Source organism: Drosophila willistoni, assembly GCF_018902025.1.
Source record: "Drosophila willistoni isolate 14030-0811.24 chromosome 2L unlocalized genomic scaffold, UCI_dwil_1.1 Seg168, whole genome shotgun sequence".
NCBI lineage: Eukaryota > Metazoa > Arthropoda > Insecta > Diptera > Drosophilidae > Drosophila > Drosophila willistoni.
Genome location: NW_025814047.1, coordinates 4,741,334 through 4,813,422, shown reverse-complemented (window position 1 = coordinate 4,813,422; position 72,089 = coordinate 4,741,334). Strand labels below are relative to the sequence as shown.

Genomic DNA, 72,089 nt, shown 5'->3' with positions numbered 1-72,089 from the left:
TATCTTTACAATCTCTTTAAGTTACAAACTTTTTTACGTAATTACTTGTTATACTGAAATGTCATTGGATCAGTTATTAAAAATTGACTTATTTTTATATTTTAATTAAATAAATCTCTGTAATTGGTATTTATTTTGGGTACTAAATAATTTCGAAATCTGTCAGACGTGTATGAACCCCTCTAATGGGTCTTTAAACTAACTAATAACATCATGGTTAATTGGGTTAGCAAGATATGATTGTATTTTAACAATAACTACAAACATGGTTCGAATAATGTCTGATAATTGAAACCTTTTTCTCAATTAGCGATAATAGTAAATGTGACCCATTTGTTGCATGTTGACTGATACTAACTTAACAATACAAACGAAAAAAAGACAATATATATGGTCTTAAAGAGCTTTCATACCAAATAATTATACTTTTACCCTGAATTTTTTAAATATTTAACTAAATTGTTAAAATTTAATATTAATTAGATTGATCATAGCATATTGATTTTCCCGTTCAGTCTCTCCTTGAGGAAATATAAGTTAAAAAAGTTTCCACTGTAAGTCTTCTGTAGTATTATAAAAGCCAAACGAAGTCTCAGAATTTGGCTAAAAAATATCACAAGCTACAGCAACTTGGCAGTTTTATTTTCTTAATTAAAATGTACCTAAACCTTAATTTTTCAAAGTCCAAAAGGCAAATCTCATTTGGCATGAACATTCATTGAAATAAACATTTAACTTCAACTATGAGAATGCCAATTCAAAGGCCAATGAATTTAATTCTCTTGTGATATCGCTAACATTCAATCAATGAATGTCTTTGATTGTTTCTATCTCTCTATTGATTTCAATAATCGTTCTCAAGACCTCAATTCCTTCAAGATCGTATCCATTATTGATTGATTGTGAAGTTGGTGCTGCCAACTTTTTTTTTTCACACATACGCAAACTGCACTTGAGCTAATTCCCATCAACCAGTCACTCAGTCAGTCAGTCAGTCAGTCATAATTACGCCCACTCATTCAGTTAGTCTCAATCTGTCAGTTTTTTTTCTTTTTGTCTCTTTATATGACTATCTACTGCATCGCATCGGAGCTAATCACAAAGCTGGAGCTATTGTTCTGACAAGGCGCTAAGCAGCCAAACACAATATATATTCTCCTCATAGGTACGCGAGCGATTTGTGGGCCCAACAATTATTATTATTTCTGTTTTTGTCTTCCGTCACGGAGCAACCTTGAAATTAAATATAATTACGAAACATCGAAATCGCAGCATACACATTTACATTGAATGATATTTTATACACATAGATATATATGTATGTATATAAATTGTAGTTATGCTAACCCCGTGAACGTGCCTCAAATGAACAAAAATTATTAAAGACGCCGGCACACGCACCACAAAAAAAAAGGAAAACAAAACAAAATATGAAAATGCCAAAGAGATGAATGAGAAACAAGGGGATCGACTTGAATGTATCTCTTACCTAAATTTAAACTAAGTAATCTAAGAAGTTGTCTTCGGGCCAAGGATAATCGATACACACCAGATGTAACTGCAATTGGAATGCCATCTTACTAAGAATTATGCATTTCTTTGCTGACCAAAAAAGGTTTACTTATCACTGATGATAAGTAATAATGTTATGGTGATATTGGCCAAACACCAACAGATAGTATATTTATATGAGATAAGAACTATGTTTGTTCATAATGACGTCCAAAAATCATTTGAAAAGTATGACTACTCCATGGGTAAAAAGTATATTAAAAGTAACTTTAATATTTCAATATAATTGAAGATAGAATATGGCCATTACAACTCTGAATTCTTTAGCAAAGTCTGCTGTTGATAGAACTTGGTAGTTGTAAATTATAGGGAAGTACTGAAAATATATTAATTTAAAAGGGTGTTCATATCATGAATAATTACATTACCTCATGATTTATATTGCGATTTAGCCGGAGTTTGCTTTCAAATCTACTGTAATATATTACAATTAGGCTTAGGCTTACCAACTTTTGGAATAACTACAATTTAAGTTCATCAGAACTTTTATTTACTTGAAGTTGATTAGAATCTCTACAATTAGATTCTAAAAAAAACTAAGCTACTCTAGAGACAAAGGTAGAAGAGTAGAAATAACTAATAAACTATTTTTGTTTTTCAACTTATACCCGAAGATTTTAATATACCCATACTCTGTTACTATACAGGGTATACACAAAAACCTGAGCTCCGAATCAATAAAACCAACGATCTGACTGGCCAGCCCCCGATGAGCAAACCTTTTTTTCTCGGTTTTCTGTTGTTTTGTCTTTTTGCCCAGACAATTATAATTAACTTCGCGGCAAGTTTTTATTTGTTGTTGTTTTTTCTTTATTTCTCTTGGGTTGTTTCATTGTATTCTTCTTTTTTTTCTCCTAAGATCCCAAAAATAACTGCCTCTCACTCTTAGACTGATAAATTTGTTCGCACCTGATCGTGTTACTGGCAGTTGAAGTTAGACTTTGAGTTTGGTGTTTTTAGTTTTTTTTTGTTCTTCTCATCTTTTCGTGCGTGCCTGTCATTAGCTGTGGTTAAGCACACGCAGCTAATCCCCTGATCTAACAGTCGATCGGGCCAGATGGAATTGGATTGAGGGATATTGGTGGAGTGGACGACAAGGTAAACTTTCATTTTTGTTAACGGCCACGAAATCAAACGAAAGTACTTACTTTCCAGCTCACTTAAGTGAGATCAGGTTAAGTTAATGACTATTTGAAAGGCCTACAATGGAGTCTGATGAATTTAATATTGTTATGGAAATTACACTTTGAATGAAAGTGCAGCCGACAAACAAGATAAAGCTATAGTTACTTCTTTTAGCATTTCCCTTTCTGTTAATTTATTTACCAATTTCAGTCTCAACATGGACTGGGCCGAACATTTTTCTAATGTTGGTAATGAAGATTTTATTTTTTTTTGCTAGGCTTTGACCCTCATTTACCTAAGTTACACATTTCACCTAAGCTGAGTGTAAATCCTACCAGATTTAACTCTTAAATCTTCAGCAATCTATACGCATACACTGAACAAAAAAAAGGCTGAATCAAGAGTATTTCACACAATATCAATATATCCTTCAAACCAAATTGTAAACTGGAAAATCTGTTGAAAGGTTTTTTTAAAACAAATTGAAAGTCAAAGTTTTTTGAAAGTCTTTTCACTTATCTTTGAAAATATTTTTCTCAAAAGTTGGTTTTCATTTTCTTAGAGTGTAGTTTTTTGCTACTATATGGTAGCTACATAACAATAAAAAAAAGGGAGCCCAACAACAACAACAAAAGGCTAGGTCATACCTCTAGAAATTACAATACTCAAATGCCGCCGTTTTTATGACAGGGGGCCAAACACCAACAAAAGAGAAAGCTACAAAAATAACCGACAAAAAGAAAAAAAAACAGAATATATATACCAAAAGCTACCTAAAAAGCGGCGTAACGAAAACAAAACAATGAAGGATGCTTCCAAAAATAAAATAACACTAAGAAAGAAACGAAACAAACAAGAACAAAAAACAAAATAAAACCGAAACACATCCCCACCCATCTGAAAAGAGAGTGAAGCTAAAACAGAGAGTGAAACAGAAACAGAATAAAATCAGCATTGGGGCAATGAAAGAAAATTCAAATCACAAACTCGGTATTTATTTGCGAAGCGTAAATGATTACCACTTAAAATGTGCTCGACTGCCACCTAAAAACCAATTGTTGGAAAAAGCACAACGAACGGAGTGAACAGAGGAAAGGACCCCGACCCTGGACCCAAAGGCAACATATGTTTTTTATGCCCGAGCTGAGCTAAGTGGATGGCGGCAGAAGAAAAACGTATCCGAATCAAGAGAGAAATGGAGAGAAAACTGTGGGACAGATGCCAGAGCTTGTTAGCGTCGCATGGACGGTAAAAAGGTTGCCACCCTTTCGCATACAGAGTGGATCAGGATGGTGGAGAAGGTGGGAAGGAACACCCACAATGATGTCACAAAAATATCATTATGTTTATGCATTTCATATAAAGGGTATGCAAGGCATTTGGCTTTGTCGTAATTGAGTTACCATTGAGGTTGGCAGCTTCTCTTCTTTTCCATTAACTTTCATAGTCATGGGTATAGATTTTAAATAAAGGGTGTCTTTGTAGTTGATTACCAATTCGAATTGGTAATCCAAATACTACAAAGAAAACGAAACCAGTTAATTTATCTCAATCGATAACAAATATGAAATTCTTTTATTTGACTAAAGATGAACCAAATATAATATTCTTTTATCTGAACAAAGGAAACTGACATCCAATTTGAAGACTGAAATAAAATCTGGTTTAATTTCTTCCATTAGTTTTTTTCGTTTCAAAAATCTTAAACAAAATTTTAGCCAACAAAATAACGGAAAATGTTTTTAAGTTTTTTAGTTAAGTTTAAAATTATTATTATTATTATTAAAATTAAGAAAAAGGTTAACAAATATAATATTTAACCTACTCTATATAAGATGACTAGCTTTCAAGGCTTCAGACTCCAATATACTCATTCTATTTTTAAACAAATTTTCAATTGATTTCTTAAACTTTTAATCTTTAGCTTTAATTTTTTTGTAGGCTTCCTGTTTTAAAATTATTGATATTCTGAAAATGAAATTTAATCCGGTTTCATTCTGTGAATATTTAAAATCTTTTTAGAAAAAATTGTGTGTAGATAGAAGTTTAACAATTTTAAATAATTTTTGTATAAATACATAATTTAATAACTTCTCATAATTTTCATATAACTACGTAGATACATACATACATATATATGTACACATATGTATTTGTATAATTAAACCAGACGTATGAGAAGATTAAGTCGCTATGAAACAATACTGAAAGGTAGTTCCATCGGGGACATTGAAAAAGGATTGTGGATAAATCTTACAACAGGTCTTTTAATGAAACTCATAGTATTTTTTTTTTTTGGATTCATAATGTTATTGTCCCAACTATCCCAACTTGTACATAGAGACTAATTTAAAGATTTTACTTTATACAAATTCTAATTTCTAATTGAAAGGTCAAGTTTTAAATAAGGCTTAAGTATTATATACTCCATAAAAATTACATCAAACATATTTAAAAGTAAATCAAAGCTGCAACTACAAATTCGTGTTTTTATTCTTTAGTTTTAAAATAGTTATCAATTTCCATTTTCATACTGTTTATCTTTACTTTTGTGATACATACAAAACTAATCTGTGGTGATTGTTCTAGCACCTAGATTCCATTCACTTGGTCTGAAGACTTCTAAGTGCAGGGTATAAACTTACTGGGCTGATATGAAAAGTCCTTTGTGAATAGGATTCTCAGTATAGTGATTCGCCCTTGAATTTATTTCGTTGTCTTGGCGGCTTTTCATATTTCTTTTTGTTTCGCCATAATTTCTGCTGCACTTGAACTAGCAGGGTGAAACAAAGAACGATGGGACCATGTGGGGGTTGCGGGGGAAGGGATGGAAGAAAATACATTCAGACGATACAAATATGTTAATGTATCTGCCACACAATGACACGTATTGGTTTCTCTTCGTCTGCAATCGTTAGATCGCATATTTGAGTGAGTTATTTTGATGGCGGAAGGAAGGAGGCGAACAGGATGGGGGGTTTCCATCTACGTACAACAAATGGGCGGCCCGTGCCGGCGTCGCCTTTTTCCTGCCTTTTTATGGTCCTCACGGAACGCCCGCTGTGGCACCCTTTACCACCACCTCCCTCCCCACCGACCAACACAACATTCTGACATAGATCCACCCACATTTGGTGCACGCCCTGCTGGCACATTATTTTGCCACTTCTTCAACTGAATTTGAATTAGATTTGTGCAGCGTCTGGCTCGCGTCTTCTTGGCAGCGTGTAAAATAATATATTTATTTTTATTTGCCCCAAACACATACACACACACACACACACACATCTTTTGAGAAGGAGAAATGGAAACCAAAAAAGCGAAAAGGCGAAAGCAAGTTCAGTCCAACCCTGTTGTCCTGTCGGTTGAGGCAGCTGAGAGGGGGCGGGTGGCAGGACACACACAAAAAGTGTTTTGTTTTCCTTTCAATTTGTATTTTTATTATTTTCATTTGTATTATTTTTGTGTGCTCATGAATAAAAAAAGGAGTAGGAAGCAGCGGCAGCGTGTGAGGCATAGGGCACAGGCGACAGCGATAGATGGCCCCAAAATTGTATGGCTTAGCCCTTTTTCTGTCCCCTGCCCCCACCATTCTTACCATTCTCATAACAGGACGAGGACGAAGACGAAAAAAAGTTAACAAATTTTCGCATGAATATTTCGTTGATGTTTCTTAAGGGTGACCGAAACACTGAAGAAGACGAAGAGGTCGACAAGGAGCTGAGAGTCAGAGCCACAGTCAGAGCCAGAAGCAGAGCCATCCCATGTTTTGGGCCATGTTGACATTGTTTGCTACTGACAGCAAAGTTTTGAGGAATTTGCTTTTAATGGACAACCCAGACGACGAGAAATACGTTGGCCAACAGAGGATGAAGAAGGGGGATCGGGGAGCGGGGCGCACAAAGTGCGACAGGCGTTTCAGAACGGGCGTGAACTTGCCATTTAAATAAAGCGTCGACAGCGGCGGCGACGGCGACGGCAACGGCAACGGAAGTCTATTGATTTTTTCGGGGTTTTTGTTAAAGCTGGCTTTAAATAAAAATACATGAAAATTACTTCATCAGCTCAACTTCGGCAATCATCAAAGTGATTTTTTGTATCTCTCACTTTTTTCTTTCGGTTAGATCCGGAGCAGCATCAACCTGGCGGCAGCAGTTCAAAGTTCTTTTTTTTTTTTTGATTCGGAGGCGGCCACTTTCCAATTTTCACTGTGTTACCTAATTTTAATTGTCATGCCACCTGATGATGATGACGATGATGATGATGGTCATCATGATGAGGCATGAGAGAAGTTGTTATTGCTGCCGCTCTACCTAAACCAAAAACGAGATCTAGACCTAGGCCTAAACAATACATATATGTATAGATATATATTTTGGCCTTCTTTTTCTTTCATTCTTTGTTCTGCCATTTCTTTTATTTCGGTTTCACCTTTGGGTTTTTATTTTGAGAGTTTTTGTTTCTTTTTTTGTGAATCTGCAATAGATTTCGGTAGTTCATCCATGGGCGATTTCCTTTCATTTCTTGCTGCGCTTTTGTGGTTTGTCGCATGTTGTTTGAACTGGCCAAGTGGTAAGACGGTTTTTACGGTGCTTCCGATATTTCCCAGAATTTAATTGCCCTTTTGTATGCTCACTTCGGGGGCCTGAGCTCTTTGGCAAATGACATGAACGCCGTGTTTTTGTTTCGATTTGCACAGAGGTTTTACGCTTGATGATCTAACAAAACTGCAAAATTGCACAAGAAAAAATAAATAAATACATATAATGGAAAATGTCATTTGTGATTTATCGTCAAGGCTATGCAATCTATTTGCTTCTCCCATTGTGGTAGGACTTCTTCAGGGGCACAGGTACGTCTATTTGTTCTAGGTTGTAATTGTTTTTTTTTTACTACATTTCTTAGAGTAATGCGGTTGGTTCTTGTTTGTTGTTTCTTAGCTGATCTTTTGGGCAAATAAAATTAGCTTGAAAGAATAAACTATCGACCGATTTAACTTCAACCAAATAATATTTCTTCTAGTTTTAGCTTAGGTTTAAACTTTTCACGTAATTCTTTGCAAAAACTTAGTTTTTGTCAACTTTTTAAACAACTTTGAATCATTCTAAAGGTAAGAATTGTATTATAGGAACTCATTGGAATCTAAGGTTCCATCTTATGCATATCTGTCATATATACTTCATCTTCTTTTTGATAGAAAGACATAGGATGTTTCATTTATTATTTTCAAAAATAAGGAATGAATAGAGCATGTGATTACACAAAACTAAACTACTTAAAAACTACTCAGTTGAAAAGGAAACTTAGTTACCAACAAAATATACATATCATTAGGATCAGGACATGTTTAATGATATCAGATATATTTCTGGTTGGAGATATCATCTAGAGATATCATCTTTTTTCTGGGAAATTTAGAGATATCATTAAGAGAGTCACAGGATTCTATGTAGTGTTATATAAAGAGTATACATACTTATATTTTAGAGTATATTTATTGTCTGTATGTTTATTGAACATAAATACAATACTTGGTATGTGCCCTAAAAAGTAGCTTGAAAAGAAATTTGTTCAAATAACAATATTATCGAAAACAAAGTAAAGTTCACATATAAATAATTTTATTTGATGTCAAAGATGATGCATTTAAACTAAATAAGATGATTTTTAAGGACAAGGTAAAAGCCGTTTCTATTATTTCTTTCAAATCTGTTATATTGAAGACTTATAAATTCAACAATTCAAGCCAATTCAACCTGAATTTAGCTAGCTTAAAAAGGAATGAATAGTATTAACAATAGCAAAATGCGATTATTTTTATTAAGCAGAAACAACTTTCCACAATTTAAAGCATATAATAAAGGTAGGAAATTAGCAAAAATTCTGTAATCAGATTATATGTACTTCTAATTTTTTAATTAAGTTTAGTTGAAAGTTTAGTTTTTTCGGGGTTTTTGTTAAAGCTGGCTTTAAATAAAAATACATGAAAATTACTTCATCAGCTCAACTTCGGCAATCATCAAAGTGATTTTTTGTATCTCTCACTTTTTTCTTTCGGTTAGATCCGGAGCAGCATCAACCTGGCGGCAGCAGTTCAAAGTTCTTTTTTTTTTTTTGATTCGGAGGCGGCCACTTTCCAATTTTCACTGTGTTACCTAATTTTAATTGTCATGCCACCTGATGATGATGACGATGATGATGATGGTCATCATGATGAGGCATGAGAGAAGTTGTTATTGCTGCCGCTCTACCTAAACCAAAAACGAGATCTAGACCTAGGCCTAAACAATACATATATGTATAGATATATATTTTGGCCTTCTTTTTCTTTCATTCTTTGTTCTGCCATTTCTTTTATTTCGGTTTCACCTTTGGGTTTTTATTTTGAGAGTTTTTGTTTCTTTTTTTGTGAATCTGCAATAGATTTCGGTAGTTCATCCATGGGCGATTTCCTTTCATTTCTTGCTGCGCTTTTGTGGTTTGTCGCATGTTGTTTGAACTGGCCAAGTGGTAAGACGGTTTTTACGGTGCTTCCGATATTTCCCAGAATTTAATTGCCCTTTTGTATGCTCACTTCGGGGGCCTGAGCTCTTTGGCAAATGACATGAACGCCGTGTTTTTGTTTCGATTTGCACAGAGGTTTTACGCTTGATGATCTAACAAAACTGCAAAATTGCACAAGAAAAAATAAATAAATACATATAATGGAAAATGTCATTTGTGATTTATCGTCAAGGCTATGCAATCTATTTGCTTCTCCCATTGTGGTAGGACTTCTTCAGGGGCACAGGTACGTCTATTTGTTCTAGGTTGTAATTGTTTTTTTTTTACTACATTTCTTAGAGTAATGCGGTTGGTTCTTGTTTGTTGTTTCTTAGCTGATCTTTTGGGCAAATAAAATTAGCTTGAAAGAATAAACTATCGACCGATTTAACTTCAACCAAATAATATTTCTTCTAGTTTTAGCTTAGGTTTAAACTTTTCACGTAATTCTTTGCAAAAACTTAGTTTTTGTCAACTTTTTAAACAACTTTGAATCATTCTAAAGGTAAGAATTGTATTATAGGAACTCATTGGAATCTAAGGTTCCATCTTATGCATATCTGTCATATATACTTCATCTTCTTTTTGATAGAAAGACATAGGATGTTTCATTTATTATTTTCAAAAATAAGGAATGAATAGAGCATGTGATTACACAAAACTAAACTACTTAAAAACTACTCAGTTGAAAAGGAAACTTAGTTACCAACAAAATATACATATCATTAGGATCAGGACATGTTTAATGATATCAGATATATTTCTGGTTGGAGATATCATCTAGAGATATCATCTTTTTTCTGGGAAATTTAGAGATATCATTAAGAGAGTCACAGGATTCTATGTAGTGTTATATAAAGAGTATACATACTTATATTTTAGAGTATATTTATTGTCTGTATGTTTATTGAACATAAATACAATACTTGGTATGTGCCCTAAAAAGTAGCTTGAAAAGAAATTTGTTCAAATAACAATATTATCGAAAACAAAGTAAAGTTCACATATAAATAATTTTATTTGATGTCAAAGATGATGCATTTAAACTAAATAAGATGATTTTTAAGGACAAGGTAAAAGCCGTTTCTATTATTTCTTTCAAATCTGTTATATTGAAGACTTATAAATTCAACAATTCAAGCCAATTCAACCTGAATTTAGCTAGCTTAAAAAGGAATGAATAGTATTAACAATAGCAAAATGCGATTATTTTTATTAAGCAGAAACAACTTTCCACAATTTAAAGCATATAATAAAGGTAGGAAATTAGCAAAAATTCTGTAATCAGATTATATGTACTTCTAATTTTTTAATTAAGTTTAGTTGAAAGTTAGGAAAAATCGATATTTTTAAGAATCCTTACCAATATAAGTAAATTTATGATTCTAAAGGGAACACAACTTTCCTCTTCTTATACTAACATTTCACCTTTGCAAAGGTTCTCATGCATATATAACCCCATTATGTGAATGAAAACTATGAAATCGACTTGCCATAGTTTTAACAACTTTGTCACATGACAACAAGTCATTCCATTTGAGATTAGGTCAATGTAAAGTGCAAAACTGAGAACTTGAAATATTAAAAGCATCTCCTTGGGGGGGGAGGGCCAACAAACACATTAACCCTTTCGAGTCGAGTGGATACGTTCTCATCATATCTGTAAGACCCTAAGATTGCCTGTGATGCATATTCACATCTACCGCTCTGTGGGTCATAAAAAATGCGTTCGTCTCATTTTACAATAGTTTCGTTTGCACCTTGCCTTCAGGAACCTGCAGTTACTGGGGCCTACATTTCATCACCATCGCCCAGAGGGAACAAGGGGACATTGCTATTAGCAGTACATTTCATACATTTTGTAGTGCACATAAAATGCGCCCATTTCCCTAACTTCCAAAGCAACCAACCAACGCCTCCCCTTCCTTCCATCCATCCATCTATGTATGTATGTATATACAACGTTGGCTATGTTTGTGTAAACTGTTGACAGGCTGGCAGCGGCACAAGACGTTTGGGAGTTGGGGGAATGCCTAGGTAAATGAGCTGCAGTCGTAAAAAAGACAATTGAGCTCATATATTCTACACGTTGCTTTGCGCTGACAGATCGTAAAAAGCTGTCAACTGAAAAACTCCGCATCGTCGATGCCAAAGACTCCCACATAAATATTAATGTTCCGGACCGTAGAGTATCGTAAAAAACACCACCAGGCAGGCCAGACCACATCTAGAAATGGGCAACCAGTCAACACACTCACACACACACACACATTTGAAATGTAGCAAAAGGAACAACAGCAGCAAGAAAAAAAAACTTGATTAATCTCATTAATAAAATGCTAACCTGCATGGTGCGTGCAATCAACTCCCTTACCCACTCCAAAGGGTCGAAACAATAAAACCAAAAAAAAAAAAACGCAATCGTAAAATATTAAAAAATAAAACTGAAAACCTCATAGAGCATATTAGGAAACCATTTTCTGACCCCAGACCTTACCATTTAATGGGTTTTATGACCAAGCTTTGGCTTTATTCTATTGTTCTTCTTATACTCTTCTAACCAAAAAGTATTTTAGCTTTAGTCAAAATCATGAGGCCTATTTAATAAAGCGTTGATATATTTTGAAACAGTCTTTTTTTTGATGTTCCTTTAATCCATTTTAAAAGATTTTGTTGTAATTCACAACTAGTTTTGGGGTTGAAAATTGACAACTTTTCTTGGTTTAACAAAAACCGCAATAAAAAAACATTTAATTTTGGTGATTTTTTGGTAATATTATTTCTTCAAATGTGTGGTAAAACGGGTGAACTTAGATAAACAAAATATATAATGAATCAAGCAGCTTGAAATAACTTGGTGAATAAACATTTTCTATTGTGAGTGTCTTAAAAGATGACACGATCCTTTACCTGAAAAAAAAGCGAAGTTTTTACCACAGATAGCTCGTTTTTGAATATCATTAAAACTGATCGCTTTCCTTGAAAGAGTATACAAATTTCGACTCATTCTAAGTTATTTCCATCCATTTGGTTCTTTGTTTGGTGTTGTTGTTGTTCCAACAGCAGTTCAACTGTCACCAGGCATAAATTTCAATAAAAGAAGAAAAAAAAAACGGTCTAAAATAAAAAACTGAAAACCGAAACTCCAGCATAATTTTCATAATTTTTTGTCTCATTTTATTGTGCAATAGTTAATTAAAATTTCAATACTAAAATGTATACTCATTACGACAAAAGTCTTATCAGTGCGCAGCCATCATCGAAACCAACATCATCATCATCAACAGAGTCATCTAGGGGCCTATTAAATTGAAAATTTCTTCAAGTTTGACTCATAAACGGCTTGCTGGACCTCGGCCTGGTAGGGGCAGGGCCGAATCGAACCGGACAGGTGTTTAGGTATTCGAAATGTTTGTTTTCGTATCTTTGGGTTTGATTATTAGAAATAAACTTTGTAATAGATAAGCAAATGTCCGTTGTATGTTTTCTCTGTTTCGTTTCGTTTGCCAAATTTAAATAAATCAACAAACAAAATATCCATATTATACAATATAAATACAGAAAAAAATATATTAGGTATGTGCGTAGATATAATCATACACATATAGCCCTGACTACATTTGCAGATCAAGGTGAAATCGTTTTTGATAAATCAACAAGAGAAATATGCACAGCAAATCAAATGAGTTTTGATACAATTTGATGCGGGTTCCTGATTGCCGATGAATCGAATCACATACTTATTAATTGCTAGACATTGTGTCTTATTGATACACTTTTTGTTTTTGGATAACTTTCAATTTTATTGATTAACTTGGATCAAGGTTATTGTGGGAATACTATGGGCTTGGAGCGGTCACAAATCGAAACAGGATGAAGTTAACTACATATGTATTTGAGAAATATTATGCATCAATTCTTTTACTCTAGCCTTATCAATGGTTGAGGATTGAAGTTCAAACCGTAACTGCTATAGAGAGAATCAATAAAAAACTCAGTCAATTAAGATTTGTTTCAGTTTTGGCAACAAAATATTACAAAATACTAGGCCAACACGAAATAAATAAAAAAAAAAAACAATTTAAAAACTAAATTTAAACCAGTTGTAGCATAAGGCTATTTTGATTTAAGTGTGACTTTATTAGTAAATTATTGCAATTAGTTATAACCAAATTATTTTCTTTAGGCTTAATATCGGAGCAAAAGCGAAGAAGGTAAAAGTATTCGATCTCCCCCTGTACAAGAGATTAATTTTCTTTTTAGTTTCAGTTTTTAATTGAGAACTGTTTTTGAATTAATTTTTTTTTGTGAAAGTCTCTCTAAAGGATTTTAGATTTTAACCAAATGAATTACTTCTGCAGAATAATTTAATAAAATCCAGTTCACTTTATTTCCCATATGTTAGTCAATCTTTTTCATAACAAAATAATGACTAAACTGTTAATCTAAATCCTTTTAATTTACAAATTGTAATTAATGGGACTAAAAAGTTCGAGATTCTACTTGCGTTAGTTATAGATAAACTTTAACTGCATTAAAAAAATACTTTTATATGAATTTTTGAACTCAAGAATTTGGTACCCAACAAGCCACAGCTTTATTTAAAATTTTATATTTAACTAAGAAAAAGGTTTTTAGTCTTCATTTTCTTTTTAAGCATCTTCCCTTTTTAAAAGAAATTCATTGTAACCATCATCATTATCATTATTATCATCATCATCGTTATCATCCAAATAGCATAAAAGTTTTGCCTTTTTAACCACTTTCATTAGCTTAGTTAACCTCTATTATTAGCTTCAGCACACAATGACCCAAAGTCCAAGCCACAAATATGAACATTTGTATGCACAGTGTCTCAGAGTTCTATTTGCACACTAGATCTTGGGAATTAATGTAATAACTTAACGGTAATATATTAATATTTTTTTTCATATTTAACTAAGTACAGAATACAGTTTGACTGGTTGTTAATTTGAAGTAAAACATAAATACTTTACTAAAAGTAAAATTTATAATATTTTTTTGAGTTAATTTTTTTAAACCTTGTTTTTGAACATAACCAACTTATTTAAGTTAAGAATAGAACAGAATTCACATTAAGAATAGAATGCATTTTTTTTTATACTGCAACTAATCCGTAGGATTTTAAAGTAAGTAGTAAGTAAGTTTTTAATAATAATTGGAATGAAGTAGAAATCAAATTCGTTTATACAATACAAACTTCAAATTATGATCTGAGCTGTTATCAAAGTGAACTTCTATAAATCTTAATCTTTTTTAAAGGAAGCTTTCATTTCAAACTATCGTTGTTTAGTGTAAACAGTTTATCAGTACCTATATATCTGTTGTCTCAAACTTTTGTAACTCTCTTCTACTTAGCATTGTACGTTTTATTTTCTGACAGACTGTATGTAAAGACATCTTTAAGAAATGCCCATTAAAAACCCATAATACATCTTCAATAATCAAAGTGGCCACATCTTTTGAGTATTCTCTGTGTGTGTGTGTGTATCTGTGCCCATGATAGGCCGTATCTAGCCATATCAATCAATAATAGGGAAGATGGTTTGCTTGTTTGGCCCCTAGATTCTTATCGGCAACTTAATAAATTTCACTATGGGGGAGTCATCATCCACAGTCATGGCATTTGATGGCTTTTAATTTTAAACGTTTTGGCTACGCGTGCTGATTTTATAACTTATTTTGACATATAATTTTTTATGAAATTAGAAACCTCCGCCTCAACAAATTGAAAATACCAAATAGATATTTTTTTCCTTCTCTTTTGGTCAAGTTAATTTGTAATTTGAGTTATTTTTTTCGAGCTTGGTCTCAAAGATAAAATCTTTGAATGGCAAAAAAGACACGATAGAGAGAATGAGAAGAAACGAAAAATAAAACTAGTTTGTTTCGCGGATTTGTCATATTACTCAATGGATTTGATGTTGGTCATAGTTTTGCTTGATGCCTTTGACAGGCCACGACGAGTTCTAATAAGCCGCCAGCGTCTCCTTCAGCTCCGGCTGCGCCCCTTCCACCTTACTTCATCATGTAGATTATGGCATAAACAATCCATGTTCCAGTTTTTATTAGCTTCATAAAGTTAGTTCAGACGCGCACTTCTGAGAGGCCCATATAAACATTTATGGCTTTTATTTAAATAAAAATAAGCATAGTTAAACATTTTTCGGAGTGGGGCGCGAGGCAGGGAGGGAGGATTGAGCAGAGATTTACATATCGCATGCAAAATTAGGAGCGTTTCCCGCCCCGGGGATACCAAAAACTTATAAAAACTAATTATGTGGTTATAGGTTTATGCATTTTTAATACAAACAAAACACAATGTCAGAAAAGTGGCCCATAAAATGTTTGATTAGATGCGACACGTTTTGTTTCCCCTTCATAAAGTTATTTTATTGTTTAATAAAAGTTATTAATAAATATTATAGGTGCCCCCTCTTCACCTAGCCCATTTATTATGGCATTAGCAGTTGTCACACACATCAAACGGAAATCAAATCAAAGTTTCTTGTTCAAAGGGTTACTCACCAAAACACAAAAAAAAAGGGTTAAACTCGTTTTCAGTTTCGCCAAATTAACACTTCTTTAGAAAAACTGCAGCCCCCGGGCCGAGTAGAAAGGCGCACCCAATTGCACAAAGGAGGAGAAAAGAGGGACGCTCGACAAACAAAAACAACAGCAAAAAAAATCAACAACAACAACCAACATAAAAAAGAAAGGAAAAGTTTTTCTGCATGTAAATAGGCGGTCCCAGAAATTTGAGTAAGCAAAGTAAATGAAGTAGAAACGAGTTGAGAAGGAACCAAAAGCAAAAAAAAAAAAAAAAAAACAAGAAGTCCAACTAAGAAGACCTGGCCCAAAATGTTAATTACTTCCTTGTTTATTTAAAATGAATGAGTGTGTGTGTGTGTATATGAGAAAGTTTCTACGCTATATGAGAGAGTTCAGTTGTTGTTGTTGTTAACCCGGCAAGATGTTGACTGTATACCTAATAATTAGTTGTCTTAGCCCATCAAATCAAAGCACGAACATTGATACTCATTAAACATTAAATATTCTCTCCATGAGATCGAATATTTAATATTCATTATTAACCAATGTTCCCCATGAAGTTGACCAAGTGAGGTAAAATGAAATAGCATACAATTAATAGCCCGTTTACTTTAAAAGGATTATTTACATTTTTGCTTGGACTATCAAAAAGAACAACTAAAAGAGCTATCAAATCTCTCGTAAAGGCATTTTTTTTTTTTTAGGGGGCAGACAAATCAAGAAATGAACAGTTAAGCTTTTGAATAGATTGTACTTAACTTGCAGTTGTAATCCTGAAATTGTCAGATTTATGAACATTATTAGATATAGTAACTTCAAAAACCCACGTAAATTTCTAATTCGAAACACTTTTTCTTAGTTTGGTATTAACTATTACCATTAAAACTATTTTCAACAGAAATATCTACCTACATATAGTTTCATCTACATAATGATAGTAAGAACTAAACCTAAGCACTTACAAAATGTCAGCCATGTCCAAAGGACTTCACTATAGATGCTGATCAAGTGTCTGACCAAAATTATAAGGGTAAATCTCTGGTCAATATTATAGGGGTGAATGTAAATGTTGAAAGGCTATCCAACAACTATTCCTCACTATGAATTTCCATAATAAACAAACAGTTTTTTATCCATTCGAGTGAACTCTTTTGCTAGTGGTGTTGATTACAGTCGATTACAAAGCACTTGAACCATCAGTTTACATAAGTAAAGGAAGGGGGAGCTTGGGCATACACAATTTATCTATCCATCTATATAGATATATACATATATATATGTATATATATCTGTCTATAGCTTTATCCTGACTAACGCCCTTATGTGAGGCATTTTCTAAGACTTAGGTGCGGCAGCAACATGTAAGGCCATCATTAAACTTTAGCGAAAGTCAAACAAAATTAAGAAAGCAGTGCTCGGTGTTTCCCTTTCTCTGTCTCTCGCTCGTATGCTATCTCTTTTTCTATATCTCTGTGCTATCCTTTTTGCACAGTGCTCGGGGGCCACTTGGAACTAAGTAAAGCGAATTAAAAAGCACACACAGAGACGAGTTTGGAGAGGAATGAAGTAAAGGCTTCTTTAACTTATATACATACATATATGTACATCATACATATAAATGAAAAACGGAAGGAATTGAAATGGGAATGAAAGGATAAGAAGAAGAGGGGTTAAACTCCTTAGCAATTTGCTTCAAGTTTTAAGTCTTTAAGGATTCGATTGACCAACTGACTAACCGACTATGGCAACCAACTGACAACGACAACGGACTTTGGACTTCTCTTGGACATCTCTAGAGCATGTGCGGTCAGTGGTTAAGATTATCGATCGTTGCCGTTTTCAATTGAATTGTCTTCAATCTTATTGGTCGTAGCATTTAATGCCCTCCTCTTACCGTGCAGTGCTCCTTAAACGTCCTGTAAGTAATGTGTGTGTGTGTGTCCTGACTTTGCTTTGTTTGCGTTTTTTATCTCTCTCTCTCTCTCTCTATTTGTTTTTTTCAACTTCTTCCTTCGATAGGTATGTCATGTGTATTGCATTCTGTTCTGCTCTGTGCTCGGGTCTTGGAACTGGTCTCTGGCTTCAACACTTGCTCACCAAAATTTAATGATCAAAGGACATGTTTTGGTGTGTCGTCCGCTGTTCGTCTGGACATTGCGTGTAAGACGTCCATCAACTGAAGCAGCCGGCTCATTAAATTTGTTATTTCTCCCCTCTCGACGGGAAGCCCAAAACCGTTTTTCGGTTTGACTTTAAAGCTTTTTCGGGGCAAGGAGTTTATTGATTTTTTGCTCCTGCCTTGGTTTTCGACTCTTTCTTTTTTGGTAATGAAAGTTTAGTTCACTTCCACACAATAGAAACGCGCCAAGTCGCGGTGTGCAGTGAATTTCATTTAGTTGGAATTTTTAAAGTTTTCATCATTGTCGGGGACTAGGTCACAATAGAATTTATTCTCAAATGGGTTTTTCAAATGTTATATTTAAGTGGAAAATATTAAACCATACGAACTTTCCTGCACAAATGCATAGATGTTAGTTGACCTTTAAAGCGTTTCATAGCATTTTGGGTATGAGTTCATTTTTGGCTGCAGACATGTGAGTTTTTGACTCTAAATGGGAATGAAAACTTTAAGAAAGTTTTAGTATGAGTTTAGGGTTAGTTGTAAATAATTTTAAATTTGAAAGAGCGATTTCTGCCAACTATAAAAAAAAGACTAGCGATTCCAATTTCTTATTTATTTTACAACACATTCATGACATATCAATTTATCGATTGATCATAATTATCTTTGCATTCAAGTTTACAAGTCATGGATATATCTCGTTGGATTTGGTTAATCTTCCAAATTTGTCATGCGTTAAAAAGTTAGTAAAATTTAATGTTAAAATTTATTACATAAGATAACACGTTTATCGTATTCTAACTTATTTTGAGGTTTGGACCCAATTTGAGGCTAATTTCTTCCAATCGTTCGAATTTATCTCTTTCCTTGCGAAAGAAAGGAAGGATTTGATAGAATTAGAAGTCTACTTTTCTTTTAGCAAAAGATATATTTGTAATACTTTGGTTTTTTCCAACAATTCTGCCATTAATTTACTTAACAAGGTATTAGCTAGATTTTTCGTTATTTGTTTTATCTAGTTGCGATTTGCCAATAGTTATACCGCTGAAAATGAATATGTCATTACTTTATTAAAGGGGATAGCAATGTCTAATGATGACAGATGGTTCTCTAGAATGCTTATTGCATACTTTAGGGAGCAAAGTTTGTTCGTTTCACGCTGATATAGACAACCTGATGATTTTTGTTTATTCTTGTAAAACACCTTGAAAGTTTGTTGTGAAAGTTTTACGTTACTTATACATTTTTTATTGCATATTTCAAGATGAATGCCATTTTTCTTAAATTAAATAAATGGTTTTAGCTGTTTTAAAATGTTATATTTAGCTAGGTTTGATACTTACTATAAAACTCATATTTTTTGTCACTGTAAATGCAGAAATAAAAGTGTCCCACAAAGTCATAGCAAGTCCCAATCTTAGAGAAATAAGAATATAGTTCCAGATTATAATATAAAGAAACTATGAAATCAGCTATCTTTATGTTGGTTTTCACTTGCTTAGGCTGAACAAAACCTAAAACTGTTGCCAATTAAATTCAACGACACTCGGGCTCAATTACAATCAAGAAAAAACCGAGTGTTCCCCTTATATTTTGGGGGGCCATCCAAAACTGAACTGCAGGAAAAGCAATTTAAAACGGTAACCTTAAACGACAACAGGAAGAAGAAGGAGTCCACGCGACAGGTAAAGGACCAGGATGTGGGGGATACAAGTTGTAGCAGGACAGAGGCATAATTTTGTAATTGTTTGAACCCACGTAAAAGACAATATGGGGCAACAAGAACAAGAACAACAACAACGGAGGTATACCATTGGGGCAAGCACCGGAGGGGGGAGATACGAGTGACAAAAGTGTAACAGTTTTTATTGTTGTTGTTGTTACTGTTGTTGAAAAACAACAAACAAAACAAAAATTAAAACACATGTGCACAAACAAACGAACAAACCAAACGACAACAACCAGAACACATGTGAGCTATGGCTATGACAAAACCCTTGCCACGAGTGTACAAGGAAGGCTCACACAAACCCACATACACACACACACACACACACAAACACACAGAGGACACATGCATATAAATACTTATGCAAAAAAGGAAACGAGTGTGTCAGTGTGTGTGTTTTTTTGTATGTGTGTCGCTTCTTTAGGGTATTTTTTTTTTGTTGGAGTAAATGAACCCAGCAAGCCAAAACAAATAATTACGCCGAGGAGGGGCTCACACACACAGAGAGAACAACAAACTCGAGCAAATGTGAGACGCACCAACCAGGACAAAGCAACAACAGCGGCATTATTGTCCTTCTCCTGTATCCCCTCTTTCCTCCCTTCAGTTCTCGTTCCACTCGCCCCACCTTCTCAACGTTTTGCGTTGACATTAAAGTCCCTTCCCTATTCTCGTCCTCGCCATGTTGAATGCGACGCTGAATAAATGCTGACAATGGACGTGAAATTATGACAAACATATATACACACACACACATACCTACATACTATATATGTATACTTATATATTTGTATATCCTTTGTATATATCCTTACAGCTGCCAGAGTAATTCGTGTGTTTGCACTTGTGACATTCACGTTATATCCACCATAGAGCTTATTATATGTAGTGGCCTAGCTCATTCTCTCTTGAACAAGCCTCAGGCAGAAAAAAGGGCGAAGGGGTTATGTGGGCCAAAGTAGATTAGATATAAACGCACAATTTGATTTAATCAATTTTGCTTAAAGACACACTTTATATAATCTCTTTTTGCATTATGTATTCTGACTTTTTATTATACGTTTTTTAAGGAGAGTCTATTATTATCCCAAGATATGAATTGTTAATTTGTACATATTCGGATTGGTATTCGTAATTTATTAAAATAAGTTTTGCAACATAAAATGAAACACATGGACAGTTTTTTAAATTATTGAGAAGATTGTCAATTGTTTATGAAAATTTCAATAATGTTTATAAGCAGGTAACTGCAATGTATAAATAATAAATATGTACTAATAGGCTGTTCCCTTAAACGATTGAAAAGTTTTCTACAAAAATTCTCATCATTTATAATTAAATGTTTAAAATATTCGTTCGGTTCGACAATAAATTTTTACAAACTTAAAATATTGTTGCATTTTCCATTTCGAGCATTTTTAAAGCATTTCAAATATTTCTTTTTCGAACCACTAATCCATAATTTTTTGTTTCTTCCAAAATTATGATGAAAATAAAAATTTATCACATTTTCGAATTCAATCAACATTTTTAAATTATTTCTAGTTGGATATTTTCTACAAATTTCTCCACTCAAAATGAACATTTATTGTTCATAAATATGATAATTAGGCTTGAAGTATTTTAAACAATTTTTTTTTATCAGCTATTTAAGTTACTTTTTACCGACTGGAATGGAATTCTGTAGCACTAAAATGTAAATGTTTTAAAGTGCATAATAAATTTTACAAGAAATAAAACATTAAAAAAGTCTGTAAATTGTTTCATTGTTAATATCATTATTTTGTAATCTGTTTTGGAACTTTTTGTGTAAAATAAGCTTAACAATGTTGAAAGCATAATCTGCAGTTTAAATAATCTTGTCATTGCATGGTTAAGAATACAAAGAATACCTTTTGAAACTTAGGCCTATAGGTATAGAGTGATCAGATAGAACCTCTTTAAACACAAAAGTGAACTACACCTTGAAGGGCAAATATAAAAATCTCATGTCAACTTTCAAGAAAGTATAAACTAATTACAGAAATTTCCGAAACATTGTTACCTTTTTACTTTGAATCGAAACATTGTCAAAATACATAAAATTTGCCCATTTATATAAAGTTAGAGTTCTTTAAAATATACCTTTTATCCAGCAAAAATATAAATCTTACGAATGTAAAAATTTTATAATAAACTATCTCTTTAATTCGTTCATACCCACTTTGCCAACTGATAACAGGATATTTGCATGCCATTGTCACTCGTCTAATCACTTAAATCACTTTATCTAGCACGTTTCGTATGTTTTTTCTGTCTGTCTGTCTGTCTGTCTTCTCAGCTAAGAATCTAGTCCAATGGTGTTGCCTGTGAGTAAACACTCACGCCAACTACCATTTCTATTCTCACTTGACACATTTCGCAATTATTTCGGCTATTACTGCTAATGAACACAAAAAGCACATTTCGGTCGCTTCCAACTTGAGATGAGAATTAAAGTAAAGTTAACCTTTTCCCTCCCTCCCCATAAACCCAATTTTCTACAAGCCCACGGAAAATCTTAATTCAGATTTTCGCTTCATTTGTTTTCCTTTTGACTGGCTCTTGTGGGAGGTGAAAGAAAGACAATCTCGAGCTGAGGCATAGAAAAAAAGTGAGATTCACTTTGATTTGCAAGCTGTCACTATGAACTTTTCACCTTCGCGTTCTGTTGTTTATTTGCTAGCAAAATGAGAATTTTGTTATTTATTATCTACAGGTACCAACCGTATGTCTATATAGTTGCAGTATATATATCGGCCCAATGCCTATGTAATAGGAATATAGGAAAAAAAACCTGACCAAGCATTTTATTTCAATTTTCTCGTTTTGTGGCACAGATTTATTTGCCTATTTCTGTGCGAGGAACGTGACGAATACCGTTTTTTTCCTGGCAGCTGTATATACATATATACACGTGGATATAATAGAGAGAATGTAAAAAAAATTTCTATTTAGTTCACTTATCGATTGGGTAATACCCTGTAGAATTCATAAAACTTAAGTCAATCATAACTTAATTATTCAGAAATTTAAGATAAATCGCCTATTTCAATGTTTTTTTTATGATCATTATTTTGAATCATTTTCAAAGTACATAGCAGATTTTTTATTGGTATGAAATCTTTACTTATAATGAGACTTGTTCTTCTTCTCGATATTGAATAATTTTTTAGAGAAAGAAATTCAGAAGGAACTTCTCCAGCTAAGTGTCGCCCCTACCGTACGGATTTTGCCTCATTACGACAATCCTTTGTAGGTTTTTAATGAAAATTTATATGTATGTATTTTGTTGTTTCATTGTTACCCTGTTAACTTTTTTGAACCTCTTCCTTGAAAGAGAAAAGTGTAGAAACGTGTATATATTTTTCTTGCTTCAAGTGATAGTTGTCCTTATCCTTAATTAGTGTAAATATATTCTTAACTTTTCATTAAAATAAAACTTGATTATGCAACATCTACAACTGTAAGAGTCTACTCATTTGTTATAAAGTAATTTCGTTTTTAGTCCTTATATGCTCTTTCACCCTTTCAAAGGGTATACAGAAAAATGGCCAGCAACTCGATTTTTAGAATATCTTCATAGATAAGTACAAACTGTAACTGTTCCTAGTCTGACATTGAAGGAATTGTAAAATCAAGCAGAAAAACGAAAAAAAACGATACTGCTTTTTTTTTTGCATTATTGACCCACATTTGACAATCTAAACTTTCAGCACAAACAAATATTTTGCTGAACCTTTTTTATTACATTTAAATAATTTGATTGCACGACGAGGATACGATGTTTGGTATCAGGACCAGAACCGGGACCCGAAACAGAAACAGAAACCGAAACAGGACCAGGTCCATGTCCGGCATTTAAACTTGGCCTTTTATTTTGCAACAGTTTTCAATTCAATTTAATTCACTTTGGGTCTCTCTCGCAATGTGTGTAAATGTGTGTGTGTGTGTGTGTGTATGTGTGTCTGTATGGGTGTTTTTGGTTGTGGGGCTGTCTGATACATTTTTATTTAATTTTTTTTTTCTGCACTCGGTTTTATTTCTTGCTGCATAAAAATTTATTATCATAATAAGCAAGCAGAGGCCTATATATATTTTTTTACCCCCCACACACGCAGGGGAGGGAGTGTGTGTGTGTGTGTGTATGAGAGACACAAGGGTGCGGGGGCAGGCCAACCCTCAAATGTTTTTTACGACTCTTGTGTTTTTTGTTTCGCCCTGTGTTTTGATGGAAATTCGATATTTGCAACACGTATTGAATTTTGATCAGTTTTGGCGTAGTAAGTAATAAGGAATATGGAATATTTCTTTCTTGCCAAAACAACATTGATTTAAAGCACGGGCTAATTTTTCCATCACTTATTGATTTTGTATGATTTTCCTTCTCTTCCAAATACTCCACATGGAAAATGAGAATATTTCCGGAAGCAAAAAGTTTCCTGCCACGAATCTGTAATGCTCTATCAATCTTTTGACAAGTATTAATCTTGTTACTCCAGTAACTTTTGTTGTAGTAGTTATATTATATTTTGAGGGCGGGTTACATGCATGATATGTTTGGTTGATTGATTTGAAAATATACTTCATTTTTTAGAATACATTTTTGAATATTTATTCTAGCTAATTTTTAAAGCATAGGCAGATGGAAAGATTGATTTGAATATTTTGTTGTAGCTCAAATATATATTTCAAAAATGACAATATATTTTTCCAGATTTCGATCGATTGCAGTTAATTAAAAATGGGTTTTAGCTGTCTTAATATAACTTTTCAATCTTTATTAAAAAATCGGTTTAGTTTATATCTTGGATATAAAGAAGAAAGAAACAATTTATAGAATGTGCCGAAGTTATGAAAACTTATGAAAATACTAAAGAAGTCTTTAGTCTATTTCATATAGTTATTCAATTAATGCTCAAAGGAAGGGATCTTTCAGATTAAACAATACAATAATTTACATAGAATCTATGTCATACATTTAGAAAGCATCTAAATAAGTTAAAAGATGCAAATTGTTTTTTAAAAATTAAAGCAGTTTTTTATCACTTTTTCTATAGTATTTGTTGCATTGTTAACAAAATGTTACAGTAAGGTTTGATTCTTAAGCACAGAGACTAAAATTACAAAGACTATAACCACGAAAACAATTTCTAAAAAAAACGTTAAGATATACTATAATTGTCCCATAATAATTAGTCGATTTTCCACAAGGACATTTATCTATGCCTATTTGAACGAAGTTTTTTACTTTCCCATACATTATGCTTATTGTAATTAAAACTTCTCTAGAGAGTTTGACATGTGCCTTTCAAGCTTCTGATTGTAACTACAATACCCTGCCGCAGGGTATCATAGTAGAGTAGACACCCCAAGTAGAATGGCAAAGCAACAGCAGATGCGTATCTGCAAACAATTAAGAAATTGTTAAATGAAATTTCCGAAAAATTCCTCAACTAGAGCTTGCCCTAGAATGGCTTTTTTCTGTTTTTTGTTTTTGTTTTTTTCTATTCCCTCCCTTGAACAGTAGCTACACTACCTACTACTTTTTCCATCACTACAACAACCTCAACTCCTCTATATATGTATCTGACTTGCGCTACTGTTTGTATCTAGATACGCATTTATAGTTGGGTTCACTGGAAAACAAAATGTTCAACTGGGAGGGGGAAACGGAGTTAGGTGGGTGCCACTGTATGTGAGAGTGTGCCTGTGTGTGTGCGTGTGTGTGTGTGTGTATGTACACTGGCATTGTTTCTTTGTAGGTTTTGTAATTCTATTAGTTACAAGTTGTATGTAGTGCGAAGAAGCTTTCAACGGGAGCAATAGTAGGAACAGCAGCAGCAGCAGCTCCAACGACAACCTCAATGAAAGCAAATTAAAAAAGTTTACTTGTTGGTTTGGTCACGGGTAACGGGGAGGGGGGGAGGAGGAGGATGGGTCCGATTTGAAGTTGGAGAAAGATTCGAAGAATCAAAAAGGGAGGGGAAACAAACAAATGCTCGTCGTTTCTCTCTATATTTTTTTTTTTTTTGCTTTCAAATCGGTTTTTTTTTTGTTGTTTTGTGTGTGTTTTTCTTGTTGGTTTTTCCATTGGTATGTTAACCGAAATTGACTGCAACTGATGTGAGAAATTGAGCTACTTTTTTATTAGTAGTGAGGCCAACAAACAGTTGAAATGTAAAACTCCAAAGTACACAGACAACAATGATGATGATAAAACGTAGCTAAAAACTTCATTGCTTTCCCATAGGCTGTGAAAAACAATTTGGAAACTCGAAATCCCAGGAATTTTGTTGTTGCCAAACACTAGTTGAGTGGCCCCTGTTGTATTGTACCTACATACATTTGTACAAAAACAAAAATGTTGCTTACCAATCAACCGTGATTTCAATTAGACTTCTAGAATTGAGCTCACCAAGGAACATTTCAACAATGAATGGTTAACAATATTTCTTGGAACATCGTTTACCATATAAAGTGCTGAAAGTTAAGAGGATGAATTCGAAATTTCTTAAAATCTGTTAGTATCTACATTTATATAAATCTGGCATCATAATCGATAACTAACTAATCCACGTTTCAAATTCATAAATATGTTATTCTCTTTCTTTCTGTCTACGTAGGTAAAATTATTATATTAATACAATTATCCTTTTAATTTTAAAAAAGTTATCATTTAGAAACTAACTTCTACTTTGTGTAAATTTTTGTAGATATTTTATTTAGCTAGTCGAGACTAAGACATTGTATCTGTGCTATGTTCTTTTATAGATAGAATTTTATGTTAAACATCGATCATCGTTATAACTGTAATACTGTATGTGACAACATAGTTCCCATGTCCTTTTCTTTCAATCCTTTTAATCGATGTGATGGTAGATTAAGTTCTATGCAAAATATTGCATAGTTTCCTCTTGTTCTATCGAGTATTATATATGTGCATAATAATTCATTCATACAAAATCAAATGAGTAATTTACATTTATCATTCACTCTTTAGAAAACTATTATGTCATTTCCCTAAACTGTGGAATTCTTGGAATTTAATAAACATAACTTCATACAAATTAATTTCATGCTTAAAATACTTTCAAATGTTGTGTGTGTGGTGTTGTGTTCTCAACCCAATTTGTATATAAGCACATACATACATATATGGAAAATGAAAATTCGTTCGAGTCCATTTATTTAAGTTAATTAATGTAATGTATAAGAAAATTACCTCCAGAAATAGAAAATAATTTATGTTTTTTTAAATATTAATAAATTTTTGCATTAAAGAAAAGAAAACATTTCTAGGTATTTGTCGAATAAATCTTCAAAGCTACAAAAAAATTCTTAATAAAAACAACGAGTAAAAAGAAAGAAAAGAGTTAGGAGGATCATGCCACAGACTATAGCTGACAATATATTTGGTACAAGTTCGAGTCTTAGAAAAAGGGTGTAAAATAAATGTTTTTCTTTATTTATATGAATCATTATTTTTTTAGGTGTATTGTGTGCAACTTTTCAGAATATATGGTTCGTCCATAAATTTCATAATCTCTTAAAAACAAAAGTTCTCATTTAAAATATACTTTCGAGATACAATATGTTTACCTATTTTGCTTGCACTTTCCAGCAAAAATAAAAGGCTAAAAACTTCTTGCCATTTTCTTTTTTAAAAATACATATATATTACTTATATTACTTACACTTTTCATATACATACATACATTTTACATTATTTTTGGATTGATTTAAAGGTGTTGAAACAAAAAATGCTAAAAGAGTTTTGAACATGTCCTAAGGCAAAGTCATTCTGAATAATTGGACTTCAGAATTCAGATTCGTATTCATGGAACTATAATCCATTAGAAAAGTCTCCTGCAGTGTCTGAGTGTCTGAGGCTCTTATAATTTTTGTCGCAGACAAAGTTCCAGTCTTGGCCAAGAGATAAAATTTGCTAAATGAAAACTTTTGCTTGCTTTGATTTCTTGATTTTGCAGCTTTGAAATGGAAACCACGAAATCGATTTCTTGTTGTCCAACATTTAAATCAATCCTGAACTCTGAAAACAAGGTCGCTCTTGGGCCATACATCAATGTAAGACACAGCTAACATATGTATATGTGATTGTAGATTTCTAGCCAGATCAGCTGGGGTTATTGTTTGCTATAAGCCACGCTTCTGGCAGCAACACTTAGTCAGCTCTTTTTTGGAGCTATGGCTGCTTCTATATAAACTTGGCTGCGGCGCTCCTTGGCATATCGTACATTTGGGTCTGACACTTGAGCTTGGCTTGGCATAAATGCCAAAACCATCATTGAAATGTACTCACAGATAGACTGAGTGTGTGTGTATGTGTGTGTGTGTGTTACCCTTCAATTTGAAATACAGACGTGCCGCTGGCATCATTTAAGTAGACAAGCCAGCAACCACTATAAAGAGACAGCAGACTGCTCTCTCTCTCTAACTTTACCTCACAGTGGCAGGGGAGCAGCATTGATATGAGTGAGGTAGTGCCACAACGAGCTCAAAGGATGGAGGATGAGGGTTGGGGGTTGGGTGGGGGGTAACATGCGTCTGCAATGCGATGCGCATTTGTATTTGGTTTTTATATACATTCAACCTAACCGAAACAAAAAAATGATTTATCACTTTGGCGGCATGTATCTGTATCTGTTTCTCTTTGCCGTTTCCAGTATCTAGTTAGATACGTTCGCTCAGTTGACTTTGACGGGCCGCTTCACTTCACTTCGCTCCGCTCAACCAACCATCTATCCATCCATCCATCCATCCATCCATCTATCCCCAATCCACCGGTCTCTGAGCTCTTTGACTGAATGCGTGAGGATTACAAAACAGCAACTCATGTGCATGATGAATTAAATTAGCAGAGAAATAACAAAACAAAACAAAACATAACAATAAACCTAGAGAATTCATATAGAAATAGTTAACCCATTATCCATAATCCATTATTAAATAATTTTTGAAGTCTTTGGTGTTTTTGTTTTAAAAAAGTTGTTCATTTCATTTGCATTGTTCGCTTGCGAAACAGAAAAATATCGTATAATATATATATTTTCATATATATATATATATATATAATATAATATAATATATCTAAATAGTTATTATTCACAAAATTGAATTATCCATAGAGTACGAGTACGAGTACAGAGAGATTTTGTTTTGTTTTTGTAATTAGATCGAGTTTATCTCACATACATAAGAACTTAAAAATTAAAACTTAGCATCGTTTTTATAGAGACTATATTTATATATATAATAGATCTATATGTATGTATATACATTAAAAAATAATAAAAATAAATAACAGTTATTTTGGGCTTTCATACTGGTACAAGTGTTGTGTCTCAAGTTGTGAGTTCTTCTCTCTTCAATAGTTTTTTTTTCTTCTTCTTTTACTGCTTTTCTTTGCTTTAATTTGTTTGCTAAATTTAATGACGAGTAGGCGAGTTAACATACATATAGTATATATATATACCGATATATATGTTTAGGTATGATAAAAGTTATACATCAATTTTGTTATTTGAAATAAATGCGTTCAAGTGTTTTTTTTCTTTTGTTTTTTCAATACATTTCTATAGGCAGTTATTAGTTTTGTGTGTCGGCTTTATATATATATAGATATTGATATCATATCATATATAGCATATGTAGATATATATGTATAATATTGCAGTTGCTTTTACTTTAATATCAGTTTTGAGTTTTCTCTTGCGTTTACATTTACACATTCATACACATACATTAAATAAATTATCTTCATCATGTTTTGATATATATATATATATGTATATATATATCTTCTGTCTTTAAGTATTTAAAAGATTCGTTATTACAATTATGTATACTCTCTTCTATTTTGGTAAGCGTAGGGTATTTAAAATGAGCATAATACATATACCTTCTTATTTGTTTTTTGTTTTAATTTCTTGTTGCATGTTACTATTTGAAGCAGTACCAGAAAAGTATTACTTGTTAGCTTTCGGTTTGGCTATAGATGCTAAGAATTTGGCAACAAAACTGTCTCAGCCCAATATCTAAGGCTTTAATATTTCATTTATCCCAATAATCTTTCATTTCTAAATGAGAATTTAGTTATTCTTTCGATTTGTCTAATCTTACAATTTTCAAACCAATAGCCAAACTATTCTTTTCTCTATGATTCTCAATTGAAAAACTGACGTCAACTTGGAAAACTCTTCCTCCCTTTTGATTATGTTGTAGTACAGAATTAAACTGAATTCGAGACGATTTTTAGATACCAAAACTAAACAAGTAATACTTTTGCAGTTCTGTTTTTTTGTTTTTGTGTTTTGTTTAAGGTTTGCTAGCTAAATATTTATGTTTAATCTTTACATAATTTTCAGTGTCTGTGTGTGTGTGTGTATTGCATAACATTTACATCTGTGTGTGTGGCTGTAGTTGATTATTGAATTATTTTCATCGATTTTACATATATGTATGTATGTATACTGAGTACTTATGTATGGAATTCCTGTATACATAGAGAGTTTTCTTGTTATATATAATTTAATTTTTCATGGTTTTCTTTTTTCTTGTGCTATTTACAATATATAGAGAAAATGCCTTGGCAAGAGTGAGAGTGTGTGTGTGTGACAAAAGATGACTTTACCAGTGACTTTCTTGGTGGCCTTTTGGTAAACTGAACTTTATGAATCTTTTTCTCCTGAGTTAGCAAATAGTTTTTGGTCTAACTGATTAAAACCATATTAAAAAGTTATCTGAAAATTTCTTAAATGCAATTTGCAGCTAAGCAAATGAAGAGCGGAGAGGAAGGAAGAGAAAAGGAGGGATTGCTCAACTAAGTTTACTCTGGGAAAAGTTTTGAAACTTTTCAAATGGCATTGTACTCGCATGTTTCTCTCGTTCTCTCCCTTCTTCATTCCCCTCACCATTCCTTGCTTTTAGAACACACACAAACACACAACTTGACATTGTCAAGGCCCTGCATCCCCTCACCCCATCACTGGGACTTGGGCTACATCTGTGTCCGCTATATAAACACACACACACAGACACTCGCTCCCTTAGACACCACTACTAAATGCATCTGTATCTTGTGTCTATGAATATTGTTTGTTTAGTGCAACTGAAAATGACTTTACACTGGATAAACAAAAAGAAAATTATGTTCTATGCTTCGCTTCCTGCTTGGGGATAACATTAGAATTACGAGTTGAGTAGTTTTTCCGCCTAGCCTCCCGCCCGTTCGTTCCCTCTGTCTCTATCACTCTCTCTCACTGTTTCTCACTAGCTTTTTTCTCTCTCTCTCTCTCTCTTTCTCTGTCTATCTGTCTGTCGTTTTTAATCTCTTAGCCTAAAAAAACTCGCACATATTTTAGTAATTAAAATTATGCACAGGAACCAGTCCCTAAAGAAATCACTGTCACTCTGTCAGAATTTAAACTCTACACAAGATACGCCTGGACATGTGGACCCTGTTGCTGACCTGAACCAGTTGGTTGTTGCTGTTGCTGTTGTTGTTGCTGCTGCTGCTGTTGAGAAGTTGCCTTGGCCAAATTGGAGCTGGGACCCAAAGTGCCGGCATGACCCATGGCATTTGGTGGCTGCTGCTGTTGCTGCTGCTGCTTGGGACGCCAAGTTTGGGCCCTCTGACCCTCCATTGAGGGCGGGCCATTGGGCATCATCAGCATATGCTGCTCATTGTCCAGCGTGGAGTAGTCTGAATCGATGCTCGAGTAGATATGCTCCGATGGTGGACGCATGCCATGATGCTGATAGTATTGGGCATGCAAGTGATGACCATGAGAACTAGAACCAGAGCCACCGCCGCCTTGATGATCGCCACGTCGCTGTGGCCTGGGGCTGGGTGTGGCTGTGGTGGCCGTGGAGTAATTTTGCTCTACGGCAGCAGCTGCAGCAGCAGCAGCCGCGGGGCCACCTTCTGCCGGACCACAGTAAGCTGGAGGCGGAGCCTGACGATAGAGCAAGCCTGGACTGGCTGGCTGCTTGATTCGCTCGTGATTGTGATCCAATGTATAGTTATTTCCACGATATGTGGGATAATCGACGGGCAGAGCATAACGCAATTTCTCCCAGAAATGACGATCTGTACGACGAATTCGATGCACTGCCGAGGTCTTAAGATAGGGCAGCAATTCAATGTCGCTTTCCGCTTCGAAGGCCACTTCGGGCTCCTCAATAATGACCAGCTTCTGAGGACGTCCACGCAGAGCATCGTGCACCGAACGACGTAGTTCACATCTAGCCCATTCGGTTTGCAGGAAATTACGGGTAAGTAGGATTACCACTCGCCTCGACACTCTGGTTGCCTCCAGCAACTGATAGTGAGTGGCATCATGGGCGAGATCTCGATGCTGTAGGCACACACGTAGAGGAGGACGTCCAGTTTCCAGCTCGGAAGCCAAATGTTGACACACAAATTCTGAATCCTTGGCCGAATGCAATAGAACGGCATCGTATAGCTTTTCCGATTCTTCACAACGTGGTCCAAAGACACGTACCCCATAGTGAGCAAATAACCAAATGCGCAGAGACTCTCTGAAGACGAAAACAATAATGATGACCACCAAAAGGAACACCAAGGCGAGAGCAGCAGCCAGAAGGGGAATATATGACTCTGGTATGCCATGTTGAAGCATTGAACCTCCTGAATAGTAATCAGTGCAGGCAGCTCCCGTTGAATTAAAGTCCAATTCGCGTTTCTGTAGCGTACCCTGTGAGCCATTCGCATCGTAGGCATCCACATCGTAATTAGCTGAATTCGATGCTGCCATGCAGTAGATATCCTGGGCATCCTGCACAATTATAGCATTGTCAGAGACATACGAAGTCAGAGCCTGCAGGAATTGACAGCGACAGCTCCACTGATTGCGTCCCAGGGAAATGGAACGCAAACGTTTCCCAAAATGAGTGGCATGCATTTGCCAGATGGGTAAAGTGACCAAGCGGTTGCCATCGATGCGCAGCACTTCCAAAGAGACCAGCGGGGCCAGTGTGGCATTCTCAATAGTTGTGAGTTGATTATTTTGCAAATAGAGTTCACGCAGCGACGACAGTTGTTCGAATTCATAGCCATGCAGGACCTGCAGACGATTATCGGCCAGCTGGAGCAACTGCAGCGAGGCAAGGGAAGCAAACGTGCGATTCTGTATGCCAGCCACTTGGCTACCATTTACATACAAAGCTTTCAGGTTCTTACGTCCGATGAAGGCATGATTCTTGAGCACAGGAAAATTATTGCCATCCAAGTAGACAATGCTCGAGTCCATGGGCACACGACGGGGCAGTTCCATGGTCTGTTGTCCGCCACAGTCGACGACATTGGTGGACCAAATTTGATCGTGATAGCAAGTACAATTGTGAGGGCAAGTCATCTCACAATCGCAGGCATCAAAATCACAGCAATGGCAGAGGGCAAAGCAATGGGATTCGTAGCGGCATAGGAAATCCTGAGGTCGCAATGAACTTAGCGGACGCACTGCAGCTCCACGGGCATGAGGCATCACACACTCAATATTGGGCATATCCATAACCCTGGGATGCTGGCGTGTAGTTAGGTTGTTGATGCGTTGCAACCAATCCATGGTGCAATCACACTCAAAGGGATTACCACCCAAATAGAACTCAGGCAGTGGTTTAGGGGCCAGCACCGGGGCCACTCTCAGCTGTTGGAGTTGCAGCTTACTCAACTGATTGGCATAGAGATCCACACGAGCCAGATTTGCCTTGTCCACAAAGGCATTCGGTTGTACATTTCCAATGAGATTGTTGTTGATGAACAGCAGCTCGATGGTATTCGGTATGGACATGGGACCAATTTCCGTGATGCGATTGTGACTGGCATCAAGGGTCTTCACTCTGATCTCCTCTTGCAGTTTGTAGTAGTTGCCCAGTGCTTCGATATAATTACCATGAATATCCAGCCACTTGAGATTCGAGGGAATGAAGGCGTAATCGAACCAAACCAAATGATTTTCCGAAAGATTCAACCACAGAAGCGACACCAAAGTGGCAAACACTCCATTAATGTCGGAGAGAAAATTTCTATCCAATCGTATGGCCTCCAATTCGAAATTCTTATCGAACGAACCACGCTCAATGCTCTGAATGCGATTCTTGGCCAAATTGAGGACACTCAAGCGTGGCAAATCGGCAAACATGCCGACAGTAATATTGCCAATTTGATTATCAATCAAACGCAGACCAGTCAACTGATGCAAATTCTTGAAACTCTGATTATCAAAAGTCCTGATTTGATTCTCGCCCAAATCTAAAGTACGTAACATGGCCAAATCTTGCAGAGCTCGTGGTACTTCATTCAATTGATTCGAACTGAGATCCAATTCCTTTAGATCCGAACAATTCTTGAAGACAGCTGGCTCCACGACACTAATTAGATTATTATTCAGTGTCAACTTGGAGAGCACATAGAGGCCATTGAAGAGTTTGTCATCCAGTGTGTGAAGACGATTCTCGGCAAGATTAAGTGTATGCAGATTATACAGAGGCAAAAAGGCATTATCTTCGATGTGGCCAATGGAATTGTTACGCAAATTAAGTATCTGCAGGAAATACAACTCTTTGAAGGTGCGATAATCGATGCGAGTTAAAGCGTTATGTGCCAAATTAAGGACAATGAGACGAATGAGTCCCGCAAATGTTGTATTGTCCACATGGTTGGAGGTTAACTGATTGCCCGACAGATCAACCACCAGCAATTGCTCCAGACGATGGAACAGACCCTTGGGCAGTTCGTACAACTCATTGTGCTGCAAATGAATTTCTCGTAATTCCTTGGAACCAGCAAAAAGACCCTCTGGCAGAGTTTCCATATGATTATTACTCAAATTCACAATCCTCAGCGATGATAGGCCAGCCAATGCCTCGCCAGAGAGCTCTGAGATATTATTGTGCTGCAGATTCAAATGTTGTAATCTCCTCAGACGCGAGATGCCCCAGCTTTCCGTAATGGAACGCAACTCATTGTGGCTGGCGTCCAGGAGCTGTAGCTCACTGCCTCCACTGCAATTCATGTCCGCGAATCCCAATTGCTCCGCAGTGCGTATGCGATTGCGTGTCAGATTGAGACTCTGTAGATTGCCCACCGGACACAGGAAACCAGCTGGCAGGGCACGCAAATTATTCTCGCTTAGATCCAGCTCGGTGAGCTGCTTCAGTCCATTTAACGAGTCCGGATACAGCTCCAAGGCCTTGGACGGACCCCATTCGCCGTTGCGAGTACTCAGCCTGAGTGACTTGAGAGTGGTTAGACCCTCGAAGGCATTGTTGGGCAATTGCAGCAGCTTACACGACTCCAGGCGCAAACTTTCCAGCGTCTGAAGACGAGCGAACACAGCCACCGGGAGCGTTGACTCAAACATATACAAGTCACTGCATTTGATGGTCAACTGGCTACTGCCATCGGCTCCCTGTAAATCTAGACCCGGCTGTCGCTCAATCAGCCTAAGGGCACAGTGCACCGCACTGGTGCCATTATATGTCCAGGAACATTGATTATTTGGCCCACTGTGGACTGGAGCAGGCGATGAGGCAACCGGCACGGCTGCCGATAGCAGCGAGGAGTAATCACTGGACAGGGATACGGTGGCTGCTCCGGCTCCACCGCCCAGCATGGCGCTGGCACTGTTGTCGCTATTACCGCGTTCCTTGGGGACAAGGGCAGCTCGACTGCCGCTCATCATCACCACCATCAGCGGCAGGAGGAGCAGAAGGAGCACAGTTTGCTCCATTCTACACTTGGACTTCCTTTTGCGCGTTTGGCAAGAATTTTTAATTTTTTTTCCTTAGCAATTTATACTCTTTCTTTATTGGTTTTTACTTTTGTCGTGTACATGGAATTGGCATTTTTTATTTTCGTTTTTTTTCTTTTTTTCTTTTTTTCTTTTTTTTTTGGTATTATAATTTCACTTAACGAATTTTCCACGCCCACAGTTTCACAAATCACACATGATTTCTTTAATTTTTTCCACTCTCTCTTTCTCTCTCACTCTCTATCGCTTTTTCACATTTACTCTTTTGGGTAATTTTTATTCAATTATATTAATTTCCATTCATTTCGAATTTATCACCCAATATACAATTATATTTTTTTTCTCTTCTGATTTAGACTCTGTTTTTCTTGTATTTTATTTTTATTTTCTTTGACTTTGCGTTTGCGTTTTGTTTTTTTATAAATTTTGTGCGTGGCCCACACGTCCGTACCGTTAGGCGCTCGCACTCGAACTGTTCACAACAAACGACTCCGACATCGAGCAAAGGAGTCGAACAAGTGAGTCCAATATGGAATGGCCAAACGAAAAAAAGTATCTCACAGACACGAACGAGTGGCAAACACGATTTCTCAGATACAATTTGAGAGAGTATCTATGAGGGAGGGTAATCTTTCAGATACAATTATGGCCGCTGCATGAACAAATGGCGCCACTGTACAAGGCAGAGAGAGCGAAAATCATGAGAGAGAGAGCAGTGAGAGTATTGAGTGAAAGAGAGCCTTTTGCCATTTGAGTGAGAATGACAAACTGGCTTAGGTTCAAATTTATGAATTAAACGTAAACATTGCGAATTGAGTGCAATAAAGTGGTTAATATTTTGAAATTCTGGTCGAAGATATTGCCATTTCAAACACAGATACATAGGTTAGTTATAAAATGAAGTGTTCCATTTAAAATCTTAACATTGTTCAACTATGTTCTGCTTAGTTTGATAACCATTTAAATAATGCATAGGTCTTACTTTTAGAAAAACTTATTTAAAAGAACCTCAGAAGTTGCAGAATCAAAAGACGAAAGTCCAGTCACCATAAATTTAGTCACCACTTATTGTTAGTCGAAATATTAGAGCAAAGTATAATTTGTAATAAAAAAATAACAGTTTGAAATTAATAATTTTTGCAATTTTAGTTTTCAGAACTTGCAAAAGACAACAATTTCTCTATTAACGTGAATAAAAATATAATCTAATCAGATCCAGAGTAAAGCACTTTTTTCAATTGTAAGATTGAAAGATAATATCAATTTTATGGCAGATGATCTAATATGCTAATTAAATAATTAATCCAATGTATATTATCTTAATTTTTCTTTTTTGTGTTTAGTTATATAGCCAAAATTATGGTAAATGCAATGAAACGTTCAGATATTTACCCATTATGGACCACCGCTCGATTTTTTAATTAGCAAGTTTGTATGTTTTGTATTTTATTTGATTATATTTAAGGAAAAAATACATTTTATTAGTTTTATTTGTTGACTTTCAAAATAAAATACTACTTTTCCGCACTTGTAATTTTTTAGTGTCTATGTGGGGCTTTAAAAATATCTTAATTTGAGATCATATTTCATTTTAAAAAAAAGTTACACAATATCAACGTAATGTTTAATTCAAAGGAAAATAATGCACAATATTTTAATATAAGCTAAACCCTAGATAGACAATAAAATACACCGTTTACAAAATAAATATGACATCGAATGGGTAGGTAGATTTTGTACACAATTATATTTCTTGTAATTAGCAAATACCACCAAAAAAATGCACTTTGCATTGTAAAAGTAAAAATTATTGCAGAAAACATTTTAAAAATGTTTCAGGTTACGTTTCTTCAAAGAATAGAAAACGTCAGGTATTCCCACTTTTCAGCCCTTGAGCAACATTTTAAAACGTGGAAAAGATATATATTAAATAGATAGAGTAGTATGTGTCCTTAAAAAGTTTCTTTCGACACTCCTTGACTAAAACGACTCATTCATTTTCATCCTTCTCAGTTCGCACTGGCGTTGTGGCTTGGCCTATCCATTTTGTATTGTTATTGTTACCATTAACTCAAACACGCGCCGCATGCCTATCCGTTAGATACTTTTCCTATTGCTCGGCATTTTCTAATTGCTGCAGCTGGAGCTCAATATCTACCTAGCAATGTTTCACACATTGGCCCAGCTTAGTCTAAGATGTATACAACACAGATGTAGATATAGATAGGGATATTTTCGTTTTCAAGTGTGGGATGCTCTATTTTTAGTTCTACGCCATTGTTTAGACAAAATGAAGGAGTGAGTGAGCAGAGAAAAGAGAGAGTGAAACGAAAAACCCTTAATCCAGTGCACTGTTCTGTTTAGATAGACTAAGGCCAAGGCCGTCAAAAGAGGAAGTCTTTCTGAGTGACGACGAATCATTTGCCACCTTTTCTTGGAATTGGAGTGCGCAAAATGTAATATTTATAAAGAAAAGGAAAACTTTTCCCATGTGTGTGGGTGTGTGGGTGTGATGGAAGTTTCTTTAATGCATTTATTATTCATAACAACTTTTTCATTAGAAGGCAAAGACAAGAGGCACACACACACACCCATAGAGACACCTGACCGGAACACGTTTTGTTGGCCCCCATGTCTTCTAGGTCCTGGCAACAGATCTACAAAGGCATATGAAATAAATGGCTATCCCCCTCCAACTCCAACTCCATCAACATCACCTCATCCTCATGCCCTTTGGGGTCCATCTTCAGTGTCCCGTGACAAAGAGAGCGCCTGTAACTAAGTTAGTGCCCCCCAACTCGAAGCTCGTTTGGCTGCCGACGTACGTATGTGTGTGTGTGTAGACCCCAACAGCACATTGGCATTGTTTTTCTTTTCTTTTCTGTGTCGTGTTGTGTTTTTTTTTTCTCCTCTTTTTCGGCTGGTGCTAAGGTGTCGGAAACTTGTTCAACTTGTTTTCCATTTTACTATTTTTCCTCTCTATGTGTGTGTGTGTGTGTGAGCGTGTGAGGGGCAGTAAAAATAGCAACAGAACACACTCCATCTCATATGTGTGCAGCAGCAGGAAGCAACTAAATCGCCACTCTGTGAACTCTGTAGGACAATACGATTATCAGAGACAAAAGATTTGTAGGTTATACAAGAAATTTACTGGAAATGCCACAGACGGAAAAACCAAACCAAAATTTAAGGCATTAGAGGGAAGATTATCTTTAATTATGTCACAAAAAAATATTACGTAATGAAAAATTTAAAGTAGTTCAAGATGTTTGTTAAGCATTTTTGGTGCAGTTCAATTCTAGTGGACGATTTTTGCGCATTTTGACCTGGAAAAGTTATGTTATTTTTTAGGATGTTTTGCTGGAGCTTTTATTAATGGCAAAGTCCTTATCTCCATCTTTATATAATCTACACACAACATGTAAAAGGAGTATTTATTATTTCATCTTGTGATAAAAAAGATTCTTCAACTCAACCTATCTTTTGTTTTCTGTCTTTGATGCAGTTAGTTTTTTATATAAATAATTGTAAGAAGTCTTATGTTTTTATAACAGTATACTTATTAAAGTTGTGTCTGTCAATGCTACATACAACAATAAATATTTTTTAAAAGCTCTTCAAAGATTATCAAGCTAAATTAAATTATACAAAACATTTCGATAACGACTTGACCATAAAAGATACCAATAATTTAAAATTAAAAATAAAATTGCACTCTTAAAAATAAAAGTTATGCGTTGCACATACATCAATCAAATCATTATAAATCGTTCGTCTGCATTAATGCTAAGAATTGTTCCATGTGCTGAGAATCTATTTCATTCATTCTTCGATTGGGGAGCACGAAGTGCTTAAGAATGTGGGCAATGGTCTAGTTATTCTTATGGAATTTCAAATCGATCGTCTTATTTTACACATGTCACAGTTTATTGAGACTTTAGACATTGAGATCTGATTGTATAAAATGTAAAATGGTTCTTCTCTTACATATAATAACAATATTTTAGTTTGTTAGATTTGTTAACAGTTGTCAGTGTTTTCTATAAAAACTAAACTAAAGCAGCCTAAAATGGCATTAGGTTTATATTCAAAATGTCCTTCCGATCTTTATGAATATATCGAAATATGATTGTTTGTGAATTCACTTTACCAAGTTCTTATTTAGTTCTCAATCATTTATGATTTCATTTAACCATTAAAATCTTTTGATCCCTCCTAATTAGATATCTGTCATCAATGTTTAATTTTGAATCTAAACCGAAAGCACATCTGAAGTGCAAAGAAAGACCCCATGTAGTCAAATCGGAAAAGCTATGCGATGCTTGACTCTATGTTTAGAAATACATATTACACACATGTTAAAGAGTTCTCTGCCTTCAGAAGAGACGACTCCTTTGTCTGCCTTCCATGGCTTATCTTTAATTCTGTAGCTGGAGCATGGTGGGCCCACCAAGAAATTATCTCTCGTTGCACAAGACTAACGTCTCCATAAACGGATCTAATCTATATATTTATATACATACATATATACAATCGTGCATGAAAAGGTTATCACATTGAAACATTGCAGCTTCAGTTATCTATTTGTTTCGTTTTGCTATCGATTCATAGCAATTTATTGCCTCTCTATATTGTATTTCAATTTTATAGTGCACACAGACTCTTACATTTATGAGATTGTTATGGGCAATACAATATATGTACATACATACATATTTATATTTAAATATGCATTAAATTGTGTGATAAATTGTCAACTGATTGTTATGGGGCTCTTGCTCTATCCAAGCTGCTGATATATGCATAAATAATTAGAAATGCAACAATAAAATGAGTTGGCAAAGTTTAATTACGAAAAGTGCGACAGTCGTTGCACAATTTTTCGATTAGAGAGAACTGAATCCCCTTTATCCCCCCACCATCCAATCGACAAAAGGCACCCAGAAACGATTTCCGCCACAAAGCCATTGTTCTATAGAAAAAACGATAGAGAGAGAGAACTAAAATAGTTCCCCCAAAAAACAAAATATAAGGAATATATCATTGGGTAAAGAGGACTTAGGGGCAGTGTGTAGTGAGGCGGGGAAGTGACAAACAAATTGTGCAAATGGCAAATGCTCCAAACTCTCTCTGGCCACACAGTTGATATAAAATATATCGGTCCAACAAATGGACAACTGACTTTCTGGCCCCAAAAATTGAACTAAAAACAAATTTTCAATGCAGCAGCTGAAATTGACAGACGATTTGGGAGTACAAGGGAATGTGAATGTGGGTAAAAAGGAATAGGAAAAATAGATGGAATCAAAGCCTAAACCACACAGTGGATGAGTTTGAGATAATGGAAGAACCGATTCAGTTATTGGATTTGGCCAGAAAATATTCGATCAAATATTTATCAAATTAAAAAACAAATATTTTATTTAATTTAAGGGGTCGTCAGTAGAAACTACATTATATAACTACCTAAAGAGGCAAGTAAAAGCGTTTAGCAAAAATTAATTCAAACAAAAGAAGCAAGGAAAATATTGGTTTTGGTAAAGCAATATATAATTTCATAAAAAGGACCACATAAAACGATTTACTTTGAGAATATTTAGTTGCCCTTTTGGGTATAGAATCTTATCTTTGCAACCAAAAGACAAAAAAAAAGATAATATGGCGTCAAGTCTTTAGGTTGTCTGTGTAAGAAACATGTTTTAAAACGGAAAGCACAATCTTATGTCCTACAATAGATAGAATATAATCATTTTACACATTCAACTCATTAGCTCATCTTGTATATAACAGAGTAGTTTAGAATTAAAGAAACAAAACTTAAAACTTCTTGAAAGAAATCATATATGGATACAAAATTTTATGTTGCATTACATTTAGTAGTAATTAATATACCCATACTTATCTGTAAAAAGCAAAGCAAGGTTTTAAAGTACAACAAATCTTAGTTAGAATACTTTTGTGCACGATTGTATATAGTACCTAAAGGGTTATCTTCAATAAAGAGTGAAAATGTAAAATAAAAAACACTGTGATCCTAAGTTTTAAGTTAGGTTCAAATATATCTTTTTAAAGCATTATCCCCTTCTTTTGGAATTGAGAAAACAATATTCTGAATAAATTTTTAATTACGAAAGAGTTCCAATATGCTCAAGTATGTAATACAAATTTTAAGATAATAAAATTAGTCACTTTACGTAGATAATTTGAAGAAGTAAGTTGTTAGGGCTTGTAAAAACTAGTTCGGTTGATAGTATTATCCTTTACTGATAACAATAATAGTAAAATAGTCCTTTAAAACTTCATATTGACACAACTCTTAGTTTTTTGTTCATCTAAGTTTTTCTACTCGTCCCCCATTTGAAATTCAAAAATCAGATACTTTTTCTTAAGACCGTTTTAGCAAGTTGTTTATGACAAAAATCATTAAATCGTTAATTTTTAAAACAATTTGTTTGCCTTTTCTTAATGTAAGCCTGTCCTAAGCTGTCTCAATTACACACACCTCTGGCCAACTTTACTTGATTCAATATACATCTATATACATATGTATGTATATATGAAATTTTTTACTGAAAGTCTATTCTTGGAACGACAGAGTTATCCATTTGTATTTATTGCTTCACTAGCATTATTTAAAACAGGGTGTTGCCATCTACTTAAGATTGCAGCTCCTTTTTGCCACTCTCTGGGACTTAAACATCAACAAGTGTGAAGATTGTTGGGCTTCTGATGATTTTCCTGTTCCTTCTTGACTTGGCTGCCGTTGTTGTTGTTGTTATAGCTGATGCTGGTGCTTTCATAATATAAATTGCACAGCTGAGCGGGCAGCATAATCGCATGCAATTATGTTGGATAGAATCACAACAGAGCCAACAGAGAAAGAAGTTTCGCAAAACTCGCCAAGCAACTCAGCTGGAAGAGCCGGGCACAAGAAAGACAGGGAGAGTTGAGGATGCTCTGCCAACAAGCCGGCACTAACAGGTGACTCTCGGGCCTTGGACTGACTGTGAGTTACTCCATCGTTTTCTACCAACGGTTCCCTCATCCATTTAACCATCCATCCATTGCATTCTCTAATCGAGTATAGAACACAATGCAAGGCAAGTTGCTGCACTTTTTGCTGCCTTCGTTTGTGGTATAGTGTGTGTGTGTGTTGGTTTTGTTGCACAATCTTGTCTAACTTTGTTTAGTCATCGCCTGGTCAGGGCTAAATCTCTTTCATTCTCTTCTTGTCTCTTTTGGCCAGTTGGCAGTTTCCAGTTTTTCTTCTCTGTTGATTTTTGCCTCGTCCTTTGGCTGATTTTTGAGGCTCGCGAGCCTAGCAAGTTTGCCTAACTATATTTTGTTTCTTGTTCTCCTTTTTAGGTCCCAGTCAGCCAGCGTTCGTCGATGATTGCAATTGGATGCACATATTGCGCCTTGTGTGCAGTTTTGATCTATTGATTGTTGTGCCTCCTTCGCCTAAGTCCCAGCTTCGTCATCATCCAACAACGAAGCCAACGAAGAATCTTGGCTATTCCAATTTTTCGCCCGTAAGCAAATATTGCATTTTGCGTTTTCCAATTAAACTTGAACAAGCGAATATGGCCATATGGAAAACGAAGACCTTTTGTCTTTTTCTCGCACTTCAGAGGCTTTTGCATTCGCAGGATGAGCTTCATGCATCCTGCTAGATAAAGGAGGCAAAGTGTGAAATGAAAAAGTTTCAATTCACTCGAGAACGGATTGAAAACGACGAATCGAAAACGAACACTCGAACTGAGACCCACAATCTGAGTTGCATATGGCCAGCCAGAGCAAAATCAAACAAAGAACCGTAACTAGAACTTGAATACGTATCTCTTAAATGGCATTAAAACGAGAGTCAACAAACAAATGAAATTACCACTTGATAGTCTATTCTCCAATGGAGTACACTATAAGGATTTCCACTGATTAAGAGTATTTGAAATGAATGACATCAGTTTTGACGCAAATCAGTTAAAATATATGTAATTTTTTTTGAAAAGGAATAATATGGTCGACATATGCATTAATTTGACTTCTAGCTTTTGTTTCGAAATAAATTTATTTAGATCATTTGTATTTCAGTCACAAAACTTAGAGGTATAGAATAAATCTTTTGAAACCTTTTCAAAACGAGGTAAAACATGTTAATATTGATGTATGATAATTAAAATTATTAATATCTATGTAAAGTGTTTTATAATTCATCAACATAGAGTGAATCTTTCCAATAATTTCCTCCTTACAGTTATACTTTCTAGTTATGGGATAGAAATATGGAAAATTTGTGAACTATTTTAAATAAAGTAAAAAAGTGTTTGGAATGTATGTTAGGTTCTCAGATTTTAGTTAAGAATCAATGAGGATTAATAAATTAAAACTTAGATTTTACATCTTACCCTCAAACGATCATACTTTTTTTCGTGTGGCCATATTCGGATATCGTATTAATTATCAACTTAGGAGTCGAACATTTCCTTAGTGTCTTGCAAGTATGTATAAACTCTTGAACTAAAATATTATTGCTTACTAAAATAAATATGTATGTATATCAAGATTATGTGGACAACTGAAATGAAATGAAATTTATTACCAACATAAAGTTAACGCTCGTCAAAGTTTTTATGAACGTCGATTCCTTCCGGCTTAAAACTCTTTCACAAGAAATGAATAGCCCCTTAAATATATATGTATTTAAACGCGTTTTATGATCAAATGAAGACTAAAAGAGCGATAGGAATTATTACCTACATATACACTGTAGTAATATAGGCACTAATATTTTGAAAAATTGCTTCCTTAACAAGCATGGAAATCAGTGATTATATTAATGTTTTTAGAGAGAAGCCTATTTTATTTACAGGATTTATTGATACGGAAAATTATTTTATTTTCTATAAAATATTAAAAAGACATGACTTAAAAAAATCAAATAAGATACACCAAACAAATTGATATACTTAAACATTGTATAAACAATTATTTAAAGGGTATTAACGCTATTAACGCCATAAAATATGGAGATTGGAAAACAAAGGTAATTTATTTTTACAATCCGAACTTTATGAAAAATTTGTAGGTATTAAAAATAAAAAAGTTTATATTTTTGAAATAAAGTTAAAACTACTTGAAAAACACCTGAAAAAACATAATGTATTTTGTAAATAATTGTTTAAAAATATAAATAAATTTATGTTTTTATCGTTTCATGAAATTTTTCCCCCTTTTCGAATTTTCTAACTACTTACAAAATGTAATCCATTAAAATTGACTTTACAAAATGTATTAAAATGCTTAATAATATGTTGCAATCTTTGATATATGAAACCATTAACCAGAATAATCTTTAATATTTATTGCTTTCCATTTTTACAATCAAAGAATGATTATTGTTTGGTCGTATTGCAATATTAAAACTATATAAATCAATGGAATGAATTGGTTGTTGGAAAAACTCTAGTTCAATAAGTTTGGGCAAAAAAAAAAACTTCAAACTCAGTAATCAAAATTTTAATGATCTACAATTAGTTGATATATACATTATATACATATTAGTTCGATAATCTTAGCTAACTGCGGCCTAGAATCAAAACTGACCCTTGAGAGATTTGTGAAATTTTTTAAGATTTTTAAAGTGGTTCGAAAAATTAAAATCAATTTCCCATGTTGACTTCATGTTAACAATTCAAATGTTGTTTCCGTTCAGTTGAAAAAAGATTTAAAGAGTCGTAAACGAATGGCATTAAAAGTAACGTAGTTCGTTTATCTAGTCCAATGATTAAAATCTCAAGTACTGTACCTAGCATTCATTTGCTCATTCGTTCATTCATTCAGAGGAAACCATCATGAGTTTCTGTGAAAGTTTTCATACCCGCTGCCACAAAATAAGTAAGTATAAGCAATAATTCTTAGAAAATTTCATAGACCAACCCACCAAAGCAGTTAAAATAATAGCAATTACATATATGAGCGGGGCCAGGGCTAATAAAACAAGCAGCTAGAGAGATGGCTAAAGAGTATGAGTGAGTGAGTGAGTAAGACCGAGTGCTAAGCGCACTTGAATCGTATTTATGGCACTTTAAGAACCCTCCAACAGAAACTTCATCGTTTTCTAGCTGCTGCCCCATAATCAGTGAAATAAACCGAGGCAAAGAGACAGCCAGCCAGCGAGCGTGCCTTCAATTTAGACACGTGCAAGTCTGAAACATTGAAGGAGATACAATTTACAATTTTCATTTAGTTGCTTTCTTCTCTGCCCCCTTCCTTTGCCACTCCCTCCCATCCTTCTGTCTCTATGCCTGTGATTCTCAGGAAATGTTACAAGGCATCGTTTATCTGTAAACTAGTTTACGATAAATGCTCTAGAACTTAACTCTTGAATACAATAAATTAGTCATAGTCTCTGAAACTTCATACTCATAGTTCATACACTCGAAATTTTGTCATGCCAGACAAAGAGGAAGATGAGGAGACACACACAAAAAGATAATTGCCCAAAAGAATGAAATGCCGTGCACGTAGCCAGCTCGTTAATTCTGAGAACTCAAAAATCATATATGCATCAAGATACATATACATATATGAACAATAACCCCAAAAACCGAGACAATTAAAACATATTTTCTTTTGGCTTTTTTTTTGGACGCCACACGTAACCTTGGCTGCATTTTAATCATCATCGCCTCCGAGAAGTTGTCTCTGTCTATCTCTCTCTGTGTGTGTGACTGAGTGTTTTGTTCTTTTGATGAATTTCAACGAGCTTGTTGCACGTGCTGCACACTGTTAGCCACATCAATCAAATATAATTTATATAAGAGCAGACCAAAACAAAACAATTCGGGGCAAAGTAAAAAGCCTGCTCATCCATTGCTAAGACATGCTTGAAGCGTCCGTCACAGTTGCCTACAAAATAAGCACCTGAAGACACGTTAGTAATACGAAATGCATTCCCCGTTCTGTTAGCCACACTGACTCACACGGTTTCTTTTACTTTTTTCGCTTACACCGATTTGTTATTTGTATAACAATTTGAATTTCATAATTTACGAGCTCGGTTTATTTACAAGTAATTGATTTATGAGCAACAGCGAAAAAGTGACGTGTTGGTGACGAAACTTTTATACCCTTTGAATAAATACGGCCTTAGCTAATTATTTCAGTGGAATATGAGATGAATATATTACGAATTGATACTGATTCATTCTAAAGATGTTTTTACAACTAAGGAAACGACTAAAGTGTCAAATTACAGAAATTTGTATTTAGTTTTTGATTTTGTAAGATCTGGACTCTTATGTAATTAATTCGTGAATATTAGCCTACTCGACGTCAACCTTTTATGCTGCAAGAAAATCTAATCTATTGCATTATTTTAAAAGAATAACTACCCAAGAGACTTGGCTAAAGACTCCAAAATTGCAGTAACCAAACCATACCTTCAATTGCTAAAGCTAGTTGGGAATTACAACTAAATAAAGCCAAAAAAGATTGGCAAAACTTACAATATCAAAGTCTAACCCTTTTTTAAAAACTTTGAAACCCCTACACTTGCATCTCTTTATCGGCGAGAAGTAAGTACTCTTTTTTGTAAATTAGGAATATTTTCCATTAAATTTTTTACAAAGTCACAGGAAAATAAGGCAGACAAGTGACTAGTTATGAAAATGTTGAACTTTTCAACATGATATTTAGTTATGAAAAACCTCTAACTAATAGAGGCAGAGAATGCCACTGAAAAGGTTAGTTATCAATGGTCAGATGGTTACATCAAAATGACCACAAATGGATTATTGAACGAGTCTTTTAAGGAATGATTTCCATAAGAGAGCTGCAAAAGAAGGTCTTATGATGTTTGTCAACATTGAAAAAGTTGCTTCAACTGGCAGTCTAAGAGAGTTATTCACGTTGATCTAGATTAGAAATATATATGAGTAATAATCGGAAAAGGTTGTCTGCAAAAGTTGAAAGCACAACTATTAAAATCAATTCACAGGATTTGTGTGTTAACTTAGCCATGGAGAGAAGCTTTCTTCATATTCTTGTCTCTGAGACAATCGAATTGAAATACGAATCATTCGCTGTATGCGATTGGAATGTCACGAACTTGAGATAAGGATTTTCAACGCCTTAACACACACACACAGACACACACACACACATGTCACATGGTAAGCCATGTGAAGGGGGAAAAAAGGATAAAGAAAAAGGGTTCAATGCCATGACTCAAATCTTTTAATTTCTTTATCTGTCTCTGTTGTCTTTTGGTCTATTTTGTGGCTTTTGTTTGAAATGCTAACAGCTGACACCCACATACACACCAACACACACTAACGGTTCGACACCCATCCATTATAATGATGAATCCAAAGGTTGGCATTGTATTTACAAAATATTTATGACAAATGTCTGGTATATAGAGCTCGTAATTAGATAGTCAAATAATTGAATAGAGGCAAAAAAAGAAAGAAACGGAAAATCAATGGCCACCTACCCCCGCGTTGGGAAACCTCCCTCAAGCTCCTTCTAAGCCAAAAGATCGACTAGGAAAAGGAAATGGACTCGAGCCCGTCCATTAAATTTGTCACCCGCGGCTAAGCTAAATGTCAAATAGTACTCACACACACACACATACACTGCCATTCGCACACTCACACACACACACACACACACACTCGGAGAGAACAATAACAGCATCAATTTGACACGTACAGGCGCTAATGATGGGAATGACCAGCCAACTGAGCGATCGAATCGAATGTCCCAACCGCTTCTACATGCCCACAATAACCACCCAGGACCTCTAAGTCCCTTTAGGAACTTTTGACATCCTGCCTGTCGCACTGTCAGTTTCCACTGGTCTCAGTCTCTCTGTGTGAGTGTGTGAGAGAGCTGACATTCTAAGAGTCGACGACTGCCAATTTAATTCCCATTGACAAAATGCACAATTGCTGGACGTCGCCCCCCTGCCAAGCCAAGTCAACCTTCCCCTTACCCACATCCCCGTTAGCCACATTGTTCTCGTTGTTGTAATTGTTATTTCTGCTAGTGACAGTTCCAGAAACTGTGAATGAGTGAATGAGAAAGAGAGAGATAGATAGAGAGACCTCTACACACTTGCTATTAATTATTTTAGAAAATCGCTTGTAATAACAATAAATTTATACAACCCACTTTGACAGACGGCGACTGAACCACCCCACTCCACCCCACCCCACACCCGTCACCCATTGTCACTGTCCCCTTCCCCGCAATTCTAAATGCAATCTCATCGTCGTCTTTTGATTTCTGGGTTTTTCAACTAATTTCTTTATGGCCAACAACTGTTAAATTTTACACGACATACAAATATTTGCCCATGGCCAAGGCAAATACAATTTTTTTTTTTTGTTACCAAATGCAATCAATGCAAATGTTTGCATTGGGTTTTTAGCTGCCGCCGACTGTGTCTATCCACCCAATTCCACGATTCCCCCTCTCCCTGCCATGCTATGTCACGGTAACTCTGCCGTCAAGGTCCCAGTCAATGTACCCGCGAGTCAGTCAGTCTACCCAACCACTTTCAATTTTTGATGGCATATCGATTTAATAAATTTGCGTGCGGCTGTCCCTGCGACAATTTGATTGACAAGTCCTTTCCCCTTCCAATTTTTGCAACCGACTCTCAGACAGACAAACATTCAGTGGTTAGACAAAGTTTATTTTTATGTCGATTTTTAAGGCACACAAATTTTACCTAAATTTCTATCAAATGTTTCGGTTTCTAAATACAGACATGGAAAGACCATTTTGGTATCAGAAATGTTAAGTCTCATTAGCCTTTAGATTTAGCAAAAGAAGGAAAAATTTGGTAGACCTTCTTTCTATCTCACGTCTATGATTGCTAAATTTTCACTTTGTTAAACCTCACTGAATTTATACCATTTTAAGATGTACTTGGATCTAGTTGGATAGAACGTTAAAGTTAATAACCATTAAGAAGTGTTTTTTGGTTGATTTAGGTTAAAATATAACACATATTTATTAAATTTTTTATTTATTTTTATTACACATCAAGTCTTTTAATTCTCTTTCTAAGATTTCTACTGAGAGCAACGAATTTTAAAAGACTTCTAGAGGCAAAACCTTGTCGGCAACTCTCTAATCAGTTTTCGTAATAACCATTTTTGCCATACATATGTATGTGTTTCTAATCTAAAAAGGATTACATTAAGGATAGAAATCAAGTTTACGAAGAACTGCTCGATTCCTAATAATCAAGCGTCAAGTAGACTACTATTTAAAGAAAAATTATATTAAACTTTATAATATCTAGGAAACTTATATAGGTAGGTAGGTCTAAGAAGTCTGAAACAACAATTGCATGGCTTATATGAGTTGCAAGTATTATTACTGTAATAGAAATCCAAACTGATATACCCCTCAATAGGCATCTATCAATCTGGAAGCTTAAGTGCTTTAAGCCATAGAAGTTCTCAAATATGTACACAAAATCTCTGCATAACTCAATATACTGAAAAAAATGTAATAGACTTTTACACATAATACAATATCAGATAATCTTAGATAGATCATAGATATTAGTCAAGTCGCGTTTCAATTGACGCCTTCTTAAAAGCTAGTAATTATTAGTAGAATAATTTGTATTTACTTGGCAAAATTATGAAAACATTTATTTTGTGAAGTTTGTAATCTAGCTGCAAGTAAAAGGTTTATACCAAAAAGCCATGATTAACTAATATATACATAGCTTATAAAGTTGAAACTATAAATTCAATGTCCTGAATTCAATTGTTATTAAAGGTTTGCGGGACCTTTTAAATATGGTTTTTCTCTAACGCAGAGTAATAACTTGAAGATAAGTTTTCATTCTTGAGATTCTAATTAAACTATTATGTTAATCCTACACGTTTATATACTAAATTACCAAATATTTATATGCTATAAAAAAAATACGATTTCTTTGATTTATAGATTCTTTTCTATTTACCATTTGCCTTCCCATGACCAATTAGCTTCATGATTATTATGACTTGCACACAGCGATTCTCTATAGTTGGTCTAATGCCACTATTTTAGAATAGTTTTCTGCATTATATCCATCATAAATCAAGTGCTGCTGCTGCTGTGATCAAAGAGCCATGGACAGCAAATTGTTAACATCCGGGTAATTTAAATACCAAAATTATAAATTCTTCTGTTTATCACTCTCTGTTGACTACCCAGCTGGTAGTAACGACGCCTTCAAAATAAAAGGTGGAAGCAGCGACTCGACAACAATTAAAATTAGAATTCACCAAAAGAAAAGAAGGGAAATAAAATTATATATTTAGGCGCGCTTAATTATGGCTAGAGAGTTAGATAGATAGACCAAGTATCTAATGAAGGTATTGGAAAAGGCGTTGACATGCAACCGATAATTAAATTCTAAACAAAGAAGCCGAAGAGCGAGAGTGAAACAATGAGACAGTTCCCACATAATAAGGATTTAGCAATAAAAACTTTTTGTGTTATGTAAATTTTACCCCCGAGAGGCGGGTCCGGACCCGAACCCGGACCCCTGCTTGCCTGCCTAAGAGTGAAATAAAAGTGAGACCTGGGATCGCAGATCATCAGTCGGGGGGACCTGAATCTGGGATCGTTGCGTTTGGCGTGTCTGTGCATCTTGAGCGGGAACTATTACTATTCCGTTAGTTCACCCAAAAAAAAAATAGAAAAGGGAAACGTGTACCCGCACATAATGCGTGTAAAAGAACAAAAACTAAAGTGTCAACTTTTGGGTTGTCTGCCTGCCAACCCCCGCCTCCTACTCCTACTCCAAGTGCAACCCCAACCCCTCGACCTTTTCCATGTGCATTTGCTTTCTAATTTGGGCACACGCTCCGCACTTCTCACCAAAAAAGAAGGAAACAACAAAAGGGCCAAGTGTGCAGTGGTAGAGGGGGGGAAAAATGGCATTTCCGCTATTCACACAAGAACCATTCGAAAGCAATTTTTCAAAATTGAAATTCATTTCATATATATTCAAGGGGAAAGACCAACCAACCAACCAGCCAGTCAGCCAGTATTTCTATAGCCCATTTCGTATCTATGACAATGTATTGGCGAATAAGATCGTTTCGTTCAGATAATGCTGGCCCAGCAAGTGTTGAAAGTTGCCAAGACCATATACATAGGGTGACAATTGCTTACCAGAGGGAGTAATATATACATATACATACACATATACATATTTATATGAGGCAACGAAATTCTAATTAGTCTTAGATCTTTTCAAAAGATTTGCAGGGCTTTCCGATACGAAAGTGGGCTATAAAAATTGATGTGATATTAAATGAGAATGGAAAATTCGTAACGCATTTCAAATAAGATTGATAAAAGTTGGTAAGAATAGATTCTTAAATCTATCACTAGAAACGATTTTTGTGACTTTTCATTGGAGTCAAACATTAAAGAAAGTTCAATAAATGTCAACCACCACGAATTTCTATATAATTATTTGCAGTTAAGTTTTTGCTGGAATCTATTGGTAAGCCAAATTTCAGTCCATTTTACTGTTCAAAGCAATGCTCAAGTTGAAAATATTTTCTAAGACACAACTATTTCTTTGTCCCTTAAATTTCTTAATGTGTTTTACACACTTTCATGACGATTCTTTAATGAGCAAGTATCGTTCTTTGGGATTCATAAACAAGTCCTATAGGATGCATGGATATCAGAGCTTATACATTTATATACTATAAATAGTCCTGAAATTAACAAAAATTATTCTTTTCCTTTGAGGTTTCTAATTCTTATAAGCAAAATGAATTTATTTCTTCTAAATTCAGTCATTCAAAATATTCTAGTATATCTTGTATTAGAAATTTTTAGGACACTTTCAAAACATTCTTGTTTACATACATTATTATAATTATTAGCAAGCTTAACTTAGTGGCTGCAGGAAATTTCTGTGGGAACAGAGTTTCAATGTGAGACTTATGTGTGCCAAGTATGGATGTTTTATTAGTTAAGAATTAGAATTATTATTAGTTTGTACCCAGAGCAGATTATGTGATTTTTCGAAAGCGCCGATCGAAAGGGTTTGTTTGTGATTAGTTCAGATTTTACATTCCGATGACATTTATTTTAAAAAATTATTTTATTTTTATTGCATTGTTTTACTTTTTACTCAAAGTAATATTAAAAGAAAAAAGTTCCAAGAGCTGGCCAATATTTTGTGCTTTTCAACACCTGAAACAATTAGTTATAAAAACAATAATTAAACGAATTTGTTAAACCTTTCAACACATTTTTGATTTCAGTTTTAGCATGAGTCATTCAAGTTAGTTCTTCCTCCGAATTGCACTATTTCACTCAATCGTTCTCTGTAATAATACAATGGACAAACCTGAGTCATCCTCTGGCAATTGCTTCATCTTATGTCTAACTGCCAATTCTTTGGACTGACTTTCAGGGGCTCAACAAAAGGGTAAGCAGCACAAATCAACAGAAAGTTTTACAATATCCCTCACACAAAACGAGAAGAGGGAGTTGTACACACATCCACACAACTTCTCAACCCTGCTAAAGAAGCTGTAGATGGACCCAGTGACTTGGTATCTCTTGGTAACTACAAACAATGAACTCATAACTCAAGTGACACTTTTTAACTTGACTGCATTTCATCATGTGGCACATGAGCGCATCTCAGTCTCCGTCTTTGGTTCTGGTTTTTTTTTTTCTGCCTTCTTGTTTTGTCCAACAATATTCAAATTGAGTTTTTTTCCCGTGCAACTTGCCTGTCCGTCTTCTTACTCGGTGACTGTAGTCATCCATCGTTGGAAAGTTGGAAGTTTTTTGTTTTTTGTTGTTGCCTGGTATTTGTTAGTTGATAAAAGGCCAAGCCATTATATGCATGGCCTGGCTGCACAATTTGAAGTGGGTAAAAATTTGTATGCATGTGGCTGCCATAACAACGTTGAGTCCGGGGTCCAGATCTAACTACGACGATGACGACGACCCCAACTCTCCACCTCCAACTCTTTGGACTGACTCCAGCCGAGCGACCTTTCAATTCAAAGTAGCTGAACAACAACAGGCTACAGATTCTTCTTTCAAATTGTCATTGCCTTACCCTGGCTTTGGCTAGGGCTTGGGTTTGACTTGGTCCTTCACAGAATTTCTTGGGCTTTCGTTTCATATGCGACATACAAATTTTGTTGTCTCATGTCGTTTGGGGCTTGTCAACCTGCTTTGCCTCTGCTCAGTGTGGTTTCTCACTCTCAGGCTCTGTCATTTGGTGTCGAGCTACTACTAGAGTTCTCCAGCAGCTCAACCCCTTGCCAAGTGCAATGAACTGGGTTTTGCCTTCTCCATTTCTTCTTCTTCTTCATCATCATGCATTGCAGGCAACATGGCAAGGCTGGCGGCGTTGATTTATGTTACATCTACTTGGTTACATTGGCTCTGGATGCCTCTCCGATCGCCCAACCCATCCATCCATCGTCTCCGTCCGTCGTTTCTTGCCATTAAGCGCAGCTCATATGTTACCCACACACACGCACACACACCGACACTCCGACTCACTCCAACAGAAAGAGAATCTCACACGTGAAAATGATTTATTAGCGGTAATTGGTGTCACAATGTTCAAAAGAAAAGGAAAGGAAAGGATGCCCATACTACGTCCCGCATTTCACTGACTTTAACTACGACAACTTCAACTGTGTCTCCATCTCCCGGTTGGTTGGTTTGCTTCTCCGTTTGCTACGTTGCTACGCATTTCGTTGTTTCATACTGGCTCTTTTAATTATCTTGATTTTAAACTTATTAAAATTGACAAATGATTTTCGTAGACAACATCGTGGTGGCTCTGTAGGAAACAGGTTGTCAATGGTTCCTTCCTAGAACCAAGCACCACCAAAACTGAAACCAAGACACACACAGAGACACTGCGAGACAGAACCAGAGATACAGGCAGATAGACATATAGAAAGAGAGAGAGTTGATAAATCATGGAATGCCGCAATGAGGCAAGTTCATGTTGCTCATGTTCACATTTGGTCGACTAATAGAGCTCAGATATTTGTTGCAAGTATCTAACTGACTTCACTCGAATTTATATCGAATTCCTTTATTATTGTCATTTCGAAAATTTCATGGAAATATTGGGTTGGGTTCATTTGCTTGGCCTTGCCTCAGGTTAGAACTGACCACACCTTGTGCACGTTGGAATATGTTTGAATGCAACAAACTTTATTTTTTAAGGAAATTTAGAAAGCGACACTTACAATTTATTCAAAAAGTATATACAAGTACAACAGCACCAAGACATAATACTTCCATGTCTTTCTGATACCAAAACTTCTTAATCATCTTTATTATGACAAGCTCTCTTGCATAGAACTGTGAAGTAGAGGAAATTCGCCTCCTAGAGAATTTTTTATTCATCTAAAGAACTTATTTATATATTTTTTTAAAAAGCGAATTCTTGGACTGTTATTGCATACTTCAAGGAACAAAAATCCCTAAATTTTCCAATATACGCATATGCTGAATGCGAACATTTTTGATGGCTTTTGAATCAGCGAAAACTAAAATCGTGAAAGTTACAAATCACAAAAAAAAAAAAAAACAAAATTAAGAAAAAACTGGAAAATCCATTCATTAGATTAGATGATTATTTTCTATGGTCAGGCTTAAAGAAGTAATTTAAATTTTGAATTGAATCGAATTGTCTTTTCCTCATTGTCGAATTATTTTTCAAGACTCAGATTCAGCTTACCCATTTAATCTATGTAAATGAAGTTAAAGAATATGTCGTGTCTTTTAATGAATGACACTTAGCATCTGTTTAGAAAGTGTGTAGAAACTTCGTTTTTGACATTTTTGACAATTGTTCACTTACCTTTTTCCCTTCGATACTCTTTCACAGTCTTTATGAATGAAAAATCAATTTCCTTTTCTGTTTTTCCCCTCATAAGTTTAACAAGTCAATTAGAAATGCAATTTATAAAATTTTGCTTTACTGCAACATGAAAATATTGACAAGTTTATTTCATAATTCACCAAAACCCTAAGTGTCCTTTTTGCTAATTAGTGATGGTTGTTCGGAAGGGGGAAAGATATCCATCATGGTTTTATCTCTTACTGCCCTTATGCCTTATGATGTCCAGGGACTGCCTTGTGCTCCTTAAGGCACATGGTAATCTTGAATGCGGTATCGCAGTCATTGGATCCCTTTATATCCTTACAGGCATTGACCCCGGAGGTGATTTCATCCATGTTATCCTTCATTTGGGGCACATTCTTAAGGGTGTTGAGCAAAGCTTGGGCATCGAATTGTCCATTGGCCATATGACCCTGTTTCTCCATTAAGCATTTGGCATAGCATTTCAGATTCTCCTTGGCATTGCTCTGCATGCCGGCAGCCATGAATTCCTTCAAGTCTGCCTCAGTCACTTGTGTCTCCTGCATACATTGCTGCATCAACTGATGGAAATTGGGATCAGCCTGCGGGGGGAGTAACATTTGTCTGATTAGCACCAAAAAAAATCAATCCCAAAGGAAATTCTTTCAAATCACCTGAACCAATGCCATCACAATGGTCAAAGAAACACAAAATAGAATAGTTGACTTCATTTTTCGGCTTTGTTTGTTTTCTCTTTTGGCCCAACTCAACTCGACACGACTCTTTTGCCTCGACTGTCTCATTGGGCCGTTGGGGCTTTTTATAAGGCACAGAGAGTACAGTAAATTCAATTAAAGCAATTAAACTTTTTGCTAAATTCGAGTTGCGAATGGAGAGAGAGAGAAATAGAGAAAGAACAAGCCCCGAATTTGATTACGCACAATATACACAATTATTGCACAATAATTTCCCTTTTTTGATTGTAATTATATTTGTATTTTGTGTATGTCGTTTGGGGACAGACGTAGGGTGGAGGGAAAGGCCACCCCAGGGACACAAATCCGCATAGTTAGGCACAATTAGTCGTTTGCTCGAATAACAAATCAATTATTTATTTATTTATTGTATTTCGGCAATTTTCAGGCTTTGTTCAAGCCTTTTTTTGTTGTCCCTATATAAATTATTCAAATGGCATTTTGTTTTTCATTTACCTACAATTTGTTGCTCTGCTCATTATGCAATTTATAAATAAATAGGTATATATTGTGAATGGCCATTGATATTATCAGAGTTTCCGATTTCGCTAATGTAGGTTTATTTATAACTAAAGCTGATGACCAATTGACAAGGTCAACAAATTAAATTGCCAAAAGACCACTGACAATTAATTTAAGTCAAAAGCGTAACGAAGTGATTTTGTAATTCTATTGTGACATTTATGAAAGTGTGTTGAAATATGTGAAATTAACACTCAATGGAATCCAAAATGATATCCATATTAAAATTATATTGAAAGGCAGAATTGACGGTCGATTTGAACTACTTGAAATTATTCACAAAAAAGTTGTTGGACATTAAAGAGGCGTTTGCCGGTAAGTTTCAGTGAAATCATATAGAAAATTGTTTGTCCGAATTTGAATAAAGAGCAATTGTAAAAAATAATGTTTCTTTGCTTCTTGATTCAATCTAAATTACATTTATTCGTAATTCTATTAGTAGAAATCTACGGCACTGCATAACCCAGTTAAATTTAATTTAGAACTTGCCAAATCAATTCAATTGAAACCTCGTTCGTTGTCTATATCCATTCTAGTTCTTTCCTCTTTTTGTTCGCCCGTCGTATTTAAAGTGCAGGAAATTCAATTTTTACCTATGTATGCTGCTGAATGTCATTATTATATAGATATATAAGTTTCGATAAAAATAGATATAAAAACTTATATTTTAGCTTTATTGCATAGCCACCGATAGAAGATTAACAAATATTTCTTAAATTAAAAGGAATATTTGACTATTTACTTCAATAAACTGAAAACATAAATGTAATATGTAGTATTTTGTAAAGAGACACAAATGCAGATTCACGATAAAAACTTGTGAAGGATATCAAAACCTCATCGCTTTGCATTTATCGTTTTCTTTTCAATAAAAACGAAAACATTTCCAAGTCCGTATATAGACAATCATTCTTTTGATGACATTTGCAATATGAAAATATTTAATATTTATATATTTCCCATCTTTCATAACAAGGACAACATAAATTGCACAAGTTTATTTTTGTAAAGTCCTGTGGGGATATTTCTATGATATCCAAGAACAATTAAACCGACTCTCACCCAACATATTGAGCCTCCTTTTTAGTGTTGATATATAAAATAACTTCCATAATTCTTGTACAAATTCAAATCAATAGACAAACAATACGTTTATTTGTATTGCAGGGCAACTGCCAGATACACGTTCCTACTACCTCAACTCCGCCTATCTACACACATAACAGGGCTAAAAGCAATGCTGACAGTTGAAATAATTTATGCTTTTGTTATAAAATGTGCACCTGCCTCCTCGAACGACACGCCTCCAAGTTAAAAGAAGGAGATGAACGCCATTCACCAACTGGAACCAATGGAACAAGAAAGAGTCGAAGAATTTCTGGGCCAGGATAAGCAGCAGCAGCAGTAGCAGAAGTAAAGGACATGGCCATAAAAAGGGCAAAAAGGAAGCCAGGTGTATTGGCCCACTGAATGAATTGCTGAGTAACCAATAATGAAGTAAAACTACTACACTCACAGTCAGTCTTACTGAATGAATGTGTCATTGTGGGCACAATTCCACTGTCAGATGCATTGTTTTGACCCGATTTACATGGACCGAGAGTCGATGATATTACAACTGAGTCTTGTCTAGAGTCCGTTTTATAAATTACAAAGGGCCACCACAGCTCAAACTGGCATGCCTTGGCCCCAGCAGCAGCAACCAGACGACAACCAGATGACAGGACGAAACAAAGGCCAACGTTAATGAGCCAAAAGAATGGCGCGAGCCGTAACAAAACGTAGAGAGGGAGGGAGTAGAGCAAATTGTAAGAAAGCAGAACTGTGTCACAATGTTTTGACACAGACACAGAGATGGAGTGAAAGAGAAAAGGAGCCAGAGAATACAAAAAGAACAGAAATAGAAAGACACAGAGCCAGCAGGAGGACTCACAGGACACAACCTCGAAGCTAGTTAAGCAGCAAAAGACAAAGTTGATAAAATTAGATTTGTATGGTAAATAGTTTTCTCTCTGTGTGTGTGTGTGAGGGGTGAGAGAGATGACACAAAAGAAAAGGAAGGAAGGAAACCAAAAAGGAGGAGCAGTAATCGCAGTAGAAACCCAAGACGGGGGGGCAAAAGTTTAATAAATGTATAAAATTAATTAGCCAGTTGAATGTTCATTAACAGCTGGCAACAGGGAAAACAATAACACCAAAGAAGAACACCAATCGAGACAGTCTCTCTGACAACTGTGTTTTAGGTGCCATGCTGTCACTTGCTGCTGTTGCTGCTGCTTTAAGGCCGTAACTGAAACCTCAGAGATGGCTTTAAAAAACCTAAACGAAACCTTTAATCATTTGATTATGTCTCTTAACAGTGACCATAATTAATTTTCCCATTGAACATTTATTTTTCTCTTCTTTCCCCTCTTTCTTTTTCATTTTTATTTTGGTTTTTCTTTTTTGGCATTTTCACACCTCCCGCTGCATTTCGGAACACCCGCTGAGAGTGACAAAAATCCAACAACAACAAAAAAGAAATGAAACGAAAAGTGAAAACCTTCGAAAAACGTATGTTTGACCTTTTCACAATTGCAAGCCGCGTGAGTTCTTTGTTTGTTGCAACTCGGAGGGGTTTTTAGGCCGCTTTTGAATTGTTGCAGCGGTTGAATGCGATGACCACAAAAGTATCAAAAGGAAAGGCAGTTACGCTTACCCTCTGGTAAGCGAGAGAGGAAAGGGAAGAAATGAAATCAAAAATTTATATTTTATGCATTGTGGTAAAGTAATTGGATTTTTGGGGGAGAATTTCAAATTATTGGGAAATGTGAGAGTGCGTGTTTTTCATTTTAATTTTTTGGTGTGAGAGCCAAAAATGTATCAGGACAGGGAATGCGAAATGCTGAGAAACAATAAAACCAAAATCGAAATAGTCAAATCATTCTTATATAACCGATGTGTAAACAGCACCTTTCACTAGATAGAGTATCACGTTTATGGAAAATTCGTTGTTTAAGAGAGGAAACTCAACACGTTTTTAGTAAATCAAACAAGCGATTCACTTTTACATAATGGAATTGAATGTTTCTAAACTTCAGAAGAAAATAAATTTTTTGTTTCGGAATACATTTTTGTAATGAAATCCTGTTTAAAAAACTCATGCAATATTTTACATCAATATTAAGATAACGGACCTTTAAAAATATGACTTTTAACTTATACTTTAAGTATATAAAGTTTGCAGAAACTTTTCAAATTTTGTGTTTGATTTTCAACTATGTTTCATGTGAGAGATACTGCTAATTCGGATATTTAGTGTTAGATCAGATATTTAGACCTAAATTTACTAATCCGTTTCTTATTCATATTTTGTTGCTATGTAAATTGAAATTTGTTTAGAATTGTTTTCTAAGTTCTAAAACTTCGATATAAATTTGATTGCCATATGCAGCCAATCCTTTTTGCTATCTTAAAAAGAATTTTATCAAATTTGCGACTTTTCCGAACCCCTAAAATATATATTCTTGATTAGGAATAATGGCCGACTCGATACCGCCTTGTTCGTTTTCCTTCCTCAATAAAAGTCCTTAACGCCGTATTAAAGATATTTTTTACTACGGATAGGTCAAGTTTTTGATCTAACATATAGTGCATACATATATGACATAGAAAGGATAAATCGAAAAAATAGAAAAACTTTTTTGTTTTTTAATCTTAACTTTGTACAAATGTGTTTTGCCCCTCATCACTGAATATTTTCAATCAAAATTTTATATTTACATATATAATATGAGTTGAAATTATGACCGACTCGGCATCGAGTGATCAAATTAATAAAATGAATGATATTGATAACTGAAATCGAATTGAATTAAATTGAATTGAATTGAATGAATTCAAGTGCTAGAAAAATAGGTAAACACACTCATTTGTTCAATGAATAAAACAAAGGAATATACATAAAAAACAAAATTCAAAATATAAAATACGGCTTTAAACAATGAAGCAGAATTTACTAATTCTCTTCCTTTTACAAAGTCTGAACATACGAAAAACAGACCACAAAAAATCCAAAGGCCAAGCAAATTTAACACTTCATCATATTCTAATAACTTTAAAATAATTCTTATTCAATTTAAATTTCATTTCAGAAAATATCACAATAAATGCTTACTGTCAATGACTTTGGCTTCCCTCCATCGCCTTGAAAGAGAAAATTCTGAAATTAAATTCTGTATAATTTGAAGTCACACCCGCTAAGCTATTTTTCGATATTTTGGACAGCTAGTAATTGGAATTGCAAGTGCTAGAACTCTCAGCATTTCGAATGATTCGCCAGTCAATGACATACACTCAAAGGCACACCCAAACACACACCCACACACACACACTTCACTTGAGTTCAAATGGTTTGGGAACGAAGAAAAATCAGTGAAAATAGAGAAGAAAAAAAAAGAAAAGCGAACGCACAGAGTTATTGAAATTAAACATCAAATGTCACAGGCAGTCACAAAGCACAACGCAGGCCAATTCGCTGTCTTCACAGGAACGAGTACGCACAAAGTCCTTTTACATGCATCCATTCGCTCTTTCAAAAAAAAGAACAGAACACAAACCAACGCAGGACATAGGGGTGTAGAAACGGAGACAAAAAAATGGCTGCCTGACAAGCTGCAAAAGAGCAAGGAATTTGAATTTTGTGGAACTTTTGGCAAGAGCAAAATGAAAAAAGAAATCTCTATATAAAGTCGAAGACAATTGCCCGAGCAAATGAAATCAGGCAAGAAGATGGAACATAAGGAGGCCAGACTATATAGCACGACTTGGTTGCGGTAGTAAGCCCTAAGAAGTATCACAGAGGGCTCGGGTGAGAGAGAGGGGAGTGAGCACACAAATACAATTTACATGCGTACGTGTGACAGGCAAGGCAAAGGGACCCAGCGGCACGTTACACACTGAGAGCCTTAGGATATTTGTATGCAAACGGGGCAATGCGCTGAAATCGATATGCGGGCTGAACACAGCCCGTCTAAAAGGACGGCGGGAATGTCTAAGAGAAGCTGCAAGCTGCTATAAGGACTGAGGAGCGGGTGTTTCCCCATCGTTTTGCGTCTCCAGCCGTCGCATCGCATCGCATCGAGGCAGTTGACAGCCAACCATGTGCAGCGGCGGCGCAATGAAATGAAAAATAGTGAAGACCAAGAAAGAAAAAAACAACAACAACAACACAGAAGATGATGATGATGATGGCAACGACAGCGCAACCGCCTGCAGCTCTGCATATGAGCTGGGCTCAAGGCGACAGCCAAAGTCTGTTGACAAGCCCTTGATTTTAGTCCAGGGATGGAAAAGAAATATTTAGATTTACTCGTCATAGGCCAGAACAATCCACTAACGGTAGCTAAAATAGTAAATCTTTGCAACCTTTTGAGATACTAAAATGTGCAACTATCTTCAATTTAAGTTCCTTTTTTGTTTATTTTATGGCGTTATATGCAATTGTAATCGTTTTTCATTATCGCTAAGCACAAATTTTTAACAAAATTCAATACATTTTGTTAAAGGTTTGTCTGAATATGTAAGGGAACTTCGAGAGTGTTAGCAAAATATCTACTTTTGCAACATTAGATCAAAACTTTAATCTATTTCAATAAATGAAAATTTCTTAAAACTAAAGTTTTTTGAACATAACATCAACATCACTCATTTAAGAACTTTAATGCCGAGATAGAGATACAAATGTTAAGATTTAAGGATTCTCCTAAAAAAAAATGGTTTCTTTCCTTTCATATGTTTTATTATATCTTACTCCATCTTATATTTTTAATCAAGGATTACCTAAATTATAATATTTCTGCTATCATTTAATTAATTAAATAGTGGGTGATGGATGAATCTAACCTACTTAGTGACCAATTCGTAATTCCAGACAGAAAGGCCATTTCAAGAGGAATATTTTAGATTACTAATAGCTTTTATTTTAAATTTTGGAAGTATAATCTAATTAAATATACTATAAGAGAGTATAGAAATATGATTCAGTGTTGCAAAATGTCATCAAAGGCAAAGCAGTTGAATAAAATTTCGAAAAAAGAAAAGAGAAAAAAGATACGTTTTTTGATTTGGTCTTATTTCTTCTGGCCAACTCAAAAAAAATTATTAAAAATTGGAGCAGCGATATTTAAAATGTATATATATTTAAATGAATCATTCAAAAAAAAGAGATTTGCATTTAGAAGTATATTTAGGGACGTCCTGAAAATTGGGACTATAAATATTTTTATTAGTTTGACGTTCATACGCTTAAAATTCGTTTTAAATTAATTGCAATTGTCAATATTATATTGATATTTTGTAATTAAATAATAGCCTGACTCATGAAAGGATTAAGACTTTAATTGCCTTTTGAGGAATGAATAAATTTAGTTCATTTTTAGGTAATAGTCGATTTATACCATTTTTCGGTATATTGAGCAACACAATATTCCATAAATTTGCAAAACTTTTGAATTTTCTTAGTTTTGTGTAACATTTATATGGGATACATTCGAGTAATATTTCACTGTATATCAAGATTACCCCCACAACTTATGCTTTTATGTTTAGTGTTTTTCGTTAGCCAACCCTGGCATTGTATCGAGCCAATTTTGGCTGCGTGTGCCGCAACGCTTTTGATTATATCTCGCCCTGTTGCTTGATTTGTTTTGCACACATTACCGACTGATTGTCTACGCCACGTACTCATCTCCAACTCCAACTCCACAGAAACTCTGACGCTGACTCCGACTCCAGAGTACTCCTTGTGCCTCATTCTAGAGTATGTATGACTTGCACTCGCTGCCAGTTTCAGTGTCCCCTTCAGAGTTTCCATTCCCTTGTTTTATGCTGGCTGACTGGATGGCTGGCTGATGCTGGCCCGGTGCGTCATTCGTTTCTTTTCCGATTGTGCAACTTTGATAAGCAATTTTCATGTGCGTGTGCCTCCTACCTCTATCTCTATAACTTCTCTCCCTGTTTGTGTCTGTGTGTCACCAGCAGGCAGATGCCAATGCCCATTCCAGGACATCTTCTCAGATAGTCATCAAATTAAGGCTTTTGGGAAAATCAATGCAGATGCAGAAGAGTATCAGAATTTTAGCCTTGGGTTCATTCTCTTTTGCCATCAATTCTCATTGTTTTGCCATCCTAATTGCCTGGCTAGTTGGAGCAGGTGCAAATTGTTCCCTACCCCCAAAGCAAGAGAAGAAAATGCAAATGAAAACCTTAAAATATGTCCAACATACCTACACGAGTTTTCATTACATCACTGTAAATGTAAAGTTGGTTCTTGATCTTTCCCTTTACTTTTTTTGTTCCTTCCAGAAAAAGTCGTTTAGTCGATTGTGTTTTGTGTTTTTTGTTTTTATTCCTTCTGGTCATACGGTAGCAAATTGGTTACAAAACACAGCTGTCGACCCTTACATGGCCATAAAATATAAGACAAAAGGATGTTTTTTGTGTCAGCCCCCAAAAACCAAAAAAAAAAATTACATTAGAAAAAGGGGAAAAAAGTGAAAAAACACACACACACACGAGAGTAAACCAACCAGCTCAATTATGCGGTAGCTAAATGTAGAGTTAACTATATAAAAAAAGAACACCTTAAGGTCAAGGAATTCCACCTACCTCAAACCCTTTCTATCTCTCTCTTTCTCTCTCGCTGTGTGTGGTCAAATAACCAACAAACCGAAAAAAAGAGGTAAGCTGGATCCCCAAATATAAAATTATAACTTTACCATTCTATTTTCTTTTGTAGATAGGGGAATGGGTAAATACATTTATACCTACATATGCATATCTATAAACTATGCCAACTAACTGGGTCATTTGAGGCTTAAATATGAAAATACTTTTTGTCAATATTTCCACAAATATTTATGCAATCTGCAAATATTTGTTATTTTCCAACGACTGCCCAAATGGCTCCTCCTTCTTTTTTTTTTTGTTAAATAAAACTCTTTGATATTAGAAAAATTCCATTTACCTCACAAACGTTTATGGGGTATCAATTTATGCTCTCATATGTTTCACTCACATTTGGAAATGAAAAATAATAATAAAATCCTAAGGACTTGAATTCCGAGTTCAAAATGAAATTCTGTGGAACAAACAAATATGTAAGTAAAATGTAGAATATACCAATGCAAAATGAGGTCAAAGAAGGAAATGGCCTAACAAAATAATGCCAAGTTATGTGTGTGTCAAGGTACTGTCTATTGGTTGTTTGAAAGTTGAGATGTATTCAATTTTAAATGAATATGTAAATAAAATAAATGAAATTTATCTTCTTGAAATACAATAAAAGTATACAAGTTTAGAGTGTTTTGAATGAGTAGAAAATACATGTTTGAAAATAAATAACCATGTGATATGAACACAAGTAGATATGATGTTCGATAAATAAACGCTTTACAAATTCATAAGATTAATATTAGCTTTGTTTAATACTAAAGTCCGTTTGATAATGACCCATTTGAAATTGAATATTCTAACTAACTTTTTTAGCTGTTTTAGCAAAGTGATTTTCTTTCTCAAATTATATTCGTTCAAAGACTTCATATTTTTGGACATTTTTTTTTTCTGTATAAACATTCGTTCTTTACTAATAATTTAGATTTTTGTGTTTTTCTGATTCAAAGCCTAACATAATGCGGAATTTCAAAAATCGTTTTTTATTGATTCAAAATTGATTTTTCATTTCGATGATCATTAACGCATCATACGCGATCATTTCAAAATATACTTTCATTTTTTAAAGTATGCTTTAGCTGATAAGCTATTCGATAACAAAACAAATCAAATGGATAATCACATTTGTATCTTCTAGATTATGGATACTTAAACCCAATATCTCTTCCAATAATTTTTCTACTTTCTCTAATGGTCTCTAGTGGTCTTTGCTAACTAATAACTTTGGTTTCGCATTCTCCTAATAATTTCCTGAAATTTCAATGACTTAATTACTTTCGGTTACTTTCTAAACCTTTCTAACCTCAGAAATACCAATAGACTCACATATATGCATATCGAATGTACATATGTATTTTTGCATATCGAAACGAGAAACAAAAGGTTTGGAAAACAAAATTAAATATAAATATTCACCGCCAGCTGTTAAAAACTAGTGAAATTCAGCAACAATGCTGTCCATGGTGTATCTCCATTCTATAAACGATTCCGTTTCGCTCGTCAGTCATCACCATGATGGCACAGCAAACTGTAGTAGAATAAACTAAACCACACACACAGAGACACTAATATACATAAACATGGCGAACGATATATATGTATATGTATATTTCCATCTATATATTTCCTTGCGGCTTCTCGGGTCTCTGGTTCATTCTATCTCTGTGTTGAAGCTGATTGCGATTGCGAATTGCAAATCGATGCCGATTCTGATAAACGTAAAAACCGCACCGGTAGGAAATTTGAATAAAATGCAATAAGACAAACACATGCATGATAATTTCTACCGGGACAACAACAACAATAACAACAAAAAAATATCTTTTAGTTGTCGGCACTTTTGGGTTACCCTACTCTTTATATATGTATCCACAGAGTTACATATGTATGAAAGGTTGTTTGGATGGATGGATATTCCTGATATGTATGCAAAAAAGAAAGAAAAAAAAAACACATACCCAACGCAGCTCGTGCGTGTAAACTCGTGATGATGATACACTAAAAACTACGCTCTGTTCTCTAAACAACCAAACCACAAAATACATCAAAATGATGCGGTTGAAAACTGATGCAAAAACAAGTTCTGAAGTGGTTCAGGTGTGGGCAAAATGCCATGATATATACCTGAGAATGGACTGAAGGGGGAGGAGTCGGGTGGAACCGGCTGGGTTCCAGGGTGCAGATTGTGGTTGCAACAGAAGAAGACGGAACAAAGTAATGGTACATGGTACAATGAACTACTGTCGAAGTGGTTGACTGTTAAAGTGGATCTGCCATGTTTTGTTGTATAATAAAAAACACAAAAAACTTTAGACAAATCTTTTTTAAAGTGGTTGCAAATGATAAAAACTAGTTGGCTACGGCTGCAAATGTGACGTATTTACACTATAATTAAATTAATAGAGTGATTAATAATACTCAGAAGACTGCCTCATGGATAGGAACAAGAGAGTGTAAAAAGGCAAGGCAAGGCAATTCGGAAAATTGCAAAATTTCGAATAAAATAAATTTATTTAAAAATTTTTCAGGCCTTAAAGAAATTTAAATTTCACCTATTCGAATATGGCTCAAAAAATTTTGCAAAAAAAACAAAAGTTACAAAATTGTATTTTATATAAAAGTTGAATAGTAAACATAGCGAGAGAAAACAAAAAAAAAGTTTATCAAAATCAAAGTATAGTAAATAAATTGTAAATGGGAAAATTTTTTCTATGTGACTGATGTTTGTTTTTAACAGTAAGTAACCACTATATACATACAGTGGCTTGGAAGGGGGGAGAATGGGGGTTATCAATGAAGATTTGTGTATTTACAAATTTCTTGGTGATTTGTCGTTCAATTTTAAACATACAGTAAGAGATTTACTTATTTAAAGCGTATATTGAATATATGCGTTATTTTCCTCCCGTTTATTAATTTGTTTTCTACATCACTGTCTACATATGCATATTTATTTTTTGTGTAGGGAAACTTTTAACTAAGTAAAACAAAATGTTATTAAGCAAACTGTAATTAATTAAATATTTTCAAAACTTTTTGATGTGTGTGTTTTTTTTAAGAGTTTAGCAAGTGTAAAATTTGTGGTAACAACCAACGTCAGTTAAATGCAATAAACAGAAATGACTTTAACTAATAGCATACAAAACTAAAAGCAATCGAGATGTTAATAACTGCAATTTATCAATTTATTTATACAATAACCATTCAGCTTATAAATGTTTATAAGTAATGAATGCCAAAATTTCAATAAAATTGTATAAATCAAATATATCAATTAATTTATTCATATTCAAAAGACTAATTCAATTAAGTGGATTTTAGTCTTGCTTTTAATGCCTCAATTGTTTAAGTAGGACATTATAGGTTTATGGTGAGATGATACCCAATAGACTTGAGTAGTTTTGTTGATGGCGAAGTGTAAATACTCTTGCTAATTTTTATTTCAACAGATCAGTTGAGTAAAAAAGCAAAAGTCTAAGAAAAAAGATATCTATAGGTAACAAATTAATGGGATTTGCAAAAGCTTTTGAAAGATTGGTGGCACTGCATCTATGGGACGATTTTTAATAAAATAAACAAAATAAATATTTTAAATATATTAAATTTCATTTAATATATAATATTGGTTCAGTTTAATATCAGCAAATTAAGAATCAGAAAATCTTTTAAATTTAACCATTTTTTAAAAGGATCATCTCTTCGAAGACTCTAAAAAATCAGCGAAGTTTTATTATCCCGATAAATTAGTTTCGAACTAAACTCGATCAAAAATTTTTAAAAATTGAATGTTCTATGTTTTCACTTACCTTAAAATCTTTCTAAATAAAAGTACAATTTTAAAAATGTTAAAGTTTATCTCAATTAAATATTTTTATATTTTAAAAATTCATAACAAAGGAATATAAAAATACTAGTATTATCCCCGATGGAACTACCTTTAAGCATTGTTAATAGAAATTGAATATTAAATTATATGAATATCCAGAATCCAGTTTATTATACTTTTACATTGCTCTTGTTAAATGAACTATGCTCCATTTGGATAGAGTATAAATCTGCCTAAAGGTTAAATTTTCAAATTTCAATAGCTGGCCCAAGGCGAGATTCAATTCGATACAAAAAAAGAGGAAACAAAATTATATTTTAATCGTATTAATTTGCCTGCTTAATTAAGCAGTCTCTAACGTTTAATTTATAATTATTTGCCATGTGTAATTGTCTTTCAAGGAGATGCAACCATGGTATAACTCAAAACACTATTCACTTAACTGATTAAACTTGTAGAAGTTCTGCAAGGGTCTTACCTAGGCTTTGCGATTAGTTATTTCCTATTCCAGATCAATTCCATATGCAAGTGGTGTTAGTACACTTAAAACTTGAAGTCAAATACAGTCGCAGGGGCTTGGATTTCCGGGATCCGGGTTATGTTCCGTCCTCTTCTATTCTGGGGGAGTTTCAGCCCGTTTTTCGGGCTAGCAAATGCAACTGTCTGACCTTACGAGCTGTAAATTATGCATAGAGGCATAATTTATAACTTATGCGTGGCATAGCCAACCCTCGAAACATTTCGCAATGCACACGCAGAGAGACGGACGGACATTCGGACAGTCGGACATTCGAACATAGACAGATGCACAGACGACAATGATTAGGGCCACACACACACATACATAGAGAGAAACCTATTATTAACATTGTAACCCAGGCACTGGCCTTGTCCACTCGTGTGGACAATTGCAATTGCTTGGCAGTAATTTTCAATTTAATTATAGTAATACACACAACCAGAGAAATGAGTGAGAGAGAGGGACAGGGGAGAAGGAGAAAAGGGGAGTGGCCAGGACAAGTCTAAGTGCAGATTTGAACGCATTTGCACTTAAGCCAAGTTTTATGGCTTGACTTTGACCACCTCTTGTCCTTGCCCCTTCTCCTTCCCATTGAAAAGCTGAGAGAGATCTCTCACAGTTTGCTGCGTAAATCAAATGCAAATGTCTAGGAGACTGTGTTATGTGTAATGCAATGACAGCATTGTCCTGCGTCCTCTACATCCGTTTTGTTGTCCCTTCAGTCGAAATGAGTGTTTTGTCTGCGGCTTGCATTTCGCCATATTAATTATGCGGTAAGTGTGTGTGGGGGAGAACATACTTACACTCCTCCATTTTCCCACTTGGTCCATACTCTAAATGGGATTTGACTTTGGCATTAGTTTCAATGTGGTTCTGGTCAACATTTAGTTTTCATTTTCGCACGTAGCCCACTGTACCATCCGACCATACCGAACATATCGAAATCAGTAATCAAGGTGTGTAAGAAGGTAAAAAATTATGCTCACGTAGGGAGTACGTGCTGTTGATTTGATGGTCAGTTAATTATTATTTTTTGTGTTTATAGACTTGTTCGTTTGGTAGTATGTATGTATGTATGTATGTGGGTAGGTTGACTGTGCTTGCTTATAATATTCATGCGATATACATCGCACATGGAAACACGTCTGTGGTGAGGTTTCCTTTTTTCTTTTTTCCTTTTATTTTGGGGCAGTCTCTGGTTTTAGTTTGGTTAATGTTATGACTAAAGAAAGGATAGATTGTGTTGGGACATGCTGGGTTATCAAGTGTCTCATAAAGAAGTGCCTTTGAAATTACTAACAACCATCTCCCTCCCCAAAAAATAAGGTGGGCAACAGAAATTGTGCCTGATGGATGATAGAAGATGTTGGACCTAAGTGGAATGAATATTCATACATTAAATGTGATTAGTTAATTAGAGATCATATCTATCAAAGCTAGTGTCAGTATCTGCCATTTTAATCATAAGAATAGAACTACGAAAAAAATGCCAAAAAAAAACGCATAGGTAATACTTTTGTTGATGCAACGCCAACGAGATAATATTGTAGATAGTAAGATAATATTATAGTCCAAGGTCTATAATCCAAAAAACATTTGTTTTAATTCTAATCATTTAAATTTGAATGAAAATTCAAACATGAAAAGTGTTAAAATCGAGTTTTATCTTTATGTCGTCATAGTTAATTATAGGAAAAGATTTACTGGATTTACTTGTGTGTAAAATACTTACTAATTTTTCCTCTAATTGTAACATTTTAACCTACACACTTCTTAATATACATTGGAAAACACGTAGGATTTCAATGAATTTCATATTAAACCTAGGTCAAATAAATACTAATTCTAAATTTCTATTTTTTTTTTTTTTTGTAGAACAAATATTCTATTCTATTCTAGTTCTAATTTGTTCACATGTCTTTAATAAGTTCTTATTTGATTTTACTGGTTTTGAAGTGGTTATTACTGTGAAAACTTAAGTTTAAAGTTTGCAACCAAATATAATAACACTCAGTGGTTAAGGTTTTCGTAGAGGGGCCTAGGGATGCAATATGGCGGAACTTTTCCCCTTAAAGTATGCAATAGCTGAACCATCTTGCATCCATTTAAACTTGTTTCGAGGATTTTCTTCAAATGTTGCAAAAAGTGAATACTTTAGGAGATAAACTTCCGCAATTTGACAATTTCGCTATATAAATGCTTGAATCTGACTCTTAAAATCTTTAAAAATCGAACAAAAGTTAATTTCAATTCAATTTAGAATCATATACAAAGTTGACTTAGTTTAGTTGTTTTTAAAGAAAATTGTTTTGCATTTGCAATATAAACTCATTGGAGTTCCGTATAGAAGTTTAAAAAATAAAACGCTTTCTACCCCTCTTTCCTTTACAACCACATATTAGTAACAAAAGCAAAAGTTAAATAAAATTTGAAGCAACTTTAATCATCTTGTAAGAATTCTCCATTGATGAGCTTTTTGTAATATTTCTCAACTTTGTTTTAGGATTTGATTCTAAATAATGTTGAGTGGCATATTCATTATTCTTAGCTTCTCTCTTTGCCAATCTTTTTCTTGTTTCCCTTATTTTTAGTTCTTACCTTTCCATTATAATTAACAAAGTTGTATATATATACAGATATTTCTTCTCTCTTTATGTTTCATCCATAGTCGATGCCCTCTTGATGCCTTAGGCCTGCATCAATACAAATCCTATTGAGCCGCAGAATGATTACGTCAAAAATTGTTTACCTCTCAACAGGGACGAAACGCTTATGCTTTCGGGCCATATTTGGAAACGAGATAGAGAGAGCAAGAGAGATTGATACTCCGACCCTGGGTGAGCTCACATCGCGTTTTAATGAGCACAAACCAACTAAGTTTCCTATACCCCCATGCCAATATTAATCAATTCTATATGGAGCACGAAGCTTCAGCTCTGGACCCATAACAATCCCTAACTGGTTATTCTACGTCTCGCTCTCGATGTGCAGCTCGCAACAGCAACAACAAGTCGAAACTCATTTCGTGTTGCGACTTTTGATTATGATGATTATTACGCGTAATCGCCGCTACATGTGCTACATGCAGCACCACTACCCGATGGAGCTTATTGATGAAGTATGAAGTTCGAAACGAGAAGAGCCTGGGACACCTGTGTGTATATTATTATTACACATTGGGGCAAGGGCATGGGCCATTGGATGGGCTCTCTGGATCTGGGTCTGGGTTTTGGTTTGAGTCTGGGCATCGGGCCTGAATTTAAGCAAGATACACACGCTCACACTGTAAGTGACCACTAATATGGGTCCAGGTTTAGGTTCAAGCCCAAGGCATAATGACAACAATGGCGTTCATTTCAATATGTTCACCAGTAATCAACTTG

At 34.8% G+C, this 72,089-nt stretch overlaps 2 protein-coding genes across 2 annotated transcripts; both read right to left on the bottom strand.

The window, feature by feature from the left end:
* Positions 1-30,077: 30,077 nt before the first annotated feature.
* LOC6640882 (toll-like receptor 7) lies at positions 30,078-35,851 on the bottom strand. The gene has a single exon (XM_002063817.4). It carries the CDS (start codon positions 35,456-35,458, stop codon positions 31,133-31,135), a length of 4,326 nt encoding a protein of 1,441 aa, XP_002063853.1. The 5' UTR covers positions 35,459-35,851; the 3' UTR covers positions 30,078-31,132.
* A 19,685-nt stretch (positions 35,852-55,536) lies between these two features.
* LOC6640881 (general odorant-binding protein 56h) lies at positions 55,537-56,104 on the bottom strand. The gene is made up of 2 exons (XM_002063816.2): positions 56,048-56,104; positions 55,537-55,975 (listed from the first exon to the last, which is right to left on the bottom strand). The coding sequence occupies exons 1-2, from the start codon at positions 56,102-56,104 to the stop codon at positions 55,619-55,621; spliced, it is 414 nt and encodes a 137-aa protein (XP_002063852.1). The 3' UTR covers positions 55,537-55,618.
* Positions 56,105-72,089: the final 15,985 nt, after the last annotated feature.

Excerpts from the sequence above, each read along its gene's own strand:
- LOC6640882 (XM_002063817.4), bottom strand. The coding sequence starts at position 35,458 with ATGGAGCAAACTGTGCTCCTTCTGCTCCTCCTGCCGCTGATGGTGGTG.
- LOC6640881 (XM_002063816.2), bottom strand. The coding sequence starts at position 56,104 with ATGAAGTCAACTATTCTATTTTGTGTTTCTTTGACCATTGTGATGGCA. Across the intron at positions 55,976-56,047 it reads TTGTGATGGCATTGGTTCAG|GCTGATCCCAATTTCCATCA; the intron begins GTGATTTGAAAG and ends CTCCCCCCGCAG.